Source organism: Nicotiana sylvestris, chromosome 5 (assembly GCF_000393655.2).
Source record: "Nicotiana sylvestris chromosome 5, ASM39365v2, whole genome shotgun sequence".
In the NCBI taxonomy this organism is placed as follows: Eukaryota; Viridiplantae; Streptophyta; class Magnoliopsida; order Solanales; family Solanaceae; genus Nicotiana; species Nicotiana sylvestris.
The window spans coordinates 4,640,596-4,712,684 of NC_091061.1; the positions used below are offsets into that span (position 1 = coordinate 4,640,596).

The following is a 72,089-nucleotide window of genomic DNA, read 5'->3' on the forward strand; positions in this document are numbered from 1 at the left end:
ATAACCTGAAAAAGCCAAACTAGGAAGTGCATCTCCTAAAGTAAAAGTATAACCTGAAAAAGCCAAACTAGGAAGTGCGTCTCCTAAAGTAAACTTAATTCAGGAAGTGCGTTTCCTATGCACGAAATTAAACTTAGGAAGTGCGTCTCCTAGGGGTTAAATAGTCTTAGGAAGTGCGTCTCCTATGGGTGAAACCTTAATGATTTTGAACTAGGAAGTGCGTCTCCTATGAATGAAAATAATTTAGGAAATGCGTCTCCTATGCGTGAAATCTTAATTTAGGAAGTGCGTCTCCTATGGGATAAAAGTAAACTTAGGAAGTGCGTCTCCTATGGGCAAAACTAAACTTTAAGGAAGTGCGTCTCCTATTGGGTACAATAAACTTAGGAAGTGCGTCTCCTGTGGGTACAATAAACTTAGGAAGTGCGTCTCCTATTGGTAGAACTGAACTTGGGAAGTGCGTCTCCTATGGTAAAACTGAACTTAGGAAGTGCGTCTCCTATTGGTAGAACTGAACTTAGGAAGTGCGTCTCCTATGGTAAAACTGAACTTTAGGAAGTGCGTCTCCTATGGTAAAACTGAACTTAGGAAGTGCGTCTCCTATTGGGTACAACAAACTTAGGAAGTGCGTCTCCTATTGGGAAAAACTAAACTTAGGAAGTGCGTCTCCTATTGGTAAAACTTACTTAGGAAGTGCGTCTCCTATGGGTACAACTATACTTAGGAAGTGCATCTCCTGTTGGTGAAATAAACTTAGGAAGTGCGTCTCCTATTGGTGAAATAAACTTAGGAAGTGCGTCTCCTATTGGTGAAACTTTTCTTAGGAAGTGCGTCTCCTATCGGGTAAAACTAACTTAGGAAGTGCGTCTCCCATTGGGTGAAATAACTTAGGATGTGCGTCTCCTATTGGGTGAAATAACTTAGGAAGTGCGTCTCTTATTGGTACAACTAAACTTAGGAAGTGCGTCTCCTATTGGTGAAACTATTCTTAGGAAGTGCGTCTCCTATTGGTAAAACGTGGCTTAGGAAGTGCGTCTCCTACTGGTGAAACTATTCTTAGGAAGTGCGTCTCCTATAGGTGAAACTATTCTTAGGAAGTGCGTCTCCTCTTGGTGAAACTTATCTTAGGAAGTGCGTCTCCTATTGGTGAAACTATTCTTAGGAAGTGCGTCTCCTATTGATGAAACTATTCTTAGGATGCGCGTCTCCTCTTGGTGAAACTAACTTAGGAGGAAATGCATCTCCTATGGGTGAAACTAAAACAAACTTAGGAGGAAATGCATCTCCTATGGGTGGACTAAAACAAACTTAGGAGGAAATGCATCTCCTATGGGTGAAACTAAAACAAACTTAGGAGGAAATGCATCTCCTATGGGTGGACTAAAACAAACTTAGGAGGAAATGCATCTCCTATGGGTGAAACTAAAACAAACTTAGGAGGAAATGCATCTCCTATGGGTGGACTAAAACAAACTTAGGAGGAAATGCATCTCCTATGGGTGAAACTAAAACAAACTTAGGAGGAAATGCATCTCCTATGGGTGGACTAAAACAAACTTAGGAGGAAATGCATCTCCTATGGGTGAAACTAAAACAAACTTAGGAGGAAATGCATCTCCTATGGGTGGACTAAAACAAACTTAGGAGGAAATGCATCTCCTATGGGTGAAACTAAAACAAACTTAGGAGGAAATGCATCTCCTATGGGTGGACTAAAACAAACTTAGGAGGAAATGCATCTCCTATGGGTGAAACTAAAACAAACTTAGGAGGAAATGCATCTCCTATGGGTGGACTAAAACAAACTTAGGAGGAAATGCATCTCCTATGGGTGAAACTAAAACAAACTTAGGAGGAAATGCATCTCCTATGGGTGGACTAAAACAAACTTAGGAGGAAATGCATCTCCTATGGGTGAAACTAAAACAAACTTAGGAGGAAATGCATCTCCTATGGGTAAAAATAAACTTAGGAGGAAATGCATCTCCTATGGGTGAAATAACTTAGGAAGTGCGTCTCCTATGGGTAAAGCTTAGGAAGTGCGTCTCCTATTGGCAAAACTAGACTTAGGAAGTGCGTCTCCTATTGGTAAAGGCTAGGCTTAGGAAGTGCGTCTCCTATTGGTAAAGGCTAGGCTTAGGAAGTGCGTCTCCTATTGGAACAGACGTGGAATGTATTCCCTTGTTATACAGGTGGGCGCCTAATGGTAAAGACATGAAATGTATTCCCTTGTTATACAGGTGGGTGCCTGAAATATGAAATGCACAGACAAAAAGTATTCCTCTCGTTATTCAGGTGGGCGCCTGTCTATACTAAGACATAAAAGTATTCCTCTCGTTATTCAGGTGGGCGCCTGTCTTCGAGAAAATTTTCACAATGAGAAAATTTTCTGCCCCGGTTTGATGATTTTCTTTATGGCCTGTCTTTCCGCCATCAATAACGTTCATTTTCCCTGTTTCTAAATCAAAGAAAAATTTGTTAGTTTAAAAACATGGTAAGCGGTCATGCCACTCTTGTTGGGGATGGTTTCCTCTTTCTCCTTTCCCAGCTTTGTGTTCCATTATGCTATCAAACTTGCTGGGGATGATATTAATTGCTGACACTGGCCCATCCCTTTTATCAATCTCATCTTGATGGGGATACCCTTCTTGACACGGGTTTTGCGCCTGTTCCTTGTACCACTTGGATGTACTAGTTGATGGCCTATTTTGAAGTCATTTCCCACTGGTTCCGACCAAACAGACTCTACTAGGGAATTTTCCTATGAAAGGAAAAAAATAAAAAGAAACAAAATAAAAGACAAAGGAAAAGATGACTCTTTAACAAAAGAAACTATAAATAAAAATCTATCAAACGCAGATACCGACTCTAATGGCCATGACATGCGTATGTGGCCTATCCTCTGCCGTCAATCGTCTCTCAAGACCTTCCCTTGACGATTCCCCATCTGATTCCCAATCTTATTCGACTTGTAGTGCCCGAAGGGTTTTCACTATCAAGCCTCTCTCATTTTGGTTTTCTCTCAGCTTTCATCGCCTTATGGTGCCTGTGAAGGTTTTCACCGATAAGACACTCTCATTTGTATCACTTTCCAGCTGGGGCTTTGGAGTGTCGGTATGACTCTTTCTGTTTGGAGATTAGAGTCCTCTCTACTGTGGAACAGAATGTTATGTTCGCCGGTAAGACTCTTCATTTATCTGACTTGGCATCTTTTGAAGACTGATCAGAAGGTCTTTATTTGGACCGTAATGTGGGTTTTGGATATTGGTAGAAAGAAAGGGTATTAAAGGCTCAAAAGTGCATCAATTCTGGGTTATTAATTACAACTTTCGGAACCAGATTTATTTACAACGAACGCAACCTCTGCCCCCGTTTCTTGCTTGGGGATATCTTAATTGAATTTTTTTCATTTTTCAAAACTATGACCGAGCCGTGAAGCGCCTACGTATCCTCTTTGAGGATCAGGTCAAACGTAGTTCCCAATTCCTTTTTTTCATTTGACTTTCCTTTGTTTTTTTTTGTTATCATTTTCCCTCTCTTTTCTCTTTTTTTTTCTTTTTTTTTTTCGTTTTGTTGTTTTCTCTTTTTTTTTCTTTACCTGCTATGCTTGCGTTTTCTATTTGTTTCTATTGATTCCGAACGAGGGGTATGAAAGAAACAAATAAGGCTCAAAGGGATAACGAAGGATAAAGTGTTTAGGTAGCATAACAAAATGCCTTCGTCATTCCAGTCTTCAAAACATGCCAAGTGCAAACAACACAATTAAACAAAGATTTGCAGTCTCTTCTGATGGTGCTGGACTTGACAATTATATTCAACATCTGTTTGTTCATTTGTCATTTCTAAAGCACCGTTGGGCGACACTCTATTTCTCATTATTATGAACGAACCTCATGCCAATTTAGTGAATCTTGCTTTTAACAGTTTTCTTTGTGTTTAACTTGCCCCAGTTCCACATGACTCGGGCTTCAAATAATCCCACACCGTTCTTATTTCCTTTAAATGCTTTGATCACCTTCCCAGGGTTTTATGATTAACTTTTAAGACTAGGCCCAAACTGGGTGCGCATGTCATGTCCCTAGAATCGGCATTGAACAAAAATGATAAAATGACTAAACAAAAAGATGACTGGAAATAATAAAAGACCGGATTTTGTATTAGACTACCGGTGAAATGGTTTAAATAACAAAACAAACAAAACAATCCAGAACAAAATCCTAAAACAAACTGGACAAGACAACATCCGACTTATAACCCTAATAATCCGAACAACAGAAATGACAACAAAATGAGCCACCACAAGCTTCTCTCTTGCTGACCAAGGAACGAAACGTCCTCCCACTTTATCAAAATTGGCATTTTAGCCACTGAGCTTTGCATCAATACTGCCGAGACCATTACCAGCTTCAATCTCATCAACCTCCGTCGGCAAGTTCTCGAGGGGGTTCGAGTGCTCCATGTCACTGTTATTAATCGCAACCCGCCCTTCTCGGATCATTTTCTCTACTTCCCTTCTCCAGCTATGACAGCTCTCAATGTTGTGCCCTATGACATTGGAGTGGTAGGCGCATCGTGCTGCCGGATCAAAGCTCCTTGCAAGCGGATTTATAGTACATGCGGGGAGTGGCTCAATCGAACCAGCATGCCTTAGCCTTTCAAACAGACTGGCATAAGATACCCCGATGGGGGTGAGAGCCTTTCCTCGTTTCAGCAACCTCTTCATTCTTGCATGTTGACAGGGCCGGAAACCTGATCCAGATGGCTTTTGATGGGCTTGTATGGGTGGGTAAGCATTTCGTGGAGTCGGGTCCCTGGGAAGTGAGGTATGGCTTTTGAGGTCACGGGGAAAGAAGTGGTGTTGGGGAGCGGAGAAGCATTGAGGAGTGATGGAGCTACTCGGATAGCTGGGAAAACTGCCATAAGTGGGTTGGGATGGAGAGTATGGGGGATCTTCCATTATGGTGTTGGGTGCTTGGGAAATGACAGAGTTCAAGAAGCTTGGCGGTGGAGGGGTGGTGTTTTTCCAGTTATCCATGCCTGATACATGTCTGCCACATGCTGTCTCAGCATTTTTACTTCTTCCACCAACCCGTTGTTCCGTTCGACCAATTGTTGTCGGTCATTAGTACCGACCCACTCGGTTCTACGGTTCTGAGCCATTGTCCTTTGACTTTGCTTTGCAGGGAGGAGTCACCACAACCAACCACTTTTCTATATATGAACACAGCAAAAGGAAGCCATCACGTTAGTGTTAGGGTATTTGACAGACAATCATATGTAAGAAATACAATGCACCTAAGCAGTTAGACAATTGTGCCCCTCTGAAAATCCTCCCACACTTTCCTTTATTTATTTATTTATTTATTTATTATTATTATTATTATATTTTTTGTTTTTGTTTTATGGTGGCGGTCGAATCTTATGGAGATTGCCTACGTATCATGACCCTGCATGAATCAGACCTTGCGTAGTTCGGACCAATAACAGATAAACAGTAAGTAAACATTTTTTTTTTGGAATTTCCAACTTCAAAGTAAAACAAACTTGATTGCAAAAGTTTAAAAACTAACTAACAGACTTTTGACAAGAGACAACAAATGGCCTCGAAAATCAAACAACTCGCATATTCTAATCAAAGAATTACAAACTCAAAACAAATGGTCAGTTCCCTTCCCCGTTTGCCAAATGCAGCCAAACGGCTATTTTTGCAAATGTGGCCCCTTCCAAATTTCATATAAATTTTGAGGCCGGAGAGGATTATTTTATACCACTTTACAAACTTGTCCGTTCTTTTACGAAAATAGCCTTTCGACAACTGAAAGATACTCTAAGGCTATTTTGGCAAGAACGGTTTAAGACGCGGCCGAAGCTGGCTCGGCTTATTTTGACAAAAGACAGTATTCACATGACTGCTGACTCTTTGATTTTTTTTCTTTTCAAATTACAATAAAAGACTTGGTGTTGTAAACACGGCCCTTTAGCGCCTCGGGGACGAAGATTTATAAGGCTGTGTGGGTCAACTTAGACCAAAAATTCTAAACATGACCCGAAGGTGGCTATTTATGCAAAGTCAGCCTTCCGGCGTCCCTTTCGGGAACATTCGGCTATTTATGACAAAACAGCATCACCTGACTTATTTATGACTCTTTTATCGTTTTTCAAATTAGAAAACTCAATATTGCAAGCACGGCCTTTCAACATCCCGGGGACGAAAATTTTTAAGGCTGTGTGGGTCAACTGGACCAAATCTAAAAAAATGACCCAAAAGGTGGCTGTTTACGCAAAGTCAGCCTTCCGGCGTCCCTTTCGGGAACATTCGGCTATTTATGACAAAACAACATCACCTGACTTATTTACGACTCTTTTTATCGTTTTTCAAATTAGAAAAGTCAATATTGCAAACACGGCCTTTCAACGTCTCGGGGACGACGATTTTTAAGGCTGTGTGGGCCAATTGGACCAAATCCAAAATATGACCCAAAAGGTGGCTGTTTATGCAAAGTCAGCCTTCCGGCGTCCTTTTCGGAAACATTCGGCTATTTATGACAAAACAACATCACCTGACTTATTTATAACTCAATTAAAATTCGACATGTTTTTTATTATTATTATTATTATTATTATTATTTGTTTGTTTTTGGCTTTTTAGCAAAAGGTGAGTTGGACCCGATGAGGGTTGCCTACGTATCTCACATCCGGTGAGAATCAAACCCGCGTAGTTCGGGCAAATACGAATAAGTAGGCAAATAAGAATAAGTAGATGAACTAACTTTTTGTTTTTTGAATTTGCGAAAGAACTACTTTAAAAGAAGCAAGGAAGTATTTTTTTTTGATTGATTTTATTTTTAAAAGAAAGACTTCTAAGATATTTTTTGAATTTTCGTTTTTTTTATTCTAAAGAAAAGAAGAAAATATTTTTCGGAATTTTACCTTTAATAAAAGAAATGCTTCTCAAAATGTTTTTTTTTTAATTTTGAATTTTCTTTTCAATTTTGAAAGAAGAATCAAAATATTTTCGGATTTGTTTTTTTTATATATTATTTTTTTTATATATTTTTTTATTATTATTATTTTTTTTTTAAAAAAATAATTAGAAAGACTTTCTAAAGAAGTCAAGAATGGAAAATATTTTTGGATTATTTCAATTTCGGCATTTTCATAAACAAATAAATAAACCTATTTTAAAAACAAGACTTTTTTATTTTATTTTTATTTTTATGGCAAGACAAACTATTTTCTTTCTATTTTTTTTTTGAAAAACAAAACAGAACAATGATGATTTTTTTTCTACTTTTCCTTTGCTTTTAATAAAACTAACTAATAAGATATTTTTTTTTATTTTCTCAAAAATTCGGCAGAGTTTTGACAGTATTTGGGTATTGGATTTTTTCAAAAATAAACAATCAATTCCCTAACCGCTATTTCTTTTTTTTCAATGTCACAATATTCATAATATTCAAACACCGGTCAGTGAGACAAAATAAATGCACGGAAAACAAATAGGATGCATCAGGATGGTCTTTTCATATCAGGTTGCTAGTCCTAGACGGACCCAACCCCTGTGTTGAGTCCCCTAAGTCAAATGCACATGATGCAAATAAGTGTTCCTACTAGGGATCCGGCATGAGGCTTTGTTATACTAAGTTTTAAAGCCTAGGTGTTTGTTCTAGATCTGGCTTACCCGAGCGGACAACTCGAGCCAAGGATGGGAGCTGTGTACCGGTAACCAAAAGGCCATCCGGTTTTGCAACTCCTCCGAATCCTCATTCTATTTTGGTATACGACACTAACAGAAAGAAGCCACGACCAGCGTGCACTCCTCAAGAGGGAAGAGAGGGGTTTCGGCACAGTTTATATATACAGTCCAAATAATATCAAAGCGGTAAAAGCAACATTTAGCACATTAGGCTCAAACATGTAAAAAAAATCAGATAAAGCTAAATAATAACAATTATTCTAAGCTCGAATTCTTAACCCTGAACCAGTGGTTCTGGGTGTAGTCCCCAGTGGAGTCGCCAGAGCTGTCACACCTCCTTTTTCCGCACCCGCGGGGGTGCAAGGGAGTTTTTTCCAATTAAAGGACAATCGAAACGGGATTTGTTTATTTATTTCAGAGTCGCCACTTGGGAGATTTAGGGTGTCCCAAGTCACCAATTTTAATCCCGAATCGAGGAAAATAATGACTCCATATTACAGTCTGCGTACCAGAAATCCGGATAAGGAATTCTGTTAACCCGGGAGAAGGTGTTAGGCATTCCCGAGTTCCGTGGTTCTAGCACGGTCGCTCAACTGTTATATTCAGCTTGATTATCTGATTTTATACAAGTGCGAACTTATGTGCAAAATTTAACTTTTAACCGCTTTTATCATTTACTGTTTTTATCAAGAATTGCAACGTTGTGAAAATGTATCTCGAACCGCGTTACAATCAATGTACCCGTGGTCGTCGACACACTTTGACTCCGTTGAGATTTGGATTTGGGTCACATCAATGTGCACCCGAGTTTAAGGAAATTAAATTATTAAAGGCGCGCCTAAAGCGACTAGCGTATTTATTTTGGGTAAGACCGTGGAATTTTACTAAACGGTCCATCCCGAAGTCTAAACAATTTTTAAAGCAAATATTTACTGAGGGCCCCGCAATTTGTATTTTATTTGGCGAGGCTCATCTCATTCTTATTTTTTAAAATGAATTTGCAACGTCATGGACACGCATCTCGAACCACGTCACAATCAATGTACCCGTGATTAGAAACACATTTCGACTCCGTTGAGAATTGGATTTGGGTCACATAAATGTGCACCCGAGTTTAGGAAGGTAAGATTTATTAAGGCGCGTCTTAAAGAGTCTAACGTATTGTTATTTTAGGAAGAGGCCGTGAAGGTTCATTAAACGGCCAAATCCAAAGTCTAGTCAATGGTTATGTATTTTATTGAGGGCCCCGGCGGTTTGTGATTTATTTGGCGAGGCTCGTCTCATTTTTATTTTAAAAAGGATAAACCTATAGCGACTACATTTTTCTATTAAGTTCGTCTCTAAAATAAAAGAAAAATCTCCTAATTATTTACATGCTGAAAAACGCAACTTATTAGTTATTAAGTTACGGCTAATGTGAACGGAAAATTGCGATCGCGTTTGTACAAGGAAAAACTGCTTTCATTCCACATTTTATTATTTGCTAGAACATGAGATAAATACACAATAATATCAAAACAGATTAACTATTCTTCGATTAATGTAAACTAACATTATTAGATGAAGAAGTTATACATATGCGACATCATTGCTCATTTAATCAATCAACTACATTTTTACACCAAGAGAGGGAAATTAATATTCAAACACAAATCCAAACAAAAGAATTCAACAGGAACAGGAGCCTGATTAATATTTTATTTTTGCTTCGAACCAAGAGTGTACAAATGTGTACCTGGAAACAGCAATACAAGAACAAAAGAAGTAGGAGTCAGCAGCAGTAATAACACAGCAACAGCAGGTTCAGCAACACCGCGAAACCAGTAACAACCAGTAGAATGACCCAGTAACAGATTGAAAACTCAGCAGTGCAAAAGTACAATCGCAGTCAAAGCAGAAGAGAGAAAAGATACGAGATGCAGCAGCTTCGGATTTTTGAATAACACTCGAAGAAAAGCAAACAGAATTGTTCGAGTGAAAGTTCTAATTGTCTTTCTCTTTTACTATCACAAACTCTCTCCAGTATAAAAGTATGTCAACTCTCAAGTGTAAAAGTCTCTCAACAATAATCTCTCAATAATGTTCAACCTTTTTTCTTTTCTCTAAAAATCCTCTCAATGTTCAAGTTCTAGTCCCCTTTTTAATGTCAAGAATGACTATATATATAGCAAGACAAGTCTTCCATTCCCAACCCCAAAATTATTCCCCCAATGGCATGCTTTGGCCCACTATTAAATGTCTTCTTTATTTTAAATTTTGTCCCCCATGCCTACATTAAATAACTAATACATTCCCAACCCATTACAATTTGTCCCCCATGCCTATATTAAAAAAGTACAAGATTCCTCCCCATTATGTTTTGTCTTGTCCCCCATTATATTAAACAAGTACATCAAAAACTCCACCCCATTATATTTGTTCCCCATGCTTAATCATAAAGAATCAAAATAATGTTTAATTACCAAATTACCCCTCTGACATTATTGCAATTACCATTCTACCCCCGAATGCAATGCAATTTACCAAAACTACCCCCTCAGCTCTAAACAAACAATTAATCATAACTCAACCAAAATATAGTCAAGATGACCAATTTCTCAACAATCTTCAACAACAATTTACATGAACATGATGAACAACACAAACTCCAAATTAATGGAAATAAATCAACCATATCGGGAACCAATCCTGGTTAATTTAGACCATTAATGGATGAACAAAGAGACAATAATACAAACAACAATATGCATGATTCAAATTAAACTAACAAATCAAAGACAAACATAAACTCACATTAAATCACTGGATTTAAACATGAACTTCAAACCAAGACGAACATGAATTTAATCTATCTTTAAGCAACAAACATGACGGATTCTAACGATTCAAACAACATTAATATTTTCTGGAAAAATACATAACAACATGAGACAAATTGAAGAGATAATTAATTAAATTCCAATTTGAATCTAACAAACATTAAACTAACAAATATACACTTGAACAATAATACGAACATGAAATAAACATGAAAAATAATTAATTAATCTCTCATTTGGAATCTGGAAAAAATTAATTTAACAAACAACACATGAACATGAACTAAAAATTAATTCAAACGATAAACAAAACAAACATTTGCCGATTTTAGATTCGAAAATATCAAAACAAAATACGGACAAACATAAAATTCAAAAACAAACTAACCGGATCAACACGACATATGTATGAACTGTTTTGACGACCAAAGCTTAGAACAAATGACGATGAACTTGGATGAAAAACAATCTGTCCGGAAATGAGTATCGCACCAAGATAACTTCACACCGAAGACGACCACGAACGGACGACGAACGAGAAGGCTGTTCTGTGCAGCCCTTTTCTTCTTTTATTTTTTATTTTTCCATTGGTGAAGAAAGCAACGGGGTCGACAAAACAGAAGCAAAAAAAAAACGTGGTCTGGGGTTCGTCCATGGCGATGTTTTGGCTGGTCGACGTAGCAGTATCTATGGGGGTTTGGTTTGGACTCAAGATGAAAGCGGAAGAAGCAGATATGGCAGCCATGGATGGAGGTCGAGACTCGAGCCATGAACAACAACTACGAACAACAGCAGCGACGCATCCATGGACGACGAGCTGGAACAGATGCAGCTCGGCCATGGATTCAACAGCGACGAGCTGTTGTGTCATTTGGATGGGGGATACGAAGGCAGTGACAACAGTAGCAGCTTGCGCGAGCTTGCAGCTGAAAGCAGAAGAAGCGAGGTGGAGGAGGGCAGTGTTGACGATGGGGGAGGGGACTGTTTGGTCGAAGGTGTTTGGACGTGAGGGAGTCCGGACTGCGTCTATGGTGGTGGTGTTCGCGGTGGGAAGGTGCTGGGTGGTGGACACAGAAGAAGGGAGCATGGTTTGGGAAGCCATGGATGCTTGGTGTGTTTGGTATCTCGGAGAAGAAGAAGAGAGGGTGGGGGGCGGATAGTTTAGTTTAGGTTTTTTAGGGTTTTTTGTTTGTGTTTTGTTTTGTTTTGTTTTGTGTTAGGACAAAAATGAAGAGTGGGTATTGGGTTAATGGGTTAATGGGGCGGACCGGGTCGACCCGGTCTGAAGTGGACTGGGTCATGGAGAAGATTGAGAAATTTTTTGGGCTTTTGGCTTACAATTGAAGAAGTGGCCCAATCCGACTTTTCTTTGTATTTTTGTTCTCTTTTCTTCTTTTATTTTTCTAAAACTAAATTATAAAAGTACTTAAATTATTATTAAGAACTAAATTAAGTTATAAAAGCACAAATTAACTCCCAATAATAATTAACGCACAATTAGGTAATAATTAAGCACAAAATTGTTCATTTGGACATTAAATGCTAAAAATGCAAAAATGCCTATTTTTGTAATTATTAATTTTTGTAAAACTAATTTAATTATTAACAATTGTAGAATTAAATCCTACATACAAAATGAGACATATTTTTGTATTTTTTATTAATTTAACAAATAAGCAAACACCGACAAATACAAATAATTATCCAAAAATATCACAAAAATACACAAAATTTCCCACCAAGGAAAATCATTTTATTTTGCATTTTTTGGGAGTATTTCTCATATAGGGCAAAAATCACGTGCTTACAACAAGGATTTGTGCTTGTTCCCAAATGTACAATTACCAGTTGGCTTCAAGATGCCTAAATTTGACCTATACAATGGGCACGGCGACCCAGTAGCCCACTTAAGGGGTTTCTGCAGCAAGATGCGAGGAGCTGGGGGAAAGGACGAATTATTGATGGCTTACTTCAGTCAAAGTTTAAGCGGATCAGCTTTGGAGTGGTATACACGCCAGGACCATGGGAGATGGTACACCTGGGATGACCTGGCACAGGCATTTGCATACCATTTCCAATACAATCTGGAAATCATCCCAGATCGACTATCTTTGACAAAATTTGAGAAAAAACACAATGAAAGTTTCAGAGAGTATGGCTTCCGGTGGAGAGAACAGGCAGCAAGAGTGGATCCTCCTATGAAGGAGAGTGAAATGGTAGACTACTTCCTTCAAGCCTTGGAACCAACTTACTATGCCCATTTGGTTTCAGCGGTAGGAAAATCATTCAACGAAGTAGTGAAGATGGGAGGTATGGTGGAAGAAGGCCTCAAGACAAATAAAATCATGAGCTATTCGGCTATTAAGGCAACTACTCAAGCTATTCAAGGCAGGGTAGGAGGAATCGGAAGAAAGAAAAGGGAGGAAGCAGCGGTAATTGATTCAGGAACTTGGTCGGGATCCAGAGGTTCACCTCCTTACTATAATCAACATCGACCTCACCAATCAACTCACCACCACAATTCACCTCAACACTACTATCACCCTTCGGAACCTCATTTTTCCATCAACCATGCACAAGCATACAATCATCCACCTGCTCACGCTAATTGGCGTGCTCCTGTCATACCAAGTACCTACCCTTATCCGCGAGCCCACTCCGGACCAGGTTTCAGACCTAGTCCAGTATTCAGGGGTGAAAGGGGGCAGAAAAAGAAAACCTACACTCCATTGGGAGAGTCCTACACTAGTCTGTTCCACAGGCTGAGACAGCTGGACATGCTAAGACCAATACAATCTAAGCTACCCAATCCTCCTCCAAAGAATCTGGACTACACCATTAGCTGTGAGTATTGTTCCGGTACACCAGGCCATGATACGGAAAAATGCTGGCATTTAAAAAATGCAATACAAGAGCTGATTGATACTAATAAAATCGAGGTTCAAACCCCCGAAGCTCCCAATATCAACAGAAATCCAATGCCAGCCCATCAGGAGGCTAATATGATAGAAATAGTACAGGTTGATGGGGAGACAAAGAAGCCGTCACAAACTGTCATGATGATCAGGTCTCATAAAGCCAAGCCAGATAAGCAGTTAACAGAGGAGAAGCCGGTACCTAAGCAGAACAGAAATGGTGATGAACCATCTGTGGTAGTCGAGAAGGGATCTTCGAACAAAGTTGCCACAAAGCAAGAAAGGCCGAAAGTGATAGTACCAGGGATTGCCAGCAAACCCATTGTAGTCGTGGAAGGAGCCCGTATAGATCGGGTTATTATCAAACCTGTAACCCAGCTACCAGTGATCAACAACAAGGCCATTCCATGGAACTATGAACGGGTGACTGTAATGTACAAGGGAAAAGAAGTCAAGGAAGAAGTCTGTGAGGTGCAAGGCTTGACTCGTTCGGGAAGATGTTTTACTCCCGAAGAGTTAAGAAAAACTAAAAATAATCCAACACCAATAAAGAAAGCTGTGACGGAATAAGAAGCGGAAGAGTTTTTAAGAAAAATGAAGCTCCATGACTATTCTATTGTGGATCAACTGAAGAAGACGCCCGCTCAAATTTCATTATTGTCATTACTGATCCATTCAGAGGAGCACCGTCTGGCTTTGATGAAAATCCTGAATGAGGCTCACGTTCCCGATAAAATCTCTGTAAATCATTTGGGAAGAATAGCCAACAGAATCTTTGAGGCGAACAGAATTACATTTTCTGATGATGAATTGCCTGTTGGAAGGGACTGAGCACAACAGAGCTCTTTACCTCACCGTGAAATGTGAAAACTCCGTAGTAACCCGGGTATTGGTTGACAACGGGTCAAGTGCAAACATCTGCCCTCTCTCCACTTTAAGCAAATTGAAAATCAAAGAGGAGAGGATCCAGAAGAATAGCATTTGCGTACGGGGGTTTGACGGTGGAAGCAGAGATTCATTTGGCGACATAGTGTTGGAACTGACAATAGGGCTAGTTGAATTCACGATGGAGTTTCAAGTACTGGACATAACTGTTTCTTATAATTTGTTGTTGGGTCGACCATGGATCCATGCTGCTAAAGCAGTCCCGTCAACACTACACCAGGCGGTCAAGTTTGAATGGGATCATCAAGAAATAGTTGTGCATGGGGAAGAAAGTTTAAATGCTCACAGCAGTGCCATTGTACCGGTCGAGGGAATAGAAAATGACCAGGGACCATGGGTATACCAAGTGTCCGATACAGTGTCGGTAGAGAAAATTCCAGAGGGGAAGTACCTTCCGAATCCAAAGATAACCTCTGCATCAGTCATGGTAGCCTATGAAATGTTAAAAAATGGTTTTATACCCGGCAAAGGTCTGGGCTCATCTTTGCAAGGAATTATACAACCAGTATCTCTCCCCGAGAACTGGGGAACATTTGGTTTGGGATTCATACCCACTGTCACCGACGTGAGAAAGGCCAGAAAGCTGAAACAAAAGGCATGGGTTCTTCCAAAACCAGTCCCACATCTATCAAAGTCTTTTGTCAAGACCGGTGCTAAAAATCGCCCGATAACAACAATTCCTAAATCCCTGGTCAATCCTGAGGAGGAATTAATTGAAAGATTCGAGAAATTGTTTGACGATGTGAATATGGTGGAAAGCGGGGAAGGTTGTAGCAACGCAGAAGTTCAATTCGTTGGGCCAGAAACAAAGCTTAATAATTGGAAAGCCACTCCTCTCCCCATTCGAAAGGAGTCTTGGTAGTTTATTTTGATTTTCTTTCAGTTTGTTTGGGTTACCTCAGGGTTGTAATCCCAATGCTTATCTTACAGTTTGTTTGAAGTGTGCAAACCTTGTTATCTTTCATCATCCAATAAAATACAGTTTCCTTTTTTTATCATTCCTGATAGTTATCTTTTCCTTTTTCTTCTTTTTCTGTACAGTTCTTTTTACACTGGCTCTAGTGATATGGCATGCATGAGGAATCCTCAACCCAGTCTTAAAAATCAATATGGTTCCATAATAATAATTCAAGAAATATATTGTGATTATGAATCAGAATATGATGAAGATGAGTCTTTTGAAGAGATTAGTAAAGAGTTAATTCACTTTGAGGAAAAAACCAAACCTAACCTGAGTGATACCGAAGACATCAATATAGGGGACGCGAATAATATCCGGGAAACTAAAATAAGCGTCCATCTCGAACCAAGGATCCGAGAAGAGTTAATTAAAGCACTCATAGAATTCAAAGATGTTTTTGCATGGTCATATGACGACATGCCGGGCTTGAGCACTGATTTAGTGGTTCACAAATTGCCCACCGATCCAATGGTGCCTCCTGTCAAGCAGAGGCTGAGAAAATTCAAGCCTGATATGAGTGTGAGAATTAAGGAAGAAATCACCAAACAGTTGGAAGCAAAGGTCATTCGAGTCACTCGATATCCTGTTTGGTTAGCTAATATCGTTCCTGTACCAAAGAAAGACGGCAAAATTAGAGTATGTGTCGACTACCGCAATCTCAACAAAGCAAGTCCGAAGGATAATTTCCCATTACCCAATATCCATATTTTGATCGACAATTGTGCCAAGCATGATATAGGGTCTTTCGTGGATTGTTATGCCGGGTATCATCAAATTCTAATGGATGAAGAAGATGCAGAAAAGACGGCATTCATCACACCATGGGGAACTTATTGCTACCGGGTAATGCCATTCGGTTTAAAGAACGCCGGAGCAACCTATATGAGAGCAATGACCACAGTGTTTCATGATATGATACACAAGGAGATTGAGGTATACGTGGACGATGTGATCATAAAATCAAAGCATCAGGCCGACCACGTTGAGGATTTGAGGAAGTTCTTCTTAAGACTTCGCAGGTACAACCTCAAGCTTAACCCTGCCAAGTGCGCATTTGGAGTTCCATCCGGAAAGTTGCTGGGATTCATAGTCAGTCGACGAGGCATTGAGCTAGATCCGTCAAAGATCAAAGCCATCCAAGAACTGCCACCCCCAAGAAACAAAACTGAAGTAATGAGTTTGTTGGGAAGGTTAAATTATATCAGCAGGTTTATTGCTCAGCTCACAACAACCTGCGAGCCAATTTTCAAATTGTTAAAAAAGGATGCTGCAGTCAAATGGACCGATGAGTGTCAGGAAGCGTTCGATAAAATAAAAGGGTACTTATCAAACCCACCCGTGTTGGTCCCGCCAGAGCCAGGAAGACCTTTGATTCTTTACTTGACGGTTTTGGAAAATTCATTTGGTTGTGTATTGGGGCAGCATGACCTCAAACCAGTCACTAATCCTTGTATCAGTGTAAGCTGCATACATCACATCCCTGAGTGCGGCCCTTCCCTGGACCCTGTATTAATATGTGATGCCTCGTGCACCGGGCTACGCTTGAAACATCACGGTAGGCTGTCTGCATCACCCCCCCTTGTGCGGCTCTTCCTGGGACCTGTATTAATGCGGGATGTCTCGTGCACCGGACTATGCTTGAAACATCACGGTAGACTGCCTGCATCACATCCCCTTGTGCTGCTCTTCCTGAGACCTGTATTAATGCGGGATGCCTCATGCACCGGGCTACGCTTGAAAGATCACGGTAGCCTGCCTATAATATACCCCTTGGGTGCGACTCTTCTCGGGACCCTGCGTTAACGCGGGATGCCTTGTGCGTCGGGCTGTCCTTGAGACAATAAAATCAAAGCAGCTCCTAGCTTGAAAATGGTTGAAGTTTAACTGGCTGGATATTAGCAGGCAGTAGAATAAACATTAATCCATGAAATTCTTTGCACAACATAGGAGAGATATTGAACTATGGTTAAATATATCAAGCTGTGGTTACTGGTTAGCTTAGTTTACTTAAGCTTAGGTCGGTTAAGCTATCAAGCTATCTGGCAAACTTGTATAGAGTATATATTTAGCTCTTGTACAGATATTGTAATAAGGATTCATTTTGATTTATTTTCTAATATTGTTGATTAAATCTCTATCAATGATAAAGAAGCTAAAATCCGGTGGGAGTCTCTGACTTAGAACATAACTTTTACATCTTTTAGGCAATACATTTTTTATTTATTATTTTATGGCTAGAATATTACTTGAGAGTTGAGAAATCTCGCATAGGTACATAAATTACTGAGCACATTTTATGCATTAAAGAGAAATAAACACTATTTTAGAATTTAAATCTCCAAATAAAGATCAAAATATATTCGTCTCAATATACTTCTTTTGTGTTTGGTCACTGGGATTTGTTCATTGTGTAATAACTCGCAAACCACACAGGAAATGTGAACCATATTAGGCAAGCGCGGTGTAACAAACTCGGACCGAGAAGGCTACTGGTAAGGAGAATCAATCTCAAATCTCCCGTGTTGAGAACCACTCACCCAACCAACTCAGTCAACCGCACACATACAGATAAAGAAGATAAATCCGGTGGGAGTAATGCTGTACGGTGGGCCGGGTTGGGATCAGGACCGGACTGGACCCGCGGTCCTAACGGGCTAAACGGGCCTGGCGGGCCGGTCCTTAATGGTTCAAAAAGCCCGTGGCGGGCCGGGTATGGTAAAAAAGCCCACGAGCCCGGGACCGGCTGGCGGGCCTGGGCCGGTCTTACCGGGCCTAACGGCTACTTTTTTTTAAAAAAAAAAAATTTAAAAAAATAGCAACGGTCAAAAATTAAAATTATAGCCGTTGGGCTGCAATTTTGACCGTTTGGAAGTAATAGCCATTTGGCCCCCAAACTTTATTTTAACCCCAAACTTTATATAATTACACTTTTTCCCAATTCTCAACTATAAATACCCCCTCATTCTTTCATTTTTACTCACCAATTCATCAATCTCTCTCAATCTCTCTACTATAATTGCTTATTTTATTGTTGAAATTTCGTGAAAAATTGTGAAGTTGGTGAATTGAAGTATTCAAGTCTTCAACGATTTTCAATTTTCAAGAAGTTGTTCGGCAATTCGGTAAACGCGTTCCAACTCTTAAGTTTTAATATTATAGTTTTGTTAGTTTTATTTAGTATAATTATAATTAATATGACATTTTCTTTGAAAAATATTTTTGGTGGTAAGGGTAAAGCTAAAATTGGTGAAAGTAGTGGCCAACCTACTACCCTTCCCCCGGCTGCCCGACCCAGATCCGGTAGACTTCCTGCTGCTCCTATTATTCTTGATAGTGATAACCCCTGTTTTTAATTTTTCGATAGTCAATTTTGCTATAATGTTGCACCAGGTGAAAATTTAGATGATGAAACTATGAATACTCTTTATCCTAATGAAACTATCTTTGAAAATGAGGATGAAGATGAAACCCAATCGGATTTAGATGATACACCTACTAGTCCTTTTAATAACCCAACTGATGTACCGCCCGACCCACCTGTAGAAACCCCTAGTTTTAATAGACAACCTCCTAAACACCTAGAAACATCATTAGTTTGGAATTTTTTTACTCAAGTAAGAGAACAAAATAAGGCTAAGTGTAAAACATGTGGGAAATTACTGGCGCATAAATATACTGGAGACCGTAGCGGCACGGGTAGTTTGACTAGGCACATAAAAACACACCCTAGAGATAAAGCTAGATATTTACAAATGAAAGCGCAGCTAGAGGGAACACATGTAGATTCTGATGTTAACCCTAGTACAGGTTCAAATCTAGTTCAACCAGGAATTAACATTGTGACCGGAGGTATTTTATATTACGATCCAAATAGAGATCGTGAAGAATTAGCAAAGATGGTTACCGTTATGTGCTTACCCTATTCTTTTCCCTCTAATCCTAATTGGGTGCATTATATTAGAAGAGTTTTTAATCCTACTTATAAAGGTTGGCCTCGCGCAACAGTTAAGAGCGATATTTATAAATATAAACATGAATATGAACAATATTTGCGGTATTTATTTACTCATATAAGTAATCGGATTTCTATTACTACTGATATTGGTAGAAGTGGTAATGATTGTGATTATCTAACTGTTACAAGTCATTGGATAGATGAGGAGTGGACAATGCAAAAACGCATTATTGCGTATAGAATAATTAATTCATGTCACACAGGTAAGTTTATAGCTAACACTGTTGCAAATATTTGTAGATATTTTTGCTTTAGAGATAAAATAATGACAATTTCTATGGATAATGCTTCTAGTAACACTAGTGCTATAGACATACTTACAACAACACTAAATCCCGCATTTAGGAATATATTCCATGTTAGATGTATTTGTCATATTTATCATTTAATTGTCGGTGATGGTATGCGAATTTTAAATTTAGAAATTGAAAAGGTTAGAATGGCTCTTAATTGGCTTTTTTATTCAAACCGTAGAAGTAGACTAAGAGAATATTTTAAAAAATGTGATGAATATGACCTTAGAGAAAGAAAGGTTCCTAAAGCTTGCCCGACTAGATGGAATTATATGTACGAAAGTTTAGTAGTTGCATATGAATATAGAAACCCAATTAATGCAACGTTTAATGCTCGGGTGGGTGGTGAGGAAGATGATGAATATATACATCATACAATATATACTACAAGAAAATTTATAAGATAATATATATACATAACATACAATATATACTACAAGAAAATATATAAGGTAATATATATACATAACATACAATATATACTACAAGAAAATCTATATATATACTACAAAACATTATAAGAAATTATATTTGGAAATATATATACATAACATACTATACTAGTATACTATATATACTACAAAATAAGAATTTTCAAAATTCAAAATGAGGGCCCCACCCCCAATGACCACCAACGGCCATATTGCACAAATAGCCGTTTTTTTTAATTTACAAAACTAACCTTCTCTAACACTATAAATACCCCCCCTCTCTCTTCTTCATTTCAATACTCAATACTCATTTATCAATCTAAATTTCTCTCAATCTCTCAATCTCCAATTTTCAAGACTTCAAGTCTCAATCTTAATTTTCAAGTTACATCATGCCTCGTTTGGAAAGAGTGCGCTTATTTGTTTCGCACTACTATGAAGTGCTTGAAGAAAATGAAGAAGACCAAGTATTAAAATGCAAGAACTGTGGAAGAGTCTTAAATGTTCGTTCAGGGTGTACCACATGCATTTTAAGGAGGCATATAACGTATTGTGTTGATGGTATTTATCCGCAAATTCGTCTTTAAGATATTTCAACAATTTGTGTTATTTTAAAATTATTAGACGTATTTATGCTTCATGTTGTACTTTCTTATTAATTTATTATGCATGACAATTTAGTTTTACTATTGTTTTGTTATCTTACTTTTTCGTCAAGCACTTTAATAATTAGATTTCTACACATATATTATATATATATTATTTATATAGCCATGATATGGTTTACAAGAAATTGCCTTAAACAAAATTTTTTTTTAAAAAAGCTCGAAAATAAAAAAAGCCCGTTAGGCCCGCTAAGCCCACGAGCCCGGCCCGTTTAGCCCAGGACCATATGGGCTTAGGCCCGTCACGGGCTGGTTCCACCCGTTGAGCCCACGAAGCCCGGGACCGTGAGGCCCGGGACTGCCAGAGCCCAGGCCCGTTTGACCCATTTAGGCCCGGGCCCGGCCTAGAATACAACATTAGGTGGGAGTCTCTGGCTTTCTTTTCTTTTAATATTTTTTTAGCAATTGTTTATTTTAATAGAAACTTTTATATCTCTTAGACAATACATTTTTCTTTTATTATTTTATGGCTGGAATATTACTTGAGATATCTCGTATAGGTACATTTTACCGTGCACTTTGCATTAAAGATAAATTAACACTATTGTAGAATTTAATATCCAAATAAAGATCAAATTCATATTCAATATACTTCTTTTGTGTTTGGTCTTTTATAGGGGTAGATTTAGCACGTCATGGGTTTGACTGAACTCAATTACTTTAGTATTTTTTTTAAAATTTTTATTTAAACCTTTAATATTATTGCATCAAAAGGGAAACAAAGTAACAAAAGAAAACTAGCTAGAAATCAAGCGAGGGAATGAAACCCCAATAATATTTCCAGCAACACGCAAAAAAATGCTAGAAGGTACAAGTGCAGGCCATTCAATGCAAGGCTCTTGACTAAAAGCCAAACTGGTTAAACTATCAGCTACTGAAACCAACAGTTTTGGTTCGAACTTTGTATCTGTCTTTAAGAATCTATTGTATATATATAAATTATTAATTTAAAATACAATAACTTAAAACGATTAAAATTTTGAAACCATAAGCTTCAAATCTTGGTTGCGCCTTTTACCGTACAATGAAATATTCATGAGAATAGTATTTTGAAATGTAAATGATAATTATATACAGATTGAATGATAGAAAGTTGAATACTATTACCACCCACAGAAATTTTTTAATCATAATCCATGTCCCTTCAGAAGAAGTAAAAGCTCACACGTACTAATCAAATTAAAATGCATTTTATTAATTGCCATAAAATAAAACAATCTAATACAAAACAAATCTCCAAAATTAGACAGAAGGAGATAGGTATAAAGAATTGGGAAAAAAAAACAAAAATAATAAGGGAAGATGAAATCTAATCTCCTCAAATTTATGATACTTTTATTAACAACATATATAGTGCAATGGGAGCAAAACTAAATTAGAAAAAGGGAAACACATTTTCAAACACTTCTGTAGTTAAACTTTCCATTATTGGCTCAAGCTCCAACTGATTTCAGGGACTCAACTTTTCTTGGCCTGCCAAAGTACAAAAACCAAAAAAATAAAAAAATAAAAATAAAATTAACATTTCAAAAGATTAGGCCTGGTATTTTATATCAAATCAAGTAATTTAATCATAAAAGTTAGTACAAATTAAAGTGATAATGTATATCTTTTTTTATATAAACATATCATATCTGAAACCTACTGGCCGATTAATCTTCGTTTGCATCAAGTAGAGCCCATGTAACTTGTAAGGGGGAAAGCTTCCTACCAGGGTTTTCCTCCGTTCTCAGGGCTCGAACCGAACTTGTAAATGGTGGAGGGATCTTATCCTATACTCCTCATTAAACCATATAGTTAAATGATAAAAGTGTATATGAAAACACATGTTCTATATAACCATATAGTATTTGAAACCTACTGGACCAAGTAGAGACCATGTAACTTGTAAGGGCCGGGGAAAGCTTCCTACTAGGGGTTACTTCATTTTCAGGGCTCGAAACCGATTTGTTAATGGTGGAGGATCCTATCCATTCCACCCGACCCCTTAGTGGTGATGATATATACTCCTCATTTAACCATAGTTAAATGATAAAAGTTTATATAAAAGGCACATGTTTTACATCATTTATTCGGCAAAATATAAAATTGAAACTAATTGCATTCGCTAGCCAAAAAGGCAGCTCGACGCACTAAGCTTCCGCTATGCACGGTACTCGGAGAAAGGCCGGACCACAAGGGTCTATTATACGCAGTCTTACCCTGCAATTCTACAAGAGGGCAGCCCGGTGCACTAAGCTCCCGCTATGCGCGGTGTCCGTGGAAAAGCAGGACGTAGAAGGGTCTATTGTACGCAGCCTTACCCTGCATTTCTGCAAGAGGCTGTTTGCACGGCTCGAACCCGTAACCCTCATTCGCTAGCCAAAAAGTGAACCAAAAATGTATATTTTATGTATATAATACACATATATACAAAAAAATATATATTTTATCGGCTATTATTTTTTAGAGCGACTAAAAATACCTGGTGTAAGGGTCAAGGTCAAAGGCAGGATTAGGCTCCTGGATTCGGCCAACTTTCCTCAAGACAGATTTGTCAATATACTTATTAGCAGAGCCAGCTGTTGCATCTGGAAAATCAACTTCAGCTAGATTTTCTCTCTTCTTTTTGCTGATATAAACTCCTGGGCCATGAAACAATTGCTGTTTCATTGTGAATAAACACAATGCTATTGCCACTGATAAGGTTCCACCCAATACATACACTGGTGCCAAATCCCCACTCATAGAAAACCTTTAGAAAAAAAAACAGAAGAAGAATTAACCAATATAGTGGTTCACCCAATTGCTTAAGATTGCTTAAGTTAAAAATAGCCGATCGATGTATAGTATATGTATAATAAGTATATAACTATGTATAACAACAACATCAACAACTACCCAGTAAAATCCCACATAGTGGGGTCTGGGGAGGGTAATGTGTACGCAGACCTTACCCTTGCCCCGATAAGGGCAGAGACGCTGTTTCCGATAGACCCTCGGCTCAGCAAGACGAAAATAAAGTAAAAAAAAACAAACAAGAGGAGAGTGTATAACTATGTATGATCAGTATATAATCTAAGAAAAATGACACACTATAACCGCACTCACAATAATAGCCGAAAAATGTATATTTTTTTTGTATATATATTTATACATTTCTGTATGTTATGGACAAAAAAAAATATAAATTTTATACACTTTTAATACTACCGGATGTAAATAGATTCTGTCGCGGGCTAAAATGATCTTTGCCCTATAATCTATAAATACCAACTAGAAAAAGCAAACAGTGAATCCGACCTACTATTATATAAAGATCCCCCAAAAAAGGAGCATGATGATCAAACATTAAGGACTATATTGTCTCATTAACGTAATGAATGGGTTTTAGAGTACATTTGTCAAAACGACTAATTTTCGTTGTGAATTCAGATAGTATTAATTATTATTTTTTTCTTTTTAAAAAAAATACATTTACATATTTAAAAACTATACAAAAATACAATCAATTGCAGTTGTTATAATCAAAAATATTTTAGAAGTGTTGTAAAAATATAATAGTGAAAATTTATATGTTTATTTAGCTAGTAATATTACTATGTCAAGATACATGTAAATGTTACACACTTATGGCAAATTATCAAAAATATTAGCTAGGCCATCAAGAATTTCTTTGACAAATCAAATGAAAGAGTTACATATCCAATATAAATTCCTAAAAATAAGGTTAAATGCAGTTGAAAAAATTAAATTATAGGGTAAGAATAAGAGACAAACTTGGATTTAGGGGGTGTAGGATTGGCATTATGCATAGAACCACCACTAGTAGCAGTAGCAAATTTTGGAGCAGTAGAAGAAGGAAATGAACGATTTGCCTCCACAGCATTCACCACAGATTTCCAGTACCTCTGTTGCAATAATTTTAGACAATAATAAATACAGAAGTTATCGTCAATAATAAAGACTTTTTTTTGGTACGTGTTGGTAATCAAAGCATGAAAAGGGTCAGAGTACTATACGAAATACAACAATTATATTCTCCGTTTAAAGTTGGTAGTAATTTTGCCCCTGCCGTTAGGGGTGTACATTGGTGTAGAGTCCGTTGTGAGAGGCGCTTAAAAGGCTATAAGTCGGGTTGGTTTGAATTTTTTAATTACCAAATCAAACTAATGGTATCGGGTTTTTAAATTTATAACCAAACTAAACAAACAAAGTCGGGTTTGTCAATCTCGGGTTTTCGATTTTTTTCGTGTTTTCGAATTTTTCGGTTTAAGAAATATTTATAAATTATATTACAATAAATATTTATATGTATAAAATATTTTTAAAAATTGTATAAATGTACTATTGGGTTGGTTTGGTTTCAGTTTGATTTTTTTAGTTAAAACAAAACCAAACCAATTATAGTTGGATTTTTTTCCAATACTAAACTAATTATGGTCGATTTTGTTTTCCAATACTAAACTAATTATGATCGGATTTTTTTTCCAATACCAAACCAAATCAAACTAAACCACAATTAGATTTGTTTTTCCGATTTGACTCGAATTATCGATTCGGTGCGGTTTATCGATTTTTTGCACACCCCTACATGTGATGACCAATCGGGGTCATCCTTACCCTTCCCGACTAACAGATCAATTTTCCAAAAAATTTAAATCCCGGAAATTATTTTCTCCATTTTTTCAATTCACGTGGCATTCATAAAATACCCCATTCCCCCCCGCCCCCCCCCCCCAAATCTGTTTTTATACCCTTCCACTGCCCCTATTTCACGCGCATATATATATAATACAATTGCATTATCATGTCATAATTTTACAGATCGTTAGATTTTATATTTTTCAATATATACCGAGATTTAGATAAACAATAAAAGATCTAGTAATTCAAACTATAAGACATAAGAGTTTAATTTCCCATTTAACATTCAAAAAAAAAATTCAACAAAAGAAGAAGAAGGAGAATAATAAAGGGTTTTTTTACTTACCATTCTGAAGGCCATTTTCGAAGTGATAGAATTAGAAAGAATAGTTTCATAAAAAGAAAAAGAAGTCAGTTTTTTAAAAAGGAAAGAGAGTTGATTAGTTCTAAATATAGAGGATGGATGAAGATTAGAGATTTAATTTGGGTAGTTATTAAAATTCCTAAAAGAATGGTAAAGAAGACAGGCAAGTTTTATATGCTCGATTTGCATGGAAAATGCATGGGATTTACGGAAGGAAGTTATTTTTTTTTTCTTCCTTTTAAATTTAATCCGATTTACTAGATTATACGTGTGTGAGATATATTTTACCAATCGAGTCACATGTATATAATATATTGTGTGTGATACTATTTCACCTATCGATTAACAGATATGTAATATATCCATATTTGTTACATATGAGAATCGTTAACAAAGAATTAGAAGAGAATAGTGAGAAATAAACTCACATGCGCTGTACCACTAATCTATAAGTCTTAGTTGTAGTTTATTTTTTCATTATTATTATTATTATTATTATTATTGAATGTTGTATCAAATTAATTCATGACGAGCTCTATTAAATTCACATCTATGGTGCGATAAATTCACAGGAGTACCACTAAACTACAAGTCTAGTGGTAGAATTTTTATTATTATATTTACGTGAGTGTTATCTATTAATTAAAATAACATATGCAACAGTTATGCTTGTTCATAAAAACAAGCATAACTGATTTTTGATTTCTGCCGTTTAGCTTACTGTAAAATAATTTCTTAAAAAGTAAAAACTGTTTCCTTAAGTTCAAACCAAATGTAAGTTTTTTCGCTATGCCTTTGTTCGGAAAGTGCAGCTTAAGTCGCATTTCAGGAATGGGATTTGTAGCTATCTCGAATAAAAATCTATATATCTATATAAAGTTGAGAATAAAAAAAATTATCTGGCACATATCATAAGTCATGAAAGTACCTTGTCTTTTTTCTCCTTTTTTGGGCTTTTTTCTTTCATTTGATGTCTACAAAATCTGGAGAAAATTTAATACTTCCTATTTATGTCATTCCTTATTATCATCTATGATAATAGAGGAAGAGGAAAAATGACAGTTACAAAACTGAAATCATCTTTCAAAGTCAGCCTTTTATTCATTTAATTATACTATATTCTCTTCCTTAACGGTTACAGAGATAATTACTCACCTTTATTGCTAATTTCAATGGGGATTCATTACGTATAATAATTCAAGAATTTTTTGCCTTATAAAAAGGTCCAACTCTTCTGTTAGATCTTATCTTTGTTTGCTAATTTTATAGGATGAGAAGCATGATATTGGCCAACTCAATTGTTTATGAGTTTTAGCATTTTACTATGCTTTCGTACAAATTTTATTGATGTTTTATTACTCTGTTATTAAGTTGCTTTTATTCATATGCATTGAACTTCAGGGTGGTAACATGGTGCTTAGCTGGTTGATAAAAGACAAAAGTATATTTCTGAGCAGAAGAAACTTCAATTAGCAACATTATTTTTGCAGTTTTGTGGAAAACGTCTGATTAGCAACATTTAAGGAGGAGTAGTAAATGCTAATTTGTAACAATTATTTTCTAGAGTTCTTGAAACCGTCTGCAACGTTTCGGGAAAAGTTGTAAATCCAAATAGTCCCTTCGCTTAACCATTATTAGTAAATGGTAATTAGTTACAACGATTTTTGGGACTGTTCCTTTCGTTAATGAGGGGAGATTATATTTAAGTTTTTTATACCAGGAAAAAAAAGGTAATGATCACCTGATTTAGAAGAAAGACTTCATTTTTGGTTTAGAGGAGCAAACTTAGCAAGGAAAACAAGTTTTTCATTTGCGGACGAGGAGATAAAATCTTATGTTCACACAGATAAACTCCAACAAATTTATGACAGTTAAATGAGATAAGTTTGTAAACTTTTAAATGTTCTCTTAAAGTTAGAGGAAAGAGGGCTGACTTGATACGGTGAAATGTTGAGCTTTCATGCAACCAGTACCAAACACATGTTAGCAGCTTCTTTTTATATATAGTATTGTTAAAATTAACTTTATATATATATATAAAAGTTACGTTTAAATTTTATTTACAGTATAAAACTTCTTGGTAGTTAATAGGGAGGGTTTTACTAAGGACTTATCCGGTACAAATCTCAGTTAATTACATTAGTAAGAAAATATTGTCGTTGGAGAATATGCAAAAGATAAAATTGTTTAAAGAGTACTATTTTCGTGATAATATATTGAATACTCTTGAAATACAGCTATGATATTATTTGGATAAAAATATAAGGATGTCAATAAAATTATAATGTAATTAATCTTGAGGACTGTGAGAAGCGCGGGCAAATTAACTAGTGCTATTTATATAAGACGCAGGGTTAATGTTAATTCGGAAATGATACGTTTCAGTGTTTCCTCTTCCATTCCTGTTTTGCACTTCCTTATCAGTTAATAAATTTTCTTTCCAAAATGTCACTCTTCATTTGTAATTCTCCAAAAGAGAATGATTGCTTAATCATGTTTAGGAAAAGCATTTTCTCATGCCCTTTATATCGATGGAAAATTCAACGCGATGTCTGGGTTAAATACACGTCACAAGTTCGAATCTTACTAGGGACAAAATCTTGATATTTAAGTGGAAAAGAGTAAACGAACGACTTTTTATCTTAGGGATAAGTGTTGGGAAGAAGAAACCATATCCTAATTCTAACAGTCATGGAGATTCACTTAAAAAAGAAGGGTGAAGAAGAAGAAGGGTGAATTGATCGTGCATGTTAAGTCCTTAGATAGTGGGGGACAAAATTAATGGGTTAGGGAACATCAATTAGTGGGCATGAGGGACATAAATTAATGGGGGTTAGTAAGAAGATTATAATATTAGGAGACAAAAGTTAGTATGTTAGTATGAGGGAATAAATATATATGTAAGTGTATAATATAAACATGTACAAGAGCAAGAAATGAAAATGCGGAAGTTTTTCCTCAATCAAGTTTCTCTTTCAATTTCTTACATGGTATCAGAGCAATAAGCTCGATCCAACAGTCCAATCATCAAATCCATTTACATCAGATTCATCATCATAGTCAGTAACCTAAAATGCCTGAAACAACCATCATCTCTACTAGTGATACGAGCAATGCTGCAAAACCAGTCAGCTATGATGTCAATCACCCTTATCATCTCAACAACTCTGATTCACCTGGAATGACTCTAGTCAACATTGTGTTTGATGGAAGAGGATATCCAGGGTGGAGGAGATCTATTCTCTTGTCATTGTCAGCCAAGAAGAAACTTGGTATCATCAATGGAGCGAGTCAATCTCCAGATCTGAAATCTCCAGACCATGAACAATGAAATTGTGTGAATGACATGATCATCTCTTGGATTTTAAATGCTCTCTCAAAGGATATTGCAGACAATGTGATATATTCCAAAACTGCAAAAAGAACTTTGGGACAGTTTGGAGCAGAGATTTGGGAGATCAAATGGAGCCAAGCTTTATCATCTGCAGAAGGAATTAATAGGTTTAGTACAGGGAAACAATGACATTGCAACATACTACACTATGCTCAAACGACTGTGGGATGAATTAGATGCTTTAAATGTTATCATATGTTGTTCATGTGTGTGTGTTTGTGAAAGAAAGGCAAAATTGACTAACTCTCTTGAAGATCAGAGATTGATCCAATTCCTTATGGGATTAAATGACATCTATGCACAAGCAAGAGGAAATATCCTCATGATGAACCCTTTGCCTAGCATAGATGTTGCTTATTCACTTCTCTTGCACGATGAAAATCAAAGAGAAGTTTATGCAAATACACATTTTAATTCTGAATCAGTATTGTCATACCTCCTTTTTACCTACACCCCCGGAAGGGTATAAGGGAGTTTTTTCCAACTTAAAGTGACAATCAAAACGGGATTATTTTTATGTAAAATTCGGAGTCGCCACTTGGGATAATTTATGGTGTCCCAAGTCACCGGTTCAAATCCCGAATCGGAAAGATTGACTCTGTTTTATAGTCCGCGAACACAGAAATCCGGGTAAGAAATTCTATTAACCGGGAGAAGGTGTTAGGCATTCTCGAGTTTAGGAAAGTAATTTTTAAATAGCACGCCTAAAGCAACTACGCACTTTCAAATTTGCGAGGACCGTGGAAATTCAACTAAGTGGCACGCCTCGAATTCTAAGGATTAAAATACTAACTAAGCGAGGGCCATGCATTTTAAGATTTTATTCGGTATGGCATACCTCGATTCCAATTTTAGAGGGGAACTCAAACTAAGCTTTTGAGGGCCATAACTGAGCTTATTTAACATGGCACGCCTCAAATATACTTTTAAGATCTAATATACTAATTAAAGGAGGTTTTGGGAAAATTGTAACCACAATAGGCTAAAGTTCGGGCTTGATTTACTAAGTGGAAAGGTGTAATGCAATTGTTCTAGTTACCCAAATGGCTCGAGCCTGGCCTGAAGCCCAAAGCTAAATGCTGGATACATAGTAATAGCGAGCAACACAGTTGGGCTCAGCATGAAGCCCAAATTGAAGTTTAATGGCAAAAAAGGGATTTTGGCACAACTGGGCCAACGCTAGAGGCCCATGTCTAACGTTTGATCATCAATACTTAAGACAAAGGCCATATTCACTAAAGTTTTACCATTTTTGCACAAATGCTGGCAGCCATGAACGAATTCAGAGCATTTTTTTTTTTAAAAAATGAGCATACCATGTGATGGTCAACAACAACTCGTATACAACTTATTTTTCTCATTCAATACCCAAACTAAAAACCATGCAAACTATACACAATCATTTCAAACTTACGCCAAAAAAGAAAACTGCTTTTATAATGGAAATATAAGAACATGCTTTTCCCTTTTAAGCCCAGACTAAGAGTTTCAGAATAAAAGAAACATGCAAACTATAGCAATATGGAGAATCAGAACTATTACTAACCATGGCTAAAGCTAAACACCTAATGAATATGCTTCAGGATACTATAATCCATCATCCCCTTTGATTACTATATTCAACAAAGGAATTGCCAAGCAAGTAACAAAATGAAATTTCTGAAGCTCACATTAGCCTCTTCAGTACTCAAATATACAGCAAACAGAAGCTCCTATGTTCAAATAGTTTTCATGTCCTTTTAATAACAGATCATCTAAATTGAAATGCTACTTGAAACTTTCAAGAACTCAAGGGGAATTGAACAACGAGGAAAAGAAAATCAAATGTCCACACATAATGGAAACCAAACTAAAATACAACAATTAACTAGTTTCAAAGGTGCAGAAATATCATTTAACCAACTGCTCAATTACAAATTTTGGCTTGATCAAACCAACTTCACGTTCATCCGTTCTCATACATTAAGAGGTGTGATGAATACCTGGAAATCGAAAGAGAAATAGAAAGGGTGAAGAATCAGCAGAGCAGCAGCAGAAAATGAGCCCAGATTTAGTCAATGAAACAGCAAATCCAGCTCAAGAACAATCAATGGAACAGTAGAGGAGTAATAAATGCAAAAACCAACTTCAAACCAGAAGCTCAAGCCATTTCTCAACCAGTGGTGTAGCTAGGAAATTGTTTTAAGTATTTTAGCCAAACAAAAAGACACCAGGGATCCAAATAAGCTGAATTTGGATAGTTCTTTAACAATGGAATGCAGGAATTTCAGAGTTTCTAAAGAATTCAGCCGTTTTTGCTTTCAGGGTTTTTTGTCTCTCCCCTCCCCCCCCGAATATCAAGTAATGGTGCCTTTATAGCAAGCTATTAGGGTTGCAGAGATTGAACTAAGTTTTGCCCTTAGGATCTTTTCTAATTTTTATTGTTGCCTAGAAAACTTTCTTCAATTTTGGTTTTTGCTCAAGTACCCTTAATTTAAAAATCAGAAATTCAGAATAGTCCATATTCCCCCTTCCTAGAAGCTTCTCAAATCAGTTACTAAGATTCTTTTCACCTAAACTTCCTAAACTACCCTCCAAAACCCTGTTAGTTACCCCCAGGAAATCAAATGGAATGTTGACCCAAGGTCCAAACCCCAAATGAACAGGCCAGAATTGAACTTATGGCCCGAACATCACTCAAAAACCCATTTAGCTAAATCAATGAGAAGCTGAAAGGAGAAACAAATAAACAACTTCAAAAGTCCAAAATCTAAACTAACAATTGATTTTCTTTTTAAGCTAAAATACCAAATCAGAATTAAACTAAATTAAAAAATTAACAAAGGTCTAACTTAAGCTAATTATAAAAAGGACAGTGTTATAATTAACCGAAAGAAAACAGATAACATCATTCAAAAATTTAAAGAGGAAAACTGAGAATTCATAGGAACAAATACGACCACTGCTTTAACCAACATGGAAAACTAGACTTGAGACTTTTTATCACTTTTCAATCGGAGAAACAAGCATTAGAAGAAACGAAATAGAAGAAAGAAGTAGGAAGATGAAATAGCACGAAACCGAAAAGAAAAAATGAAGAAGACTTACCAACTTAAACTACGAACCCAAACTGATTTAATGAAACTAATGTTATTCATTTGTTCTTTGTCAAGAACAAATGAACAACATCAATTTGTGATGAATCAAAGCTCCAAACTTGAGATAAACGGAGTCCCCTAGTCATGCATGCCAATGGAGTCAGAGATAAGGCGATTTGATATTCTAGGGTTCCGAACTCAGATTTGGGATTCGAAGAGATCGAGAGGGATTCAAGAGGAACTGTGTTTTGAGTTGGAAAGAGGAAGGTGAGGGGGTTCAGGGGTGTGATTTTGGGGTGATTTGGAGGCGCCGCCGCCGAGCTCGAGGCGGTGGAAACTGGGCGGCGTCTCTAGGGTTCTTCATAGACGATGGGGTTCTGAGAGATGAGACGGGGGAGGGGGGGTTCTGAGGGGGGTGGTCCGTTTCGGACAGTTAAATAGTGTCAACACCCAGCTTCACGACCGTTGGATTAAAGAAGATTAATGGCTGAGATACACTCAATGCAAAATGGGGTCGTTCGGATTGTATGGGGGTGGACCAGGTATTGGGAAGGTTTGGGCCAATTCGACCGGATTTTTAAAGGGGAAATTGGTTTGGGACTAGAGATTTTGAATTAAAAAAGGCCCAAGAAATCTGAATCTCTCTAGTCCCTTTTTTCTTTTCTTTTTCAATTTCAAATCCCCTTTTTCTCAAATTAAAAATAAAATCCTAATATTAATTCTTACAACTAAATTAACCTACAAAATTATATTAATTACCCAACATAATATTCACCACAAAATAAATTAATTCCCAAAAGAAACTACAAAGTTTAAGGTTAAAAAATGCAAAATGAGTTATTTTTGTGATTTTCTATTTTGGTAAACAACTAAATTACTAATTTAATTCAAAAATATAAAATTAAAGCCTAAACGCAAATGCATTATATTTTTATATTTTTCATGAATTGAATAAAATAAACGTGCACAAACAAACTCAAACAGTCGACAAAAATGCCACAAAAATTTACAAAATTACAAATAATGTGAGAAATTTATTTTCTTGAATCTATGGGAGTAATTCATATAGGGCAAAAATCACGTGCTCACAGCTGCCCCTCCTTACTCGGAAACCCGAAGAGTTTTCGTGAAAAGATAAAGTGAGCGGATACGAGCGATTTTTGCCCGTTTGAATACTCCATGGGAAGTATTTTTGAAAGATTTGACCGCACCCTTCTTTCGAGACTGCCTACATATTCTTGGCTATAAAAGAATCGGGTCAGTGTAGTTCGGAAAGTTTCGGTAGCTGGGACTACCAGGAAGCTGTGATTTCACTGTTGTTGCTGCTGCTACTGCTTATTGAACCCCTTATTACACCAAGACAAAATAAATGAAGCTAGACTAAACTATGATCTATGCATTACAAGAATTCTATCTATATTTTCAAACTTGATCTTGCAGTTCCTGTTGCTCTGTCGACTCGTACTCTCCAGGTGAAATTCCTTTGTTGCTGACTTGAATTGTAATCTGAGATGCTTTCCCTTTTCTTTAGGTGGACGCCTGATTGATAAACTTGAACCGTCTTCCTTTGAACATTGTTGTTTCCCTTCGTTCTTCAGGTGGGCTCCTGATTACCAACACTTGAACTGTTTCCCTTCGTTCTTTAGGTGGGCTCCTAATTACCAACACTTGAATTGCTGCTTTGTTCTCCACATGGGCTCCTGATTACCAACACTTGAATTGCTGCTTTGTTCTCCACGTGGGCTCCAGATTACCGACGCTTGAATTGCTTTGTTCTCCAGGTGGACTCCTAATTACCGACGCTTGATTTGCTTTGTTTTCCAGGTGGGCTCCTGATTACCGACGCTTGAATTGCTTTGTTCTCCAGGTGGGCTCCTGATTACCGACGCTTGAATTGCTTTGTTCTCCAGGTGGGCTCCTCATTACCGATACTTGAATTGCTTTGTTCTCCAGGTGGGCTCCTGATTACCGACACTTGAGTTGCTTTGTTCTCAGGTGGGCTCCTGATTACCAACACTTGAATGCTTTGTTGTCCAGGTGGGCTCCTGATTACCGACAACCGATACTTGAATTGCTTTGTTCTCTAGGTGGGCTCCTGATTACCGAAACTTGAATTGCTTTGTTCTCCAGGTGGGCTCCTGATTACCGAAACTTGAATTGCTTTGTTCTCCAGGTGGGCTCCTGATTACCGACACTTGAATTGCTTTGTTCTCCATGTGGGCTCCTGATTACCGACACTTGAATTGCTTTGTTCTCCAGGTGGGATCCTAATTACCGATACTTGAATTGCTTTGTTCTCCAGGTGGGCTCCCGATTACCGACACTTGAATTGCTTTGTTCTCCAGGTGGGCTCCTGATTACCGACACTTGAATTGCTTTGTTCTCCAGGCGGGATCCTGATTACCAACAATTGAATTGCTTTGTTCTCCAGATGGGCTCCTGATTACCGACACTTGAATTGCTTTGTTCTCCAGGTGGGCTCCCGATTTTGACAAAATATACAAAACAAAGAAAATTTTCTACCCCAATTTGGTAACTGGGCACATCTATGAGTGTTAACTGAATCATGTTACCAAATATCACTAAGAATTTGAAAGCTAGATCCCATTATCCAGGAGGGCCCTGAAAACTCCTAGTTAAATGACAGTTTTAAAGCTGAATTATGTTTTCTAAAGGTATGACTTTCGCTAAATCTTGTTATCTAAGAAGGTCTTAAAACTACATCCCATTATCCAGGAGGATCCTGAAAATCTAAATCAAGTCTTATCTTAAGAGTGACAATTTTTAAGGCTGAATTATGCTTTCCTACAGCAGAACTTACGCTAAATCTTGTTATCTAATGGAAATCTTAAAGCGGGGTCCCATTATTCAGGAGAGTCCTGAAAACTCCTATTTGAATCCTATCTCAAGGATGCAAACTTTGAAGCCAACTTATATTCCTTTGGGGTACATTTATGCTAGATTTTTCTACTCATGGTTATTTTGAATTTAAACTAGGTCCCATTTTCCAGGAGAGTCCTGAGAATTTATGGTCAAACCTGTCTGGTGCTTGCTTTTTCTTACGGAGGTTTTCTCCGAAACAAACGAAATTTTCTGCCTTTGTTTTAATCAAAAAAAACTTGTAAATTTAAACATGGTGGTTGGTTTGTGGCCTTGAACTTTGAGGGCGATTTCTCCTTCACTTCCTATGGTAACTTCGGTTTTAACTCGAAAGATCTTGCCTATTTATTGACTGACCACTTTTCTCTATCACCTTTATCACGGAGAATACCTCTAATCCGTTCAAACCCAATACCATTCATCTGTTGCATTGTGCTCATGTACTGAACCTTTGTGTTTCTCATGAATCCCAAAGCACGTCAATTGCCATTCACTCAGTGTGCATGCTGTTCTTTCCTGACTCAAATCACTGGCCTTGCCCTTGAGGTCTATTGCTCCATCACTTGCCATGATAACTTTGATTTCTGCTTGGAAGACCTTGCTTGTCACTGGTTAACCACTTTCTTTGTCAATCTTATCACAAAAAATACCTTTGATCCGTTCACCCTACACCCTCTATCTGTTGCATTGTTCATGAATTGATATATACCAAACCTTTGTATTTTACATGAACCCCAAAGCATGTTGAATGTTACTAACTCAGTGCGCACGTTGTTCTTTCCTGACTTATGTCACTTTGATGTGCTAGCCAGATCCCGTTTTGTGCAATTGAAAAGCTGGTGGAAAATTTTGAAGTCATTTCTCACTTGTTCTGACCAAACAGACTCAGGAAAAGGAAGTAAACAAGACAAAAGGAACAGAGTAAAGGACAATGGAAAGAGGTTATTCCTAACAAGAAAACTACAAAGTAGAAACCTATCAAATGTGGATACCAACTCTAATGACCATGACATGCACCTGTGGATTAAGTGGCCTAATCTATCAAACAAGTCTGATGTTCGACTCTTGTTGTACCTCTAAGCTGTGAAACTAAGCTTTCATGCTCCGATTATCCTATCTGATTCACGACCTTTATTCGACTTGTAGTGCCCGAAGGGTTTTCACCATCAAGCCTCTCTCATTTTGTTCTTTTTCTTAACTCACCGTCGCCTTATGGTGCCTGTGAAGGTTTTCACCAATAAGACTTTCTCATTTTGTTCTTCTCTTTGTTCAGCACGGAGTGTTGCCCCTAATATGAATCACCTCTACTTGCTCGACTTGGCATCTCTCGAAGACTAGTCGGAAGGTCTTTCTTTGGACCAAAATGTGGGATTTTGGATTGGGTTAGAAAGAAAGGGTATCACGAAGGCTCAAAACAACTTGAATGGGTTCAAACTTACAACTTTTGGAATCAGATCTTTTACATAACCCCAACTTCTGCCCCAGTTTCTTTGCCTGGGGGATTTTGGATTTTTATTTTGATGGGACCGAACCATGAGGCTGCCTACGTATCCTTAAAAGGAATCAGGTCGAACGTAGTTCATGAAATAAGAATTACTTTGTTGTTGTGATTTTTCTCTTTCTTTTTCTTTCTCTCTTTTTCCTTTCTTTTCTTTTTTTTTCTTTTTATTTTCCTTTTCTTTTCCCTCTCTTTTCTTTCACTCCTTTCCATTCTTTTCTTTCTCTTTTCTCTTTTTCTTTTTATTCACCTTTTGCGCTCGTGTTTCTGAACTTTGCTACTGATTTCAAAAGAGGGGTATGAAAGAAAATAAATAAGGCTCAAAGGAGTAACAAAGGATAAAGTGTTTAGATAGCAAAACAAAATGCCTTCGTCATTCCAATCTTTAAAACATGCCAAATACAAACAACAACCATTTAAACCAAAGAGATCATACATAATATCTTAGACTGTATCAGAATTGATAGCCATATCCATACATTTGACTTCTACATTTGCTAAATACAAAACACCATTGGATAACACTTTCATTACCACGAGTGGCCCCTGCCAATTAGGGGCAAACATGCCTTTAGCTTCAACCTGATGCGGCATGATGTGTTTCAATAGTGTTTCTCTATGTTCTATCTGCCCCAGTTTTACACAATTCGGGCTTGAAGTGATCTCAAAATCCTTTCACTTATTTTCCTCAAATGTCCCTATCATCTTCAAATTGTTTCAATGCTTCATGACTAAACTACCTTTTAAGACCAGGCCTAGAATTACGCATGCATGTCATGTCACTAGAGTCAGCAGGAAAAGAACTATAAAAGGTGGAGAGAACAACAAAAAAATGATGAGAAATAACAGAAGATAGGAAATTGCATTAGACAGACGGTGAAACGGTTCGAACAACAAAACAAGCAAACTACAACGGGGTTACAACCTTAGAACAAACCTAGACAATACTAAATGAGTTACTATGACTAAACAAACTAGGTAAACTAAAAGGATAGAAGGGTTTGAGTCACAAGACAATATACGGATACAACCCTGAAAATAATCCGGATAACAGAAATGACAACAAAATAAATCACCAAGACTCCTCCCCAGCTTGCCAAGAGAGGAGCGTCTTTCCAGTTACCAAGCTCTGCATCTTAGCCACTGAGTTCAACATCAACATTGCTAGAACCTTCACAAGTCTTCATCTCTTTGTTCTTAGCAAATTGCTTTTGGGTCCCTTTAGCCGGCCCGTTCTTATGATCAACTTCCGGAACAAAGAGTGATAGCGCTGAAAGCTTTGCGGCAAGTGGTCCTCCGAGGATCTCAGAATAGTTCATATATTCCTTTTCCACACAAATCATGTCCTCCATATGAGTCTTATTGTGAACAGGCAATGGACTTTGGCTAGTATCTGCTGCATTTGGATTTTGCACGGTAATGTCACCTGCATCAATAAGCTTCTGAATCGCATTCTTCAGGCGCCAACACTTTTCTGTACTGTGACCCGGGGCATCGGAGCAATATGCACACCTTTGAGAAAAATCAAACTTCTTTGGCAGAGGGTTTGACATTTTTATCTGAATTGACTTTAACATATCCAATTGCCTCAACCCTTGGAAAAAACTGGCATATGATTCTCCAATAGGGGTGAGAGCCTTTTTTTTTTCCAGTAGTCTTTTCAATTTGTATTCTAGCCTCGGTTGGAACCTTTTGCGGGTAGGTGGTTGATATGCCTGAGGGGGCGGGTGAGACATTTATGGAAGTGGCGCGGGCCATCGCGGGCCTCGGGTATGTGGAGCATATGGTGGTGCATTGTGGACGGGGTATCGAGGAAGTGATGTACGATTTTGGGGGTTCTGTGGAGAGAAGTAGCCGTGGGGAGGATTACAAGGATATCTACGGGGTCGACATTGAGGCTGAAAGCGTTTAGCAAGAACGACCACTGGACACTGTCATCGGTGGGGCTCAGTAACATCTTTTCTATCAATGAGAGGACTATCCCGAGCAACTTGTTCGTTCCATCTGATCCTAAAATCCCTAAAACTTTCCTTGGGTTTCTTTTCCATCTGAGATAAGGAGGAGCGGTCTGGAACAATGTCTATATTGTACTGAAAATGTCGCACAAAATCTTGAGCCATGTCGCCCAATATATGCCACTTACCGAAATCTTGACGATTATGCCATTCCAAAGCTGCCCCAGTCAAGCTCTCACTAAAATACGCCATCAACAAATCATCTTTCCCGCCAACACTTCTCATTTCACTGCAATAATCCCTCAAGTGGGCTACCGGATCTCCACACCCATCATACAAGTTAAACTTTGGTACTTTAAACTCCCCGGGCAAGCAAACGTCAGGGAACATACACAACTCTTTGTAAGACATGTTAACCTGGTCTCCCATCCCTTGCATGTTCTTTAAGGATTGTTCTATGCTTCTCAGCTTTCTGGATATCTCATCTCGCCCTTCTTTTCCTGTGACTTTTTCATTTTCAGCATGAAGCTCATCCCGAGGGCTCTTCTTGTATGAGTCAGGGACCTTGTGGGCAACCTCTGCGGGGTAGTATTGGTCATCATGAGCTTTGAGTGGATATTCATTGTTGGGAATAATGGATATGATAGGAGGGCACTTTTGGAGAGAGGTAATTGGAGGATGAGTGATGGAGCTACTAGGGTGGTTGGGAAAGCTATGATAAACGGGTGGATCTGGAGAGTATGGGGGATCATCTGACACTATGACCGGAGTTTGGGTAAGGGTAGCATCTAAGAAGCTAGGTGGTGGCGGGGGTGGTGCCTTCTCAGTCATCCAGACTTGATACATGTCCGTCATGTGTTGTCTTAACATCCTTACATCATCAGCCAAACCAGTGTCTTGTTCAACTAACTACTTTCGGGAAGCGGTATCTACCAACCCAATTTTGTTGTTATCCGCCACTGCCTTTTGACTTTATATTGTGGAAAGGAGTTACTACTTCGAGAACCACAAACCAACCACCTTTCTGCTATGAAGATATCAAAAGGAACAAAATGGAGTCATCCCGTTAGCGTTAGGGCATTTAACAACAAAAAAATATCACATTGCATGCAATGCACCTAGCAACAATTAATGGTTCTAGAATGACTTCGAGGGTCATAAGGTCACTTGGCATCATCCCAATTTGTTCATTTGAATCTTCTCTTTTCTTTTCTTTCCTCGCACTTCTTAGCTCGCTCATTTTCTTTTCCTTTTTTTCTTTCTGATTATCGCTCTTTTTCTTCCTTCTCATTTCTCACATCCCATAATTTCACCATCTTTTTTCTTTTTTTTTTTCCTTTTTTTCCTTTTTCTTTTCTTTTTCTTTTGGTAAATAAAAAAAATAATTTGATCGAACCTTATGTAGGTTGCCTACGTATCATGATGTCGCATGAATCAGATCTTTGCGTAGTTCTGGAAGAACGGGAATAAAGTAAGCAAACTGACATTCTCTTTTTTTTCTTTTTTACCTTAATGATTACTTTGGTAAGAAAAGAGAAACAAAAAAAGCAAATTTTCTCTAGACTGAATGTTCTATACCTATTCTAAACTCAAACTTAACGACCAGGTCCTTTTTTTCTTTATGTTTTTCTTTTTGAAACAAATACTCTATGAGAAATTATTAAGGAAAAAACCCTACAAGAGAAAAATATTTTTGATTCTTTTTTTTTTGTTAGGAAGAAAATCTAAAGAATAGACCAAAGAAAAATATTTTGAATTTTCATTTGATATCCTGAAAAACGATTTAGAATAGAAGAAACAAAAATATTTGTGGATTTCAATTTTTGATCACCTAAAGACGAAACTCTAAAAATAAACCAAAGAAAAATATATATATTTTTTTCTATGTACAATATCCTAAAGTTCTAATGAACAATAAGAAAAGCTTTTTTTTTCTCATTTTTCATTAATTTCCGAAAGAAGAACCTCAAAGGAAAATCTTTTTGGATTTTTTTGGAATTAATATCTTTAAATTTTTTTTAAAAAGGCACTAAAAGAAAATTCTTTTTTCTTTTTGATATTTTAGTCTTAATATACTAAAGGAAGTATAAAAATAATTTTTATTTTGAGTTCTAGATAATAATTGGCTAAAGGAAAAAATCACCTCAAATGAACTTTTTAAAATTTTTAATTCCTAGAATTAGTATTCTGAAGAAAACTTCTAACGGAAATATAAAAACGCAAAATTTCTTGTTTTATTTTGGATTTTTGAGTTACACCACACTTTTTCAAATACAAAATAGAAAGTACAATAACAAAAGACTCGACATTACTATACAAAACTAAAAAGTAAACGACGACGTAAAATGAAGAGCATACTCAAAACATAAAAACTAAAACAAATCTCCTTAAGCAACTCCTGAATGAGCGATCCTGACTAGATGGTCACGGGGTGTCTGTCATGCTCAAACCCCGGTAAGTAGATCCACAACTGTATGAAAAAAAACTCAAACCAACACTAGGTGAGAAAATAAAACTCCCTATTGGACACATATAAGACATAATTGAGGCTATTTTTGCAAAATGGATTATTTGGCCAAAAGGTGGTTAGAAGTTCAAAATTTGGCTATGACCCTGCAAAGCCAAAAACCTAAGATTTACTAGGAAGACCGGACCCTATGTGGGTTGCCTACGTATCACGCCCCGAAAGACGAGAATCAGGTATGCGTAGTTCGGGCAGATTGGATATGGCCGAGAAAAAAATAACAACTGATTCATAGAACAAAAAATATTTTTTTTGTCTTTTGTTTTGAAAAAAAATGATGAAACATGTAAACATCTTTTTTGATTTTCTTTTTCCTCTTTTTTCGATTTTTGATTTTCGGAAAATGATGAAAAAGTGCAAAATCTTTTTGAATTTTTCCTTTCATTTTTTTTGCCTTTTTCTTATAAGAAATTTGACAGAAAACATAATTGGGCCCTACTTGCTTTATTTTCACACTCTATCCTCTCTTTTCTCTATTAATTTTTTTTCATTTGCCCTCAACTATTATTGGTCCGCCAAATAACCCTTTTACCCTTGAAGATTGCAACATGTAGCACATTAGGATGCATCAGTATGATCTTTTATTTTTAGGGTACACCTGTCCTAGACGGAGCCAACCCCTGTGTTGAGTCCCCAAAGTCAGATGCACGTGATGCAAACAAACGTTCCTACTAGGGATCCGACATGAGGCTGAGTTATTCTAAGTTCAAAACTTGGGTATATTGTTCTAGACTTGTGTACCCGAGCGGACAACTCGAGCCGAGGAGGGGGCTACGTACCGGGAACCAAAAGGTCATCCGGCTTTGTAGCTTGTCCGAGCCTCTTTCTTATTTAAAGGTATGACACTAACAGAATAGGGAGTCACGCCAGCGTGTACATCCTTGAAGATGAGAAGAGAAGAGTTTTGTAACAGTTTATATAAAATTCAACCAAATATCAAAGCGGTAAAAGCAGCATTTAGCACATCAGGCCCAACCATGTAAATAAAAACCAGACAATAAATAAAGCCAAATATAACAATTATTCTAAGCTTGAATTCTTGAACCCTGAACCAGAGATTCTGGGTTCGATCCCCAGCAGAGTTACGAGAGCTGTCACACCTCCTTTTTACCTACAAACCCGGAAGGGTATAAGAGAGTTTTTTCCAACTTAAAGTGACAATCGAAACAGGATTATTTTTATGTAAAATTCAGAGTCGCCATTTGGGATAATTTATGGTGTCCCAAGTCACCGGTTCAAATCCCGAATCGAGAAAAGATTGACTCTATTTTACAGTCCGTGAACACAGAAACCCGGGTAAGGAATTCTGTTAACCCGGGAGAAGGTGTTAGGCATTTCCGAGTTTAGAAAAGTAATTTTTAAATAGCGCGCCTAAAGCAACTACGCACTTTCAAATTTGTGAGGGCCATGAAAATTCAACTAAGTGGCATGCCTCGAATTCTAAAGATTAAAATACTAACTAAGCGAGGGCCATGCATTTTAAGATTTTATTCGGTGTGGCACACCTCAATTCTAAATTTAGAGGGAAACTCAAACTAAGCTTTTGAGGGCCATAACTAAGCTTATTTAACATGGCACGCCTCAAATCTACTTTAAAGATCTAATATACTAATTAAAGGAGGTTTTGGGAAAATTGTAACCACTCTAGGCAAAAGTTCGGGCTTGATTTACTAAGTGGAAAGGTGTAATGCAATTGTTCTAATTACCCAAATGGCTCGAGCCTGGCCTGAAGCCCAAAGCTAAATGATGGATACTTAGTAATAGCGAGCAACACAGTTGGGCTCAGCATAAAGCCCAAATTGAAGTTTAATGGCAAGAAAGGGATTTTGGCACAACTGGGCCAACGCTAGAGGCCCAGGTCTAACATTTCATCATCAGTACTTAAAGGCCATCTTCACTAAAGATTTACCATTTTTGCACAAATGCTGGCAGCCATGAACAAATTCGGAGCATTTTTTTTAAAAAATGAGCATACCATGTGATGGTCAACAGCAACTCGTATGCAACTTATTTTTGTCATTCAATACCCAAACCGAAAATCATGCAAACTATACGCAATCGTTTCAAACTTACGCCAAAAAAGAAAACTACTTTTATAATGGAAATATAAGAACATGTTTTTCCCTTTTAAGCCCAGACTAAGAGTTTCAGAATAAAAGAAACATGCAAACTATAGCAATATGGAGAATCAGAACTATTACTAACCATGGCTAAAGCTAAACACCTAATGAATATGCTTCAGAATACTATAATCCATCACCCCCTTTGATTACTATATTCAACAAAGGAATTGCCAAGCAAATAACAAAATAAAATTTCTGAAGCTCACATTAGCCTCTTCAGTACTCATATATACAGCAAACAAAAGCTCCTATGTTCTAACAGTTTTCATGTCTTTTTAATAACAGATCATCTAAATTGAAATGCTACTTGAAACTTTCAAGAACTCAAGGGGAATTAAACAACGAGGAAAAGAAAATCAAATGTCCACACATAATGGAAACCAAACTAAAATACAACAATTAACTAGTTTTAAAGGTGCAGAAATATCATTTAACCAACTGCTCAATTACAAATTTCGGCTTGATCAAACCAACTTCATGTTTATCCATTCTCATACATTAAGAGGTATGATGAATACCTGAAAATCGAAAGAGAAACAGAAAGGGTGAAGAATCAGCAGAGCAGCAGCAGAAAATGAGCCCAGATTCAGTCAATGAAACAACAAATCTAGCTCAAGAACAATTAATGGAACAGTAAAGGAGTAACAAATGCAAAAACCAACTTCAAACCAGAAGCTCAAGCCATTTCTCAACCAGTGGTGCAACTAGGAATATTCTTTAAGTATTTTAGCCAAACAAAAAGAAATTAGGGATACAAACAAGTTGAATTTGGATAGTTCTTCAACAATGGAATGTAGGAATTTCAGAGTTTCTAAAGAATTCAGTCGTTTTTGCTTTCAGGGTTTTTTGTCTCTTCCATCTCCCCCCGAATATCAAGTAATGGTGCTTTTATAGGCAAGGTATTAGGGCTGCAGAGATTGAACTAAGTTTTGTCCTTAGGACCTTTTCTAATTTTCATTTTTGCCTAGAAAACTTTCTTCAATTTTGGTTTTTGCTCAAGTACCCTTATTTTAAAAATCAAAAATTCAGAATAGTCCCTATTCCCCCTTCCTAGAAGCTTCTCAAATCAATTAAGATTCTTTTCACCTAGACTTCCTAAACTACCCCCCAAAACCCTGTTAATTACCCCAAAAGAAATCAAATGGGTATGAGTCAATGTTGACCCAAGGTCCAAACCCCAAATAAACAGGCCAGAATTGAACTTATGGCCCGAACATCACTCAAAAACCCATTTAGCTAAATCAATGAGAAGCCGAAAGGAGAAACAAATGAACAACTTCAAAAGCCCAAAATCTAAACTAACAATTGATTTTCTTTTTAAGCTAAAATACCAAATTAGAATTAAACTAAATTAACAAATTAAAGAAGGTTTAACTTAAGCTAATTATCAAAAGGACAGTGTTATAATTAACCGAAAGAAAACAGATAACATCATTCAAAAATTTAAAGAGGAAAACTGAGAATTCACAGGAACAAATACGACCACTGCTTTAGCCAAGAGGGAAAACTAGACTTGAGACTTTTTATCACTTTTCAATCGAATAAACAAGCATTAGAAGAAATGAAATAGAAGAAAGAAGTAGGAAGATGAAACAACACGAGACTGAAAAGAAAAAATGAAGAAGACTTACCGACTTAAACTACGAACCCAAACTGATTTAACGAAATTAATGTTATTCATTTGTTCTTTGTCAAGAACAAATGAACAACATCAATTTGTGATGAATCAAAGCTCCAAACTTGAGATAAACGGAGTCCCCTGGTCATGCATGCCAATAGAGTCAGAGATAAGGCGATTTTATATTCTAGGATTCCGAACTCAGATTTGGGATTCGAAGAGATCGAGAGGGATTCGAGAGGAACTGTATTGAGAGTTGGAAAGAGGAAGGTGAGGGGGTTCAGGAGTGTGATTTTGGGGTGATTTGGAGGCGGCGCCGCCGGGCTCAAGGTGGTGGAAACTGGGCGGCGTTTCTAGGGTTCTTCAGAGACAATGGGGTTCTGAGAGATAAGACGGGGGGAGGGGGTTCTGAGGGGGTGGTGGTCCATTTTGGACAGTTAAATACTGTCAACACCCAGCTTCACGACCGTTGGATCAAAGAAGATTAATGGCTGAGATACACTCAAAGCAAAACGGGGTCGTTCGGATTGTATGTGGGGTGGACCGGGTATTGGGAAAGTTTGGGCTTATTCGGCCAGATTTTCAAAGGGGAAATTGGTTTGGGCTTAGGGATTTTGAATTAAAAAGGCCCAAAAAATCTGAATCTCTCTAGTCCATTTTTCTTTTCTTTTTCAATTTCAAATCCCCCTTTTTTTTCAAATTAAAAATAAAATCCTAAATTAACCTACAAAATTATATTAATTACCCAACATAATATTCACCACAAAATAAATTAATTCCCAAAAGAAACTACAAAGTTTAAGGTTAAAAATGCAAAGTGAGTTATTTTTGTGATTTTCTATTTTTGTAAACAACTAAATTACTAATTTAATTCAAAAATGTAAAATTAATGCCTAAATGCAAATGCAACATATTTTTATATTTTTCATGAATTGAATAAAATAAACGTGCACAAACAAATGCAAACAGTCGACAAAAATACCACAAAAATCTACAAAATTGCCAATAATGTGAGAAATTTATTTTCTTGAATCTGTGAGAGTAATTTATATAGAGCAAAAATCACGTGCTCACAAGTATCATTAATGGCAGTTGGAGAGGCCAAGCAGCCTAATGCACAATTTCTAGCTGATTTTGCAGCTTTTATGATCATAGGACAAGGGAAGAATTATTAGAAACTTAGAAGCCAAACACAAAGAGGAGCAGGAATATCACCCAAATACAACAACTCAGGGAAAAAGTTTGTTAAACTTCAACAAAGGTTTAAAGGGAAAAAGAAGTACAATCCAAATGTGTCTTGTACTTATTGTGGGAAAACGGGGCATATACAAGAGGACTACTATAGAATTATTGGATTTCCAGAAGATTTTGAGTTCACTAATCACAAAGGTTATCAGACTCAAATTAAAGGAAATGCAGTCCTAGCACATGAGGAACGCGAGAATTTAGCAGGACAAAGCACTGAGCTCAACAAAAGTAATTTTGGACAGCAACTCATCAAGGAACAAATTGAAGAAATGATGCACATGTATAAGCAGACAAAATTAGCACATGCAGGAAATACAGGAATCAATGCTAATGCAGTTGTTGGTACTATTCTAAAATTCTCAGGTTCAGTGTTTACTAGTCTAAAATCAGACACCTGGATCATTGATTCAGGTGCCTCAGAGCATATGTGTTTTGATCCTAATTCATTCCTGTTTCTAACTCCGCTTCCTGTACCTTTGAATATCAGTCTACCTAATTTTTTCAAGGTAATTGTTACTCATATAGGGAGTATTTCTATTCTGCCAGGTCATATCCTTAACAATGTGTTACATGTTCCAAATTTCAAATATAACTTATTATCGGTTAATAGGTTTTATGTTCAGTTCAAGTATGATGTCCTATTAACATCTATTGGGTGTGTATTGCAGGGCCTTTTAATGAAGAGTCCACAAGTTCTTGGTGAAGTTAGGGAGGGTCTCTACTTGTTGGAACCAAGTAGCCTCAAGTCTAAGGGGCTATTCAGTAGTAATGTACTTTCAATTCCAAAAGAAAGAAATCATGTTTCAGAGTCTATTTCTTTTTCTAGTGCAGTTCAAGTTAATGGTATTCCTGATGTTAAACTTTGGCATGTATGATTAGGACACCTCCCATTTTCAGCAATGAAACATTTAGATTTCCTTCATTGTAAGCCAAATTCTGAGTTTATATGTGATGTTTGTCATAAGGCTAAGCAAACCAGGAATCCTTTTCCTTTCAGTAGCATAAAATCCAAGCATATATTTGAAGTTATACATGTAGATACACGGGGACCTTATAAGTCAAATACGTACAATGAATTTAGATATTTTCTTACTATAGAAGATGACTATAGTAGAGGAACATGAACATTTTTATTAAGTGCAAAAAACAATGCTTTTCCAATGCTTAAATCTTTTCTGTGTATGGTTGAAAGGCAATTCAATGTGAAAGTCAGAATGATAAGATCTGACAACGCATTAGAATTGGGAAAAGGTACGCAAGAGGCTGCTTTCTTAGCTTCAGAAGGAATTCTACACCAACTATCTTGTGTAGCAACCCCTCAACAGAATGGAATTGTTTAAAGGAAGCATAGACACCTTTTAGAGATTGCAAGAGGGTTAATGTTTCAATCCAAGCTACATATGTCCTATTGGGGTGAATCTATTCTAACTGCCACACATCTTATTAATAGGATGCCTTCTAGTGTTCTTAAAGGAAAGACACCATATGATGTTTTATTTCAAGAGAAACCTAAGTATGATCATTTAAGGAATTTTGGATGCCTCTGTTATGCCTCAACAATAGCCCAGGGAAGAGGCAAGTTCGATGATAGGGCAACAACTTGTGTTTTGCTTGGTTATCCACTTGATCAGAAGGGATATAAGCTATTAGAATTGTCCACAGGAAGAGTATTTGTGTCAAGGGATGTGACATTTCATGAATCACATTTCCCTTTTGTTGAAACCAGCACATCACAACATCCTATATTCCCTAGCTCAATATTTACTATAGAACCTACCTATTCACCTTCATCACAGGATCAATCCTCACCTATCTCTTTAGAACTTGAAGTTTGTGAGACTTTCTCCTCACCATCATCACCAAGTTCTTCATACACTCCCTCTCATCACCAATGGTATACTAGCTCAATTCTTTTTTAGTCTATCCTAGATACACCACACACTACCTCATCTATGTCTATACTCAAGCAGCCTATACCATTGAGAAAGTCAGGAAGAATTTTCAATCAACCAGCCTACTTGAAAGGATTATGTATGCAGTAATATCATATTCACAAATGTAGTAGCAGCTTGTTTCACTCAATCAAGTAAGACTAGGATTTTTTTTTCTTTTCTCTGTCACCCAACAATCAACATGTGTTGTAATCCCTCTCTACTCTCACAGAACCTAACAATTTTGGACAGGCTTGTCAACATCCATGTTGGATAGAAGCTATGAATTCAGAGATTAAAGCTCTAGAAGACAACCACACATGATATGTGGTTGAATTACCTAAATAAAAGAAGGCTCTACCTTGCAAATGGGTGTACAAGGTAAAATATTTATCGGATGGAAGGGTTGAAAGGTTGAAGGCAAGACTGGTGGTTTGGGGGGATATCCAAAGAGAAGGAATAGATTATAGGTGAGACTTTTTCAATGAAAACCATACGGTGTTTACTCACTATTGCAGCCAAAAGAGATTGGAGTGTGTGTCAATTAGATGTCAACAATGCATTTTTTCATGGTAAACTACAAGAGGAGGTGTACATGAGGTTTCCAATAGGGTTAACACCTCCTAGTCCTAAGTATGTTTGTTTACTAAGGAAGTCATTGTATGGTTTTGTAACACTCCTCAAATCTGTAAAAGTTTCAAGACCCGCTAAATAAAGAATTTAATTTTCATAATCTTAAATTATACTTCTATTACAGATTTAAACCCTTGTGATTGATTTTGAGTTACCTCTCTATTTATAAATAATTGAATATATTATTAGGAGAATATTAATAATTTTAATATTATTAATTAGTAAAAGTTGGTATCATTAATTATTAGTTAAGTGAAAACAAAACAATAATAATAATAAGAAAACATAGAAAAATAAACAAAGGCCTAAAGACTTGAAAAAGGTAAGGAACAATACAGAACAACTGTGTTGTTCTGTTTTAGTCACGACACAAAAGAGAAAAGGCTTAAAACCTTAAAAACATTAAAAGCCTAAAGCCTCTTCATTCAAAAGAGAAAAGGCTTGAGGCCTTAAAAGCAATACATAACATTCACGACACAAAACATAGAAAATGCAACCTTACGAACGACAGCAGCCAGAAAATTCTAGGGTCCTTCACAACTCACTTATTCTTGAACTCAGGTATGTAAAACTCCTTATTGTCAATTACCCTATAGTGGTAATTGGTAAGAAGTGAATATTTAATTCTCTTCTTCCTCTATAGCAACAATAATTCTCATGTTTAGGTGTGAAACCTAAAAATCAATTAAAATACACTTGTTGTTATAGAATCAATTATTTGACGGGTATAAATTGGACTGGGGTCTACGCATTGGCTCAAGGAATTTTGAGATGAGTGGATATAATCCTTTACTAAAGTGGTTCTACTCACAAAAACATGCCCACAAAGTATTTGATAAAATGCTTTAAAGAGTCAACATGTGCTTAATTGGAACAAGTTAATACATGTTGACTAAGTATATTCTAGTTCAAGCTTATATATTTTACTTGAGAAGTATAACCGTCTATTCTTCATATTTTTATGTTTTTTTACATGATCTTACATGTTAAAGTTTCAGGAGTTAGATAGAGCTTTTAGACATACCTTGAGTAATTTTATTTCATGTTGATGTTATGCATACACTCAAGTATATTATTGTAAATACTGATGGAGCACTTTCAAACAAGATTTAGACTTGAAAAGTCACAAGAAGAAGTTTTAGAAAGAAAAGATTTTTGGGAGTATCCTTTATTCTGCGAAGGGGTCATCGCCCAGGCCGAGGGTCCTGATATAGGCATTGACTTCCTGAAACTACTTGTGCCAAAGTAGGGAGTACACGAGCCGAGGGTATCGTTGCTGAGAATTTACTTAGCCATGCTAAGGTATGAGACATGAGTGCTGAGAACCATGAAGCGAGTGGCACCTCGTGGATTAGGCCTATTCGATCAGGTTGGGATCGAACCCGTGCCGATCACACGATGACCGAGACAGAATTAAGTCAGGATAGTTGGAACTCCCAAAGTATAAAGTGAAGTAATATTTTTTTTATAAGTAAGAAAAAGAAAAGAATTTCTTAGAATATTCATGAACTGCTATTATGCAATTATTTTAGAATTATTCTTATAAGCTTTATGTTTTACATGAATTTAGAACCTTTGCTCATAATGTATATGTTATTAAAGTTTCGCCCCCTGTTGTTGAGACTCACTGAGTACAATGGATGGTACTGATGTTCTCTTTTGGGAACCTACGTTGGTCTGCGGTACAACGGGGAATCGGATTTGTAGGCGAGCAGGCTACGAGTTAGGACTTCCTTCTCTTCCAGTGCTATTGGTGAGCTCCGCTTTTGTTCGTGGAGTATTCCTTAGAGTCATCTTTATTTAGTTATTTCTTTGTTATTTAGAGAACTGGCCAGAAAATCTCATGTCCTGAGCAATGCGTCGGTTTATCAGTAGAGGCTTCATAGACATAGTCAATGGGTTAAGATTCAGATTTTTTTTATAATAACTTAGCATAAATTTAGTAGTTATTACGAATAAAGTTTTGGAGTTAATTTATTTAAATATTTACATTAATCAAAAGTATTTGGTTGGAGTATTGCCTTGTTGCATATAAAGTTTGGAGTTATAATAGATTTGATAAGCAGAGATGGTTCGCTCGGTCATGTTTAGTGATCGAGTGCCGGTCTCTGCTTGTTCAGAAAATAGGTCATGACAGACTTGGTATCAGAGCCTAAGGTTTATGGAGTCCTTGGGGTCTATGAAGCCGTGTTAGTAGAGTCTCGTTTATGTGTATGAAGCGCGCCATACTTATGAAGAAGAGGCTACAAGCATTTAGGAAAAGTCATTTTTTTGCCATACTTTAGATTGTGCAGTAGAGTCTACCTCTAAGGAATTATCTAATTTATTCGTTTCTCCAAAACTCGCAGAAATGGCTCGTGCTCGCAACTTTGACACCGACACTCAGGATGCTGCTCAAGAAACTATCACTACTATTGTGGCTCAAGGTAGAACTAAGAGGGCTTCGACTCAGAAAAGGAGGGGAAAATCCACAAAGGGAGTCCAAGTACACCGGGTTGAATGAGAAGAAGGGGTGGAGCATGATGATCCAGTACCTCAGGATCCAGTACCGCCCTCAGCAACAACTCCAGCTCAGGCAACTATATCTCCCAAGGTGGGTCAGATGTTTAATACCGTCAACAGTGCTATGGAGATGTTTAAAGCCTTTATGGACAACCAGAACGAAAGAAGAGATGAGATTCCACCTCAATCAAATAGACAGAGTAATTCTGAGTCCTCAAGAGTGAATGAATTTTTAAAGTTGAGTCCTCCAGTGTTCCATGGTTCTATAGTTGATGAAGATCCGATGTTGTAGCTGGAGGGTGTCAAGAAAGCCCTCCAAGTGATGAAAGCATTTGATGATGAAGCTATGGAGCTAGCTACTTACCAGCTTAGAGACGTGGCCGGTGCTTGGTTTGAGATGTGGGAAAAGAAAAGAGATGAAGATGATGGTCCGCCTACTTGGGAAGAATTTGAAGAGGCCTTCATGGCTAACTTTATCCCAAAAGAGGATAGAGAAGCTAAGGCTACAGAGTTCGAACAGCTCAAGCAAGGGAATAAAAGTGTGCAAGAGTACTACATGGAATTCATACGGTTAGCTAAGCATGCTCCTCACATGGTGAAGACTGAAAAAGCAAAGATTCGCATGTTTGTTGGCGGTTTAGCTTACCACATTAAGGATACGACATCAACTGCAGCAGTAGGGATGAAAGCCTTCTCCTCTGTTGTGGGATTTGCCAAGCACTTAGAGAAAGACAGACAATTAAGGAGAGAAGAAAAAGAGCATAACAAGAAAGCCCGGACAACGGGCAAGTTTAATGGTACATCCAGCGGAGGTGGAAGGGATTCCTCTAATAAGGAGTCATTAGCACCAGCTCAGTCCAGTAATCAGTCAGGTGGTGGGCCTTCCTTCAGACATACTCAGAGTAGGGCTGCTCGGTGGGCCGGGCCTGAACCGGACCGGACCGGGCCCGCGGTCCTAACGGGCCTGGTGGGCCTGGTGGGCCGGTCTTGGTGGGCCTCCTGAGCCCGTCACGGGCTGGTCTCCATGGTTGAGCCCACGAGCCCGGGACCATTTAGCCCGGGACTGGCAGGCGGGCCTTGGCCGGTCCTGGCGGGCCTGGCGGGCCCAACGACTATTTTTCAAAAAAAAAAAAATCTCCAACGGCCATATTTAAAATCTAGCCGTTTGAGCTGAAAATATGACCGTTTTTTAAGTTAAAAAAATGGCCATTTGGCCCCCAAACTTTATTTTAACCCCAAACTTTATATAATTACACTTTTCCCCATTTTTCAACTATAAATACCCCCTCATTCTTTCATTTTTATTCACCAATTCATCAATATCTCTCAATATCTCTCAATCTCTTTCAATCTCTCTACTACAATTACTTAATTTATTGTTGAAATTTCGTGAAAAATTGTGAAGTTGTTGAATTGAAGTTTCAAGTGTTCAACGATTTTCAATTTTCAAGAAGTTGTTCGGCAATCCGGTAAACTCGTTTCAACTCTTACGTTTTTAGAATATATTTTTGTGTGGTTTAGTTTGCATAATTATAATTAATATGGCATTTACTTTGAAAAAAATGTTTGGTAAAGGAAAAGATAAAACCGGTGAAAGTAGTGGCCAACCAACTACCCTTCCCCCGGCTCCCCGACCTAGAAAAGATAAGCAAGTTGAAAGTAGTCGCCAACCTAGACGTCCTCCTCCTTCCGTAATTCTTGATAGTGATCACCCTTGTTTTCAATTTACCGATAGTGAATTTTATCATAATGTTGCACCAGGTGATAGATTAGATGATGAAATTATGAATGCTCTTTATCCTAATGAAACCATCTTAGAAAATAATGAGGAAAATGAGGATGATGATGAAACTCAAGCACCGGATTTAGATGATACACCTACTAGTCCTCTTAATAACCCAAGTGATGCACCGGTCGACCCACCTGTAGAAACTCCTACTTTTAATAGAGAACCTGCTAAACGCTTAGAAACATCATTAGTTTGGAATTTTTTTACTCAAGTAAGAGAAAAAAATAAGGCTAAGTGTAAAACTTGTGGGAAATTAATGTCGCATAAATATGTAGGAGACCGTAGCGGCACAGGTAGTTTGACTAGGCACATAAAAACACACCCTAGAGATAAGGCTAGATTTTTTCAAATGAAAGCGCATCTAGAGGGGACAAGTGTAGATTCTGCGATTAACCCTAGTACAGGTTCAAATCTAGTTCAACCAGGAATTAACACTGTCACTGGAGGTATTTTATATTACGATCCAAATAGAGATCGTGAAGAATTAGCAAAGATGATTACTGTTATGTGCTTACCTTATACTTTTGCTTCTAATCCTAATTGGGTTCATTATATTAGAAGAGTGTTTAATCCTACTTATAAAGGTTGGCCTCGCGCAACAGTTAAGAGTGATATTTATAAATTCAAACATGAATATGAACAATATTTGCGTTATTTATTTACTCATATACCTAATCGGATTTCTATTACTACTGATATTGGTAGAAGTGGTAATGATTGTGATTACCTAACTGTTACAAGTCATTGGATAGATGAGGAATGGATAATGCAAAAACGCATAATTGCATATAGAATAATTAATTCGCGTCACACAGGTAAGTTTATAGCTAACACTGTTGCAGATATTTGTAGATATTTTTGCTTTAGCGATAAAATAATGGCAATTTCAATGGATAATGCTTCTAGTAACACCAGTGCTATAGGCATGCTTACAACAACACTAAATCCTGCATTTACTAATATTTTCCATGTTAGATGTATTTGTCATATTTATCATTTAATTGTCGGTGATGGTATGCGAATATTAAACATAGAAATTGAAAAGGTTAGAATGGCTCTTAATTGGCTTTTTTATTCAAACCGTAGAAGTAGACTTAGAGAGTATTTTAAAAAATGTGATGAATATGGCCTTAGAGAAAGAAAGGTTCCTAAACCTTGCCCGACTAGATGGAATTGTATGTACGAAAGTTTAGTAGTAGCATATGAATATAGAAACCCAATTAATGCAACGTTTAATTCTCGGGTAGGTGGTGAAGATGATGATGAAATGCTTACCACTCAAGATTGGACTAATGTTAAAATTCTTTTAGATTTTTTAGAACATTTTCAAATTGCAACAAATGCATTTTCTGGGCAATATTATCCTACTATTTCAAACTGTTTAGTTTATATTGCAGCACTATCTGATTTGTTTGTTGAATTTAGTGAGGGTGGGGATATTTATGAACTTGCTATAAATGAAATGAAACAAAAGTTTAAAAAATATTTTTTTCCTATCCCTCCTATTTATGGTCTTGCTGCAATGCTAAATCCTACAATGAAATTGGGAGGTCCTCATTTTTGGTATTCAAATATTTATAAGGCTTTAGATCTTTCAAATGAGGAAATTGCGACACTTGCAGATGCAAAAGCTTCAATTAAGATTAACGCTCAAACAGTTTATAATGCTTATCAACTTGCCTTAGAGCATGCTAGGCCAACTATTCCAACCCCTACTTCGTCTAGCTCACAATCCTCTAAAAGAGTTGCGGGCTTAAAAGCTCTTAAATCTTGGACGGAGTTCAGGGGGTCTCAAGGTGAAAATTATGATGAAACTTCACATCTAAATGAGCTTCAAGTTTATTTGTCTCAGGGACTTGAAAAGGAGAATCCAGACGGCTCTTTTGATCTTTTGGAATGGTGGAAGGCAAGGGAAAAACATTTTCCTGTTCTTGCAAGGATGGCTCGGGATATTTTATCAATTCAAGCTTCAACTGTTGCATCAGAGAGCGCTTTCAGTCAAGCAAGACTGCAAATAGGTGATCATAGAGCGTCTATGAGGGATAGCTTGGAAAAATCAGTATTGTTTAGAGATTGGATCCGCTCGGAAAGAAGAAACTTTGGAATTGCAGAAGCACAACCGGCGATAGATGAAGCTTATGAAGAAATGATAGCGGAACTTGCGGAGGATTCGGCTTCGCCCGGAAGTGGTGATGAACAAGCTTCTTTTCCACCACCACCAACGCAACCTCCTCCGAACCTTGAAGGATTTATGAGATTTGTTAGAGATAATACATAGAATAATATGTAACTTGTATTTTGGCACATCTTCCTTAGTTTTTTTTCCTTCTAATGGTGGTATTAGTACCTTGTTGTGCTCATTCCATTGGGGGAAGGATGACTAAGAAAGATATGTCATTTTTTGGTAATAAAATTTATTGCTTCTACCCATGAGCTTCTTTTCGCAATATTTCTTTGTCTATACTTAGAATTATTTATAAGCTACAATATATACATAATATACAATATATATACTACAAGAAAATATATAAGAGAATATATATACATAAGATACAATATAATATACTACAAGAAAATATATTATGCGAAAATATATACATAATATACAATATATATACTACAAGAAAATATATTATGCGAATATATATACATAACTTAGAATTATTTATAAGCTACAATATATACATAATATACAATATATATACTACAAGAAAATATATAAGAGAATATATATACATAAGATACAATATAATATACTACAAGAAAATATATTATGCGAAAATATATACATAATATACAATATATATACTACAAGACAATATATTATGCGAATATATATACATAATATACAATATATATACTACAAGAAAATATATTATGCGAATATATATACATAAGATACAATATATATACTATAAGAAAATATATAAGAGAATATATATACATAAGATACAATATAATATACTAAAAGAAAATATATTATGCTACAATATATACATAATATACAATATATATACTACAAGAAAATATATTATGCGAACATATATACATAAGATACAATATATATACTACAAGAAAATATATTATTATGCGAATATATATACATAAGATACAATACATATACTAAAAGAAAATATATAAGAGAATATATATACATAAGATACAATATAATATACTTCAAGAAGTGATATTTATGCATGACAATTTAGTGTTTTACTATTGTTTTGTTATTTTCTTTTTCGTCAAGCACTTTAATAATTAGATATACATATATACTACATATATATTTTTAATATAGCCATGATACTACAAGAAATTGTCTTAAAAAAAAAACCCGCTAGGCCCGCGAAGCCCACGAGCCCGGCCCGTTAAGCACAGGACCATGTGGGCTTAGGCCCGTCACGGGCCGGTTCCACCCATTAGGCCCACGAAGACCGGGACCGCCAGGCCCGGGACCGCCAGAGCCCGGGACTACGAAGCCCGGGACCGCGAGGCCCGGCCCGTTAGGCCCACTAAGGCCCGGGCCCGGGACAAAATACAGCATTAACTCAGAGTTATGGAAATCAGTCTCGCCAGAATCAGAATTTTAGGACATCATCCTCACATAGCCAGAGTCATGCTGAGCAACATTCACACCAACAAAGTCTTTGTGGAACATGTAAGCGGCAACATTCAGGTCAGTGCAAGCTCGGGTTTCATGGTTGCTACTATTGTGGAGACATTGGTCTTATAAAGGCCAACTGCCCAAAGTTACAACGTAATTTCAGTGATGGATCAACTCGTCCTTCTAGTTCCTCAGCTACTGTAGTTGCACCCCCTCAGGCTCGTGGTTCTCATAATCAGACCTGGCATAGAGCAGGAAGAGGTGCAGACCGAGTTACTCAAGGAGGGGTACAACCCCGTTTGTTTGCTACACTTGATCGTCAGAGTGCAGAAGCATCTGCAGAAGTTATTACAGTTATACTTTTAGTCTGCTCACATAATGCTTATGCCATAATGGATCCAGGTTTAACGTTTTCATATGTGACTCCATACTTTGCAATTAACCTTGGACTAGAACCTGAATAACTTAGTGAGACGTTCCTAGTATCTACTCCAGTTGACGAGTTAGTGAAAGTCACCAGAGTCTATAGAGGTTGTATAGTTTCGGTCCAAGGTCGCAACACCAAAGCCGATCTCATAGAGTTAGAATGGTGGATTTTGATATAATCATGGGTATGGACTGGTTGTCGTCCTGCTATGCCATGTTAGATTGTCATGCCAAGATAGTCAGGTTCCAATTTCCAAATGAAGAAGTCTTAGAGTGGAAGGGTAGTTCAGCATCGCTGGTAGGTAAGTTTATTTCTTACCTTAAGGCACAACGAATGATCGGTAAGGGGTGTCTCGCCTATTTGGCTCACATTATTAATCCAGAATCAGAACCACCAGCTCTTCATTCAGTGCCAGTTGTTAGAGAATTTATAGAAGTTTTCCCAGATGACCTTCCCGGACTTCCTCTTGAAAGAATCATAAATTTTGGCATTGATCTTGTGCCAGCCACTCAACCCATATCTATACCTCCTTATAGGATGGCTCCAGCAGAACATAATGAGCTGAGAGAACAGTTGAAAGACCTTCTTGACAAGGGCTTCATCAGGCCGAGTGTGTCACCGTGGGGTGCCCCGGTCCTATTTGTCAAGAAGAAAGATGGGTCTCTCAGAATGTGTGTCGACTATCGGCAATTGAATAAAGTTACCATTAAAAACAAGTACCCACTACCAAGAATTGATGATTTATTTGATCAACTGTGCAAAGTACTTTTCAAAAATAGTCTTAAGGTCGGGGTACCATCAGTTGAGAATCAGAGAAGAAGATATATCTAAAACAGCCTTTAGGACTCGCTACGGGCACTATGAATTTCTAGTAATGTCCTTCGGGTTGACAAATGCTCCAGCTGCATTCATGGACCTCATGAACAGAGTCTTCAAGCCATTCCTGGATACCTTTATTATCGTGCTTATAGACGGTATTTTGGTATACTTTAAGAGCAAGGAAGAACATGCAGAACACCTCAGAATAGCCTTGCAGACCTTGACGGAGAATGAGCTTTATGCCAAATTTTTAAAATGTGAGTTCTGGTTGCAGTCAGTGGCATTCTTAGGCCACGTGGTATCTAGTGAAGGAATAAAAGTAGACCCTTAGAAGACAGAAGCAGTCAAGAACTGGCCTAGGCCGACAACGCCAACCGAAATCAGGAGCTTCTTGGGGTTAGCTGGCTACTATAGAAGGTTTGTAGAGGGGTTTTCCTCACTTGCAGCTCCATTAACTAAGTTGACTCAGAAAGCAGTTAAGTTCCAATGGTCAGATGATTGTGAGCAGAGTTTTCAAGAGTTAAAGAAGAGGTTGACCACTGCACCGATGTTAACCTTGCCGACAGGTTTGGGTGGATTCACAGTGTATTGTGATGCCTCCAGAGTGGGCCTTGGTTGTGTTCTTATGCAAAATGGAAAAGTTATTGCTTATGCTTCCAGGTAGTTAAAGAGTCATGAAAAGAACTACCCCACACACGACTTGGAGCTTGCAATAGTGGTGTTTACATTAAAAATATGGCGACACTACCTTTATGGCGAGCATTCTGAAGTGTTTACAGATCACAAAAGACTCCAGTACATTTTCAAGCAAAAAGAACTAAATTTGAGACAGAGAAGGTGGCTCGAGCTATTGAAAGATTGTGACATCAATATCCTTTATCACCCCGGCAAAGCTAATGTGGTAGCAGATGCACTTAGTAGGAAGTCAATGGGTGTCTTGGCCAATCTTGCAGTACAAAGGCGATCTTTGGGTCGAGAAATTCAAAAACTAGCTAATGATGGAATTAGATTAGATGAGACTGAAAAAGGAGATATAACTGCTTATGCCTTAGCGCAATCCTCCCTTGTTGCGTATGTTAAGGCTAAGCAAGACGAAGATCCGTACTTATTGAAGTTAAAAGAAGGATTCAGAAATAAAGAAATCACTGCCTTCACTCTAGAAAGTGACGGAGTTTTGAAGTTGAATGATCGGTTATGTATGCATGATGTAGATGGTCTTAGGAAGGCCATAATGGAAGAAGCTCACAGTTCGAGATACTCTATCCATCCAGGTGCTACCAAAATGTATCTAGACTTGAAAGAGTTGTATTGGTGGAAAGGCATGGAGAAACAAGTAGCAGATCAAGTGGCTAAATGTTTAAATTGCCAGCAAGTCAAAGCCAAGCATCAGAGGCTGGGTGGCGTAGCTCAAGATATAGAGATACGACAGTGGAAGTGGGAGATGATTAATATGGATTTCGTAGTAGGTCTACCTCGCACGTACCGTAAGCATGATTCAATTTGGGTTATTGTAGACCGACTGACAAAGTCCGCGCATTTCCTACCAGTAAAGACGACAGACTCCGCAGAGCAGTATGCGCAGTTGTACATCAAAGAAATAGTCCGATTGCATGGTACTCCAGTTTCAATCATATCTGACAGAGGCCCTCAGTTCACGGCGCATTTTTGGCAGGCATTTCAGAAAAGATTAGGTACCAAGGTCAATTTAAGCACCACTTTTCATCCATAGACCGATGGCCAGGCAGAAAGAACTATTCAGACTCTCGAAGATATGTTGCGTGCGTGTGTTATAGATTTTGGAGGTAATTGGGATGATCACTTGCCACTTATAGAATTTGCTTACAATAACAGCTATCAGGCCAGCATTGGTATGGCTCCTTATGAAGTGTTGTATGGGCGGAGATGTAGGTCTCCAGTGGGTTGGTTTGAACCAGCAGAGGTGCGGTTGATTGGTCCAGAGTTTGTTTGTGAGGCCTTGGAGAAGGTTCAACTAATTAGAGAAAGACTTAAAGCGGCTCAGAGTCGTCAAAAGTCTTATTCTGACAAAAGGCATCGTGAGTTTGAGTTCATGGCTGGTGATAAGGTGTTTTTGAAAGTTTCACCAATGAAAGGAGTTATGAGGTTTGGTAAGAAAGGGAAACTTAGCCCTAGATTTATCGGACCTTATGAAATTCTAGAAAAGAAAGGAAACGTGGCTTATAAGCTAGTGCTACCCGTTGAGTTGTCCTCTGTTCACCCTGTCTTTTATGTGTCTATGCTTAGAAAGTACATTCATGATGAGTCGCATATAATACCTGCCGATATCATAGAAATTAAAGAAGGCTTGACTTATGAAGAGGTACCTATAGAAATTCTCGATAGGAAAGTAAGAAAGTTGAGAACAAAAAATTTAGCATCGGTAAAAGTTTTGTGGAGTAATCATGATTCAAAAGAGGCTACGTGGGAGGTCGAGGAAGATATGAGAAGAAATATCCATATTTATTTGAGGAAAAAGGGTTAACCTATTTGGATTGACATTTATATTTTATTTATTAAATACAAGTTAGCATGTGTTTATGTCCTTGCTAGATTATACGTAGTTGTTGAAGTAATTTAGTTTTTGTCAGAGTATATTTAGTTATTTAATAATTTAGTGCCATGCCAGAGTACATTTAGCTCCTTAAATTGATTTACTTTTGCTAAAGTGGTGTGCTTTAGATTCTTGTTGGTTATTGTGGTACCTCCTTGTCGGAGTGTGAGTAATTAATTTATAAGCTGTGTATGGTGCCTAAGAATGACCGGTTATAGTATATTTGGTTGTTATTGGTGTAGTTGTGGTATTTGCGACAGGGATATTTTTTTGGATAGCCCAATTTGCAAGGGAAACTCTGCCGAAAGTTTTGAAAATTTAGGGAGTTAGCCAAAATTTTGAGTCCATTGGAAAAGTGAGTAGTACTAAGAAGACTTAAGAGGTTCAAGGACCTAAGGAATGAATGATTGTTAGCTTAAGAATAAGTCTCTAGCAACATTCGAGGACGAATGTTTTTTTTAAGGAGGGAAGATTGTAACACTCCTCAAATCTATAAAAGTTTCAAGACCCGCTAAATAAAGAATTTAATTTTCATAATCTTAAATTATACTTCTATTACAGATTTAAACCCTTGTGATTGATTTTGAGTTACCTCTCTATTTATAACTAATTGAATATATAATTAGGAGAATATTAATAATTTTAATATTATTAATTAGTAAAAGTAGGTATCATTAATTATTAGTTAAGTGAAAACAAAACAATACTAATAATAATAAAACATAGAAAAACAAACAAAGGCCTAAAGACTTGGAAAAGGTAAGGAACAATACGGAACAACTGTGTTGTTCTGTTTTAGTCACGACACAAAAGAGAAAAGGCTTAAAGCCTTAAAAGCCTAAAGCCTCTTCATTCAAAAGAGAAAAGGCTTAAGGCCTTAAAAGCAATACAGAACATTCACGGCACAAAACATAGAAAACGCAACCTTACGAACGACAGCAGCCAGAAAATTCTCACGCACGGAAAATTCTAGGGTCCTTCACAACTCACTTATTCTTGAACTCAAGTATGTAAAACTCCTTATTGTCAATTACCATACAGTGGTAATTGGTAAGAAGTGAATGGTTAATTCTCTTCTTCCTCTATAGCAACAATAATTTCCATGTTTAGGTGTGAAACCTTAAAATCAATTAAAATACACTTGTTGTTATAGAATCAATTATTTGACGGGTATAAATTGGACTGGGGTCTACGCATTGGCTCAAGGAATTTTGAGGTGAGTGGATATAACCCTTTACTAAAGTGGTTCTACTCACAAAAATATGCCCACAAAGTGTTTGATAAAATGCTTTAAAGAGTCAACATATGCTTAATTGGAACGAGTGAATACATGTTGACTAAGTATATTCCAGTTGAAGCTTATATATTTTACTTGAGAAGTATAACCGTCTATTCTTCATATTTTTATGATTTTTTACATGATCTTACATGTTAAAGTTTCAGGAGTTAGATAGAGCTTTTAGACATACCTTGAGTAATTTTATTTCATGTTGATGTTATGCATACACTCAAGTATATTATTGTAAATACTGATGGAGCACTTTCAAACAAGATTTAGACTTGAAAAGTCACAAGAAGAAGTTTTAGAAAGAAAAGATTTTTGGGAGTATCCTTTATTCTGCGAAGGGGTCATCGCCCAGGCTGAGTGTCCTGATATAAGCATTGACTTTCTGAAACTACTTGTGCCAAAATAGGGAGCACACGAGCCGAGGATCTCATTGCTGAGAATTTACTTAGCCATGCTAAGGTATGAGACATGAGCATTGAGAACCATGAAGCGAGTGGCACCTCGTGGATTAGGCCTATTCGATCAGGTTGGGATCGAACCCGTACCGATCACACGGTGATTGAGACAGAATTAAGTCAGGATAGTTCGAACTCCCAAAGTATAAAGTGAAGTAATATTTTTTTATAAGTAAGAAAAAGAAAAGAATTTCTTTTAGAATATTCATGAACTGCTATTATGCAATTATTTTAGAATTATTCTTATAAGCTTTATGTTTTACATGCATTTAGAACCTTTGCTCATAATGTATATGTTATTAAAGTTTCGCCCCCTGTTGTTGAGACTCACTGAGTACAATGGATGGTACTGACGTTCTCTTTTGGGAACCTACGTTGGTCTGCGGTACAACGTAGCAACCGGATTTGCAGGCGAGCAGGCTACGAGTTAGGACTTCCTTCTCTTCCAGTGCTATTGGTGAGCTCCGCTTTTGTTCGTGGAGTATTTGTCACACCTCCTTTTTCCGCGCCCGCAAGGAGTACAAGAGTTTTTCCAATTAAAGGACAATTGAAACGGGATTTATTTATTTATTTCAGAGTCGCCACTTGGGAGATTTAGGGTGTCCCAAGTCACCAATTTAATCCCGAATCGAGGAAAAGAATGACTCTGTATTACAGTCCGCGAACCAGAAATCCGGATAAGGAATTCTGTTAACCCGGGAGAAGGTATTAGGCATTCCCGAATTCCGTGGTTTTAGCACGGTCGCTCAATTGTCATATTTGGCTCATTTATCTGATTTTTAAACAATTAAGAACTTATATGCAAATTTAACTTTTAAAACCGCTTTTATCATTATTTATTTTATACAAAATTGCAACGTCGTGAAAACGCATCTCGAACCACGCCACAACCAGTGCACACGTGATTTGTTGACGCATTTTGACTTCGTCAAGATCGTGATTTGGGTTACATAAATGTACACCCGTATTTAAGAAAATAACCTTATTAAATATGCGCCAAAATACTACGCGTTATGATACTATTAGGTAGGACTGTGAATTTTACTAAATCGCCCATCTCGGAATCTAGGTATTTTCTTATATTAAAATAAATAAATAAATAAATAAGATTGGAGGACTGCAATTTTTGTATTATTTATATTTATTTATTTTTTAGCGAGATCCTCCCTTATTTTATGAATACCCTTTAATGACTACATCTTTATTATTACTAAGTTTGTCTATAATTATGAAGTCAATCTCTACATACTTAAAAATAACATATTAATTACTAATTTAAAACAAATATTAATGGAAAGTAATATTACTAAAATTATAATTACAAACAACATGGAATTGTCAAAAAAAATAAAAATAAAAAAACTAACTATCCCATAGTTGGATTAAAATTCATATTGTTAGTATGACTTAAGCTTATTGAAATTAATTATTTACAAATACTGAAAATTAAAAAAAAAACTTGATTACTAAACCATATTTCTAAAAATTAAACAATTTAACCTTAACTAACCTTGTTTTAATTCACATCATGTCTTAATACTTGATTCACAAACTAATTCACGATTTAACTGAAATTAACTACATAATTCTGATTAACTTAACGTTGAAAAAAAAAACCTTATGAATAAGGAACTTAGTCAATTTTTGCCAAACTGATTCAATAATGCCATTTTTATGTTATTTCTTCTATTTTGATTATTAAACAGTTTTAATTAGTAATCAGGCTTAAATATATTTCCTAATAATCCGGTTAAGGCGTTATTTAATATATCGCTATAACATGCCTAGTTATGCCAAATGACAGTGATTTACAGAATAATAATACATGAATAATCTAAATGCAATTAATAAAAAAAAACTAAATTAAAAATTTAAACTTCCATTTTTCACTTTCAGCTTACGAAAGGCCAAAATTACAGCTGTGTACCTGGTATTGCCAATATAAGAAGAAGAAAGTCAGCCACGCAGTACGTAACACAGCAACAACAATAATAACCAGCAATCCAGTCAACAGAAATCCCAGTGACAGATTTGAAAATCAAAATAAAATCCAGAAACACTGTCAACAAACAACGGGCAGAAACCAAGGGAATTTTCAGATTTGAAAGGCTAATTAATGTTTAACCCTTAATTTCTAAACCCGTATATCAGAATATTTATCATGTGTTCACTACTCTCTCTTCTAATTTCCAGAATGTTTTTCTTTTTATTTTCTGAAGTCTTAGTATTTTTTTCCGGAATTTCCTCTCTATTAAGATTTTCTTCTGTATTCTCTTATTCTCTCTTTTTAATTCCCCTCGTTTTTCTCTGTTATTCTCTTCTCTCCTCTATCTGTCAGATTTTTTCCTCTCTCTGTATTCTGTGTCTTTTTATTTTGTGTTCAAGACTTCCTATATATAATCCCAACCCTTTAATCAATTAAAATCAATCACTTTCTCCTACCAAACCCATTATCTTCCCACTCACCCCCATTACATTAAATAAATATATCATCCCCACCCCATTATATTTTGTCCCCCATGCTTCACTAAACAAATACAAGATTCCTCCCCACTAAATTTTGTCTTGTCCCCCCTGTATATTAAACAACTATATCACAACCCACCCCATTACATTTTTTCCCCCATGCTTCACATAAAAAATTACAAAATGTACAATTCCTAAACTAACCCTCCGACCTTATTGCAATTACCATTTTACCCCTGAACGTACTACAAATTACCAAACTACCCCATCAGCTATAACAATCAATTAATCAAACTTAGCCAAAATATAGACAATATGATCAATTTCTAACAATGTTCAAACAAAAAATCACATGAACATGATTTCTTCAACATTTCAACAACAAATCACATGAACATAATTTCTTCAACATTTCAACAACAAATCACATGAACACAAATTAACAACAAAGAAAAACTAAAATTTGATTGAACAATATTTTAGCAACAAACAAATCTATTTTCAGATTCAACAACAACAATCAAACAAGTACATTTAGATTTCTAAATTCAATAATATTGAACTTAAAATCAACTCTAACAACATTACAACAAACAATTCCTATATTAAACTTTAAATAAGATTATGAGACAAATTCAAGAAATAATCATAAATGGTAAACAAGAAATCAAGCTATACAAATTTCGGATTCAAGAACAATCAAACAAAGTATGAACATGAATTAAATCTATTTTAAACTTTTAAAAACAACAAACATGACGGATTAAATGACTCAAACAACATTAATAATTTCTGGAAAATACATAACAACATGAAACAAATTGAAGAAATAATCAATTAAATTTCAATTTGAATCTAACAAACATTAAACTAGCAAATTTTTACCTAAACAATAAACAAGAACGATAAAACAAACATGAAACAAACTGAAAAATTAATTAATCAAAGTTCCATTTGAAATCTGAAAATTAATTCAACAAAACATATGAACAAACTAGAAAATTATTTCAATGACGAACAAATCAAACAGGAATTGAATCATTTATCGATTTTGGATCCGAAAAATACCAAACAAAAATATGGACGATAAATGAGATTCAAAACCAACTAACCGGAAATGAAACGACGAACAACGATTGTAAACAAATCTGTCCGGGCCTCGACTCAACGAAAAACCTTTGAACTTTGACGATTCGAAATAGATGAAGCAACAGCAAAACAGAAGCAACTGCTGCGACGAGCAGCAGCAGCAGTCTGTCGAGAAGCAGCCTGACGCAGATGCCCCGGTAGAAGCACGATGGAGGAAGAAGAAGCAACATGAAGCAGTAGCAGCTGGGAGCTGAAACAGCTGCGTCAATGGCGGACGCGGGCAACAACTGGTCGTTGGCGAGGCAGCTCGGGGCTTGAGGTTGGGATCGACGCAGCAGTAGCCTGCGATAAAACTGCCATGGCAGCGATGGGAACAGTAGCGGCAGCAGTGGTTCAGCTTGGCCGTGTCGAAGCAGCGGCGACGGAGCTGGAAAACGCAGTCGCGACAGCAGCCATGGCGACTTCCTGTTTTTTGGAGGAGGAAATGACGCAGTGACATTTGTATTGAAGTGAGGAAGAAGAAGCAGTAGGGTCAGCCATGGCTGGTCGTTCATGGTGGTGAGGTGTTGCTTTCGACGAAGAAGATGAAGACATGGCGACCAACGACCATGCAAGCTCATGCTCGAGCTCGACGAGGCAGCGACGATGGTGTTGGAGCTTGTTCTGGGCGTGAAGAGGTTGAAAGGCTGCCATGGGAGGTGGGGTTTGGAGCTTTGGGGAAGAAGAAACCAAAAATGGGGGGGGGGGATCCTTTCTTAGTTTTTTAGGGTTTTCTTAATTTTATTTTTATTTTTATTTTGTAAAAAATGAAAAATGAAAAATGAAAATGAAGAGGGGGAGTTGGGTTGTTGGTACTGGACTGGGTCGACCCAGTTCGAAATGGATTGGGTCGTTTGGGAAGATTGGGTCATTTTTTGGGCTTGTAGCTTGAATTTGAAGAAGAGGCCCAATTCCGAATTTCTTTATTTTTTGCTCTCTTTTCTTCCTTTATTTTTCTAAAATTAAATTATAAAAATACTTAAATTATTATTTAAGAACTAAATTAAGTTATAAAAGCGCAAATTAACTCCCAATAACAATTAACGCACAATTAAGTAATAATTAAGCATAAAATTGTATATTTGGTCATTAAATGCTAAAAATGCAAACGATGCCTATTTTTGTAATTTTTATTTTTTGTAAAACAAACTTAGTTACTAACAATTGTATAATTAAATCCTACATGCGAAACGCTATATATTTTTGTATATTTTTTATTAATTTAGCAAATAAACATGCACAGACAAATACAAATAGTTACACAAAATATCACAAAAATTGTACACCAAGAAAATTATTTTATTTTTGGATTTTTTGGGAGTAATTCTCATATAGGGCAAAAATCACGTGCTTACAGCTGCCCCTCTTTGCCCGAAGACACGAAGGGTTTTCGTGCAAAGATAAAGCGAGCGATTTTTGCCTATCCGAGTACTCCGTGTGAAGCATTGTTTTTTGAAAAAGATTTGACCGAACCTTTGCTTCAAAGGTTTCCTACATATCCTGGGCTAAACAGGAATCAGGTCAATGTAGTTCGGGAAGTTTTGGTAGGTGGGACTACCGTGGGACTGCAATGTTACTGTTGTTGCATGCTATTACCACTGCTTACCGATCTCCTTGTTACATCGTGCTTAAAAGAAAACAAGAAGCTAGGCTAGACTGCAATTTGTTCTTGTTGCCTTGCTTTCTTGTCTGCTTGCATTTCTTCCGGTGCTTTTCTTCTTATTGACACATGCATTTGACTTTGTGCTGGGACCTCTTGTTGCAACCTTCTGCTTCCCGGTGCCGGGGAATTTTATTGTTTCCTGCTGGGGATTCCTATTGTAATCCTCTGTTTTATTGTCCTCTGACTTGATCTTGAAATGCATGCCTTTGTTGTATGGGCGGGCTCCCAACTTCAATACTTGAAAATTAAAGACCGAAATTTATGCCTCTGTTATCTGGGCGGGCTCCCAACTTCAACGCTTGAAATGTAAAGACTGAAATGTATGCCTCTGTTATCTGGGCGGGCTCCCAACTTCAATGCTTGAAATGTAAAGACTGAAATGTATGCCTCTGTTATCTGGGCGGGCTCCCAACTTCAAATAAACAACTTTTGAAATAAACGCCATTCCTCTCTTCAGGCGGGCTCCTGACTTCAACAACAACTTCTAAAATAAAATGCCCTTCCTCTCTTCAGGCGGGCTCCTGATTTCAACAACAACTTTGAAAATAATCGTCATTCCTCTCTTCAGGAGGGCTCCTGACTTCAACAACAACTTCTAAAATAAAATGTCTTTTCTCTCTTCAGGCGGACTCCTGATTTCAACAACAACTTTGAAAATAATCGCCATTCCTCTCTTCAGGCGGGCTCCTGACTTCAATCAATAAATCGTCATTCTATTCTTCAGGGGGGCTCCTGACTTCAACAACTTTTCAAAAATTGTCATTCCTTTCTTTGGATGGCGAGATTTCAACAACCCCTTTTTTAAAAATGCCTTTCCTTTCTTCAGGCGGGCTCCTGTTTCAACCAATAAATTGTCATTCTGTTCTTCAGGGGGGCTCCTGACTTCAACTAATAAATCGCCATTCTATTCTTCAGGGGGGCTCCTGACTTCAACATCTTTTCAAAAAATGCCATTCCTTTCTTTGGATGGCGAGATTTCAACAACCTTTTTTTAAAAACGCCTTTCCTTTCTTCAGGCGGGCTCCTGACTTCAACCAATAAGTCGCCATTCTGTTCTTCAGGGGGTCTCCTGACTTCAACCAATAAATCGCCATTCTATTCTTCAGGGGGCTCCTGACTTCAACAACTTTTCAAAAAATGCCATTCCTTTCTTTGGATGGCGAGATTTCAACAACCCTTTTTTTAAAAACGCCTTTCCTTTCTTCAGGCGGGCTCCTGACTTCAACCAATAAATCGCCATTCTGTTCTTCAGGGGGCTCCTGACTTCAACCAATAAATCGCCATTCTGTTCTTCAGGGGGGCTCCTGACTTCAACAACTTTTCAAAAAATGCCATTCCTTTCTTTGGATGGCGAGATTTCAACAACCCTTTTTTAAAAACGCCTTTCCTTTCTTCAGGCGGGCTCCTGATTTCAACCAATAAATCGCCATTCTATTCTTCAGGGGGCTCCTGACTTCAACCAATACATCGCCATTCTATTCTTCAGGGGGCTCCTGACTTCAACAACTTTTCAAAAAATGCCATTCCTTTCTTTGGATGGCGAGATTTCAACAACCCTTTTTTAAAAACGCCTTTCTTTTCTTCAGGCGGGCTCCTGACTTCAACCAATAAATCGTCATTCTGTTCTTCAGGGGGGCTCCTGACTTCAACCAATAAATCGCCACTCTATTCTTCAGGGGGGCTCCTGACTTTAACAACTTTTCAAAAAATGCCATTCCTTTCTTTGGATGGCGAGATTTCAACAACCTTTTTTAAAATTGTCTTTCCTTTCTTCAGGCGGGCTCCTGATTTCAACCAATAAATCGCCATTCTATTCTTCAGGGGGCTCCTGACTTCAACCAATAAATCGTCATTCTATTCTTCAGGGGGCTCCTGACTTCAACCAATAAATCGCCATTCTGTTCTTCAGGGGGCTCCTGACTTCAACCAATAAATCGCCATTCTATTCTTCAGGGGCTCCTGACTTCAACCGATAAATCGCCATTCTGTTCTTCAGGGGGCTCCTGACTTCAACCAATAAATCGCTATTCTATTCTTCAGGGGGCTCCTGACTTCAACCGATAAATCGCCATTCTATTCTTCAGGGGGGCTCCTGACTTCAACCGATAAATCGCCATTCTATTCTTCAGGGGGGCTCCTGACTTCAACAACTTTTCAAAAAATGTCATTCCTTTCTTTGGATGGCGAGATTTCAACAACTTTTTTTTTTCAAATTCAAACTTTTTTTTTCAATTTATCCTAGGAGAAAATTCATCAGACTAGATTTTGATCCTAGGAGAAGATTCATCCGACTAAGATTTTATTATACTATCTTGGGAGAAAAATTTCATCGGACAAAGATTTTGACTCTAGGAGATAAATCGTCAAACTAGGTCCATTTTGTTGTGATCTTAGGAGAAAGGATTCATCGGACTAAGATTTGATATCTTAGGAGAAAATTTCATCGGACTAAGATTTGGTATCTTAGGAGAAAATTTCATCGGACTAAGATTGTGACTCTAGGAGATAAATCGTCAAACTAGGTCCATTTTGTTGTGATCTTAGGAGAAAGATTCATCGGACTAAGATTTGATATCTTAGGAGAAAATTTCATCGGACTAAGATTTCTATCTTAGGAGAAAGATTCATCGGACTAAGATTTGATATCTTAGGAGAAAAATTCATCGGACTAAGATTTGATATCTTATCTTGGGAGAAAAAATTTCATCGGACCAAGATTTCTATCTTAGGAGAAAGATTCATCGGACTAAGATTTGATATCTTTTCTTGGGAGAAAAATTTCATCGGACCAAGATTTCTATCTTAGGAGAAAGATTCATCGGACTAAGATTTGATATCTTATCTTGGGAGAAAATTTTCATCGGACCAAGATTATATCGGGAAAAAGATTCATCAGATTAGGACTTTTATCCTAGGAGGAAAATATAAAGATCAATGATTTGAGAAACTTACCTTCGTAATTTCTTCTTTTCTTTTCTCCTTCCTTCGCGCTGCTTTGTTCTTGCTTGCTGGGGATAATACCACTGTGGGAGTCTCCTTTCTTCCCCTCCTTCAAATTCAAAATTTTTTGGTTTTTTTTTATTATTATTTATTTTCTCTCAACACCGCTGGGGATAAAAGTGTTATCTTCTTGGGATAACGTTGTTGAGGATAACGCTTCTGGGGAATTTTATCCCTTCAAATTGATGCTTCATTCTTCTGGAAGCTGCTGGGGATGATAATGGCTCTTTGCTTTTCTGAGCACAAATGTCATCCCTTTGTTCTGTCTGCTGGGGATAACTTCCTCCATTGAAACTTATTATGTTCAGGGAAACCCTGGTTCAAAGACCACTTCCCTGGTGCTATCTTTATTCTTCCTCGAATGGGTACCTGATTTCCAGAAAATTTCCCAAATGAAAGAAAAATTTTCTGCCCCAGTTTGGCAATCTCCCTTATGGCATGTATTTCCGACATCGATGCCATTTCCTTTACCTGCTTCAAATCAAACAAAATTTGTTAGTTTAAAACCCGGTGGTTGGTTGTGATGCTCCTACTGAGATGGTTTTTCCCTTTTTCCTTCCTTGCTCTGCGTCCCACAACTTGTTGGGGATGATATTATTTGCTGGGGATAATCTATTTCTGCTGGGGATATTCCTCTTCTTTCGTGGCATGGCTCAGAAACTTGCATTTTCCCGACCTTTTAGTCTCGCATGAATTTCCCAAATCATGCTTATTGCTCTCCTTGTTTGTCCACGGGCCTTGGCCTTGAGGTTTTAATAACCTTTGATTTTGGCAAGGATATCCCTCTTGACACTCGTTGATCCTTTTGTCAATCACCTTTTGCTGGAGATATCTTTCTTGATATTGGCCTCGCGCTTGTTCCTTGCTGACTATACCATTTGTATGTACTAGTCAGATCTTATCTTGGAAAGCTGATGGCCTTTTTTGAAGTCATTCCCACTGGTTCTGACCAAACAGACTCTACTGGGGAAATTTCTATGAAAGAAAAAGATAAAAGGAAACAGAATAAAAGACAACGGAAAAAGATGACTCTTTAACAAAAGAAACTATAAATAAAAACCTATCAAACGCAAATACCCACTCTAATGGTCATGACATGCACCTGTGGCCTATCCTCTGCCGTCAATCGTCTTTCAAGACCTTCAATTGGCAATTCCCCATCTAATTCCCAATCTTATTCGACTTGTAGTGCCCGAAGGGTTTTCACTATCAAGTCTCTCTCATTTTGAGTTTTTCTCTCAGCTTTCATCGCCTTATGGTATCCGTAAAGATTTTCACCAATAAGACTCTCTCATTTGTATCACTTTCCAGCTGGGGATTTGGAGTGTTGCCGGTATGACTCTCTCTGCTGGAGATTGGAGTCCTTTCTGTCATGGAACAGAGTGTTATGTTCACCGGTAAGACTCTTATTTGTCTGACTTGGCATCTTTTGTAGACTGGTCAGAAAGTCTTTCTTTGGACCGTAATGTGGGTTTTTGGACAAGCTAGAAAGAAAGGGTATTAAAGGCTCAAAAACAAAATAAATTTGGGGTTTAAAATTACAACCTTCGGAACCATATTTGTTTACCACAAGCGCAACCCTTGCCCCAGTTTCTTGCTTGGGGATTATTTTTTTTATTATTATTATTATTTTTTTTTTACTTTTTATTACACCATGAACACTATGCATACTATGCACCCTATGACCGAGCCGTGAAGCGCCTGCGTATCCTCTTTGAGGAATCAGGTCAAACGTAGTTCCCAATTCCTCTTTTTCTTCTGACTTTCT

The 72,089-nt window shown here is 37.2% G+C and overlaps 2 protein-coding genes across 2 annotated transcripts; one reads left to right on the forward strand and one right to left on the reverse strand.

Annotated features, from left to right (window-relative positions):
* Positions 1-21,911: 21,911 nt before the first annotated feature.
* Positions 21,912-25,811, reverse strand: LOC104247358 (uncharacterized). The gene is made up of 4 exons (XM_009803349.2): positions 25,713-25,811; positions 24,500-24,630; positions 23,205-23,474; positions 21,912-22,213 (listed from the first exon to the last, which is right to left on the reverse strand). The coding sequence occupies exons 1-4, from the start codon at positions 25,725-25,727 to the stop codon at positions 22,174-22,176; spliced, it is 456 nt and encodes a 151-aa protein (XP_009801651.1). The 5' UTR covers positions 25,728-25,811; the 3' UTR covers positions 21,912-22,173.
* Positions 25,812-50,961: 25,150 nt separating this feature from the next.
* On the forward strand, positions 50,962-56,970 carry LOC138868235 (uncharacterized). Its single transcript, XM_070145765.1, has 4 exons — positions 50,962-51,037; positions 51,143-51,333; positions 51,406-51,985; positions 56,579-56,970. The coding sequence occupies exons 1-4, from the start codon at positions 50,962-50,964 to the stop codon at positions 56,968-56,970; spliced, it is 1,239 nt and encodes a 412-aa protein (XP_070001866.1).
* The last annotated feature ends 15,119 nt before the right edge of the window (positions 56,971-72,089 follow it).

Coding starts and splice junctions, on each gene's coding strand:
- LOC104247358 (XM_009803349.2), bottom strand. Junction 23,475..24,499: donor CCTACACCCCCTAAATCCAA/GTTTGTCTCTTA, acceptor TTTTTTCTAAAG/GTTTTCTATGAGTGGGGATT. Junction 22,214..23,204: donor GACCTTGACCCTTACACCAG/GTATTTTTAGTC, acceptor GTACTTTGGCAG/GCCAAGAAAAGTTGAGTCCC.
- LOC138868235 (XM_070145765.1), top strand. CDS start 50,962: ATGGCTCGTGCTCGCAACTTTGACACCGACACTCAGGATGCTGCTCAA. Junction 51,334..51,405: donor GTAATTCTGAGTCCTCAAGA/GTGAATGAATTT, acceptor CCGATGTTGTAG/CTGGAGGGTGTCAAGAAAGC. Junction 51,986..56,578: donor TCAGTCCAGTAATCAGTCAG/GTGGTGGGCCTT, acceptor GGCAACATTCAG/GTCAGTGCAAGCTCGGGTTT.